Source organism: Rousettus aegyptiacus, unplaced genomic scaffold (genome assembly GCF_014176215.1).
Source record: "Rousettus aegyptiacus isolate mRouAeg1 unplaced genomic scaffold, mRouAeg1.p scaffold_m13_p_17, whole genome shotgun sequence".
In the NCBI taxonomy this organism is placed as follows: domain Eukaryota; kingdom Metazoa; phylum Chordata; class Mammalia; order Chiroptera; family Pteropodidae; genus Rousettus; species Rousettus aegyptiacus.
Genome location: NW_023416292.1, coordinates 22072377 through 22141192, shown reverse-complemented (window position 1 = coordinate 22141192; position 68816 = coordinate 22072377). Strand labels below are relative to the sequence as shown.

The 68816-nt window shown below is 54.4% G+C and overlaps 3 protein-coding genes, 1 long non-coding RNA gene and 1 pseudogene across 5 annotated transcripts; 2 read left to right on the top strand and 3 right to left on the bottom strand.

Moving 5' to 3' along the window:
- Positions 1-10230: 10230 nt before the first annotated feature.
- On the top strand, positions 10231-20934 carry MGST3 (microsomal glutathione S-transferase 3). The gene is made up of 6 exons (XM_016148577.2): positions 10231-10375; positions 16761-16884; positions 17699-17772; positions 18213-18270; positions 19967-20039; positions 20689-20934. Exons 2-6 carry the CDS (start codon positions 16768-16770, stop codon positions 20823-20825), a joined length of 459 nt encoding a protein of 152 aa, XP_016004063.1. The 5' UTR covers positions 10231-10375; positions 16761-16767; the 3' UTR covers positions 20826-20934.
- A 5092-nt stretch (positions 20935-26026) lies between these two features.
- Positions 26027-39088, bottom strand: ALDH9A1 (aldehyde dehydrogenase 9 family member A1). Its single transcript, XM_016148554.2, has 11 exons — positions 38870-39088; positions 38077-38222; positions 35875-36004; positions 35136-35270; positions 33793-33989; positions 33116-33256; positions 31511-31699; positions 31289-31376; positions 30085-30226; positions 28373-28485; positions 26027-26641 (listed from the first exon to the last, which is right to left on the bottom strand). The coding sequence occupies exons 1-11, from the start codon at positions 39048-39050 to the stop codon at positions 26547-26549; spliced, it is 1557 nt and encodes a 518-aa protein (XP_016004040.1). The 5' UTR covers positions 39051-39088; the 3' UTR covers positions 26027-26546.
- An 88-nt stretch (positions 39089-39176) lies between these two features.
- Positions 39177-42207, top strand: LOC118612861. The gene is made up of 2 exons (XR_004955186.1): positions 39177-39398; positions 39512-42207. It is a non-coding gene; the product is annotated as an uncharacterized LOC118612861 (long non-coding RNA).
- Positions 42208-43985: 1778 nt separating this feature from the next.
- TMCO1 (transmembrane and coiled-coil domains 1) lies at positions 43986-66104 on the bottom strand. Of its 2 annotated transcripts, none has more exons than XM_016148573.2 (7): positions 65872-66096; positions 65388-65465; positions 58882-58941; positions 56687-56733; positions 55365-55432; positions 53274-53418; positions 43986-45571 (listed from the first exon to the last, which is right to left on the bottom strand). In XM_016148573.2, exons 1-7 carry the CDS (start codon positions 65939-65941, stop codon positions 45473-45475), a joined length of 567 nt encoding a protein of 188 aa, XP_016004059.1. In that variant the 5' UTR covers positions 65942-66096; the 3' UTR covers positions 43986-45472. The 2 variants fall into 2 exon arrangements, with proteins under 2 accessions (XP_016004059.1, XP_036090603.1); XM_036234710.1 differs by lacking the exon at positions 43986-45571 and adding an exon at positions 45588-45912 and having other exon boundaries at positions 65872-66104.
- Positions 61908-62026, bottom strand: LOC118613004 (annotated as a pseudogene).
- Positions 66105-68816: the final 2712 nt, after the last annotated feature.

The window sequence follows — 68816 nt, the reverse complement described above, 5'->3', positions numbered from 1 at the left end:
TGTGGCTAATGCTGAGAAAGACATGTGCTGAAAAGTTCCCCATTGCCCTCAAATTCCTGCATTTCTAGTCGGAATCGCACCACACATGTGCAGAACAGAAAGGTCTGCTACGTCTTAAGTGGGTTCTGCTGCAAGTCAACCGAACATGAAAAATTCTAACTTATAAAATAGATACATCGTGACTAGATCATTTACATAAAAAACAGAAAGGATTACCTTCGAAATATTTTAAGTACAATTTTTCCTATTCAGACATTAGGTCGAATCGCATGAAATTGCCAATCTTATTGACTGTTTTCACCAAATAAAACCAACATCCTGGCAATCTCATTTGGTTCATTCTGTACCTTCCGTTAATGGCAGAGGTGCCAGAAAAACTTAGAGAGAGAATTAGGCATCCCTACTCATTCCAAAGAGGCAGAAATAAAGGTTTTTAAAAATACTTCCCGAATAACAAAGCCAACAGGAAAACATTTTGTTCAACCTTTTTAATTTCGACCTACGTGATTTCTCAGTCATACACCTAACGCCCGTTTTAACCTGACGAGCAGAGGATGCGGTCGCCGGAGACTAAGAATTTTGGCCATTAAGTTGGCAATGCCCAAAATAATAACCATAAACTCCTCGCTTACATATCCTCACATTTCAAAGCGACTTTAATGAAATGACATCTATTTATTAAGCCACACCCCTAAATCCGTTATGAAAATGAGGAAAAGATGTAAGAAAGTGGGAGCAAAAAAAGGAAAGATGCACCGATTCTGACTTTCAGAAGTTACGCGGCCAAACGGGGACGGCCTCGCAAAGGAGTCCCCGCGGGAAGCCACACAGTGATGTCCGGAATGCCGGGCTTCTCCAGGAATTCCTGCCTTCACGGCTCCTGGGTAACGTCGCCTACGGTTCTTTCTCTTAAATCCCAAACGGGGATCAACCGGCTATGAACCTGCTTATTTTGCAAACTTAGGCCCAAACGCTTTGGAGTTATTTGCTCAAATACACACATCATATGTCCAAATGCACAGCACAGCGCTGAGAGAGGACCCTAAGGTAAACTGAGGTGCGTGGGTGACGACGGCGTGTGGGCGTAGGTGCATCAGCTGTCACAAATGCGCCGCCCCGGTGGGGGCTGGTGATGGGGGAGGGTGCACCTGGGTGGGGTCAGGGGGGGGGGTAAGAGAAAGGCTGGCCGCCCGGTTTCCCGAGTCCGCCTAACGTCAAACAATCGCCCGGACCCATAGAACAAAAGTGTTCTCACGATAGGCCAAGTGGGTTTTTCATTTCGATTTGCCAAGTCAGAATAAGTACCCTGGGGGTAAGGAACAAAGGCGGGGCCTCCCCTCGGCGATGGAAATGCGGCGGTCGAGACCAGGCCCTCTCTGGGTCAATCCAGGAAGGCTTCCTGGAGGAACTGGGGTTTGCGTTCCTCGCAGCGGGCAGGGGCCACCAGACTGCGGCCCGCGCGGGGATCCCGCGGTTGCTAAGGCAACAAGCCTCCTCGAGATGCTGCCGTGGCCCCCAGTCCCTGCCGGCGGCTTCCGCGGTTGCTAAGACAACAGGTGGCCTGGGCGGCGCTGCGGCTGCCAAGGCGGTACTCGCCGGGGCGCTGGCACCTCGTGCCTTCTCCGACCTTACGAGCGCGTCCCCTCTACCGCTGTCCGCCACCCGCCCGTCAGGCGCTGCCACGTGATAACGCCCGGGGCCGAGTGGTCAGATACCCCGGGGCGCAGCTCGGGGCAGGAGCAGGTGGAAGTGGCGGCCCTTCACGCGCGCCCCGTGAAAGGGCGGGGGTGACTCCCGCCGCGGGCGCCAGAGCGGTTTCAGAGGGCCGAGGAGGCGCGTGCCCGGCCCCCCCACCATCACCCGCTGCTGGGGCCCGCGGGACCGGGTGCCTGCCAGAGCAGGCGACAGCACCAGCTTCCCGGGTTTCCTCCGTGAGGCAGGACAGCCAGCTGGTCGTGGCCATCACTGTCGCCGTCATCGCCCCGGTCACATGAACGTCTGTGCCTGCTGGGCTAGGGGAAGATTTGGGCAAGTAGGTGAAGTAAGGTGACCAGTCCAAGAGGAATATGCAGCTGTCATTCTCCAGCTCCCACCCCGCCAGGAAAAAATAGCCAGCAGACAGTGCACTCGGCGAGGCAGCAGGTATGTGCCAGCCCTGTTCTGCAGACCGGGGAGACTGCCCGGTGGGAACCGGGCTCTCAAGAAGAAGGGACGGACCAATGCAACAGAAGATAAAGGGGAGACAAGAGGGAATCTGTGAAGGCCGGGAGAAGAAAGGGCCTGGCCGAGCCGTGGGGAACGGAAGGGGGCGAACCCGGGGCTGTGTGTCTGCCGGTCCCGGGGCCGCCGGACGCGCGGCCCGGAGGCCTGAGTCGCGAGGGCAGGTGCAGGAGGCGCCTGTGGCACGGTGCCCCCCGCCAGCCGTCCGTGTGCAGGCCATGGCCGCGGGGCGCGGGGCGGTCCCTGACGGCCACCCCTGTGTGCAGGGGACCGCGGCCGCCCCTGTGCCAGCACCCTTTTAGGTTCCGTTCCGCTTTTCTCATCGAAGACGCATAAAACATGGAGTTGGGCTGCTTAGCTGCACGGCCCGTGTCTCTTCTCCGAAAGCATGCCTGTCCCCAGCGGAATAGTGGTGGCGCTTGGTGTCCACTCACATTCGTGAGGTCTCTGTGCTTCTCACGCCACCGTTAGCCCGTCTCGGCTGACGGCGCCCGGCCGAGCCTCTCGAAGGCTTTGCCTCCGTCCCAGGGACGGTGCCTCCCGCAGCTCGCACCCTCGGTCGAGTTCTCCCCTTCTTCACGCTCGTTTCTGCCTTCCGCAGAGGATGCTGCGATTCCGAGCTTCCTGCAGATGGAGTCACCGTTCCAGAGAGAGGGCAGGGACGGTCTTCTTTTCCCACGGTGGGGTGCCCCAGAAAGGGTTCCTACGACCCTCTCGGTCGCAGCAGCAGAGGAAGAAACACACCCGATGCCCCTCCGCACAGGGGCCATCCCGGGAGAGGAGGGGAGGCCACCCGCTGCCCAGGTGCGCTTGGGGCTGCCCACAGTGACAGTCGCAGGACACGGTCAAGGAACCACGTCTACCGCTGCCGTGCTGAGAGGCAGCACGCGCGTGATGTGCGAAGGTGAGGAGGTGACCCGCCAGCAAGAGCAGACACACAGAGCTTAAAAGCGGTCGCCGCGGGCCGGAAGGGCCGGGGGCCGCGGCCGCTGTGGCTGTCCCGTGCCAGCTGAGTTACTTAATGTGTTTACTTAACGTTTAAATCAACATTAAGTAATGTTTTTGCTTAATTTCCTTAATGCTTGTGCCTGAACTACATCAATGAACATTTTAGAAATAAGAGAGGGGGGGTCTGATGCATTTCAGAGACCTAGCCATTCAAAATAATAAAAACGAAATAAGTTGTGTTATCGAAAGGCCTTTTTCCTTTGCCAAAACTGAGCCGTTTCTCGAGGGTGTAAGGTCACCAAAGTTCTGCAAGGACAGCCGTCCTTTCTACCCGAAGCCACCGTCCACCTCCTCCCATGGTCGCCGGAAGTTCCTGCAGCTTGTTACACTAATTACTTAGATAAGGAGAAATGAATCACCTCGTCTCTGGGTACACTACCATTTTGAGAAAATTCGGACTTTGCCCCCGACGCGGGCCCTCGTGAGCCCTGCTTGCCTGACTTGCAGTTTCGTGTGTACACAGAGCATGTCCTCCTGATCAGGAACCCCCAGGAACATGGCACCCTCGTGCCCTGGCACATCCGGCCCACGGCCCTCTGTGCCAGGCCACACCTTACCCCTCCACCCACAGAACCTTCCTCAGACATGCGCCGAGGGCCTGCGTCCTCTGTGCTTTGTAGGCCTTTGACCTCCTGTTAGGGAAAAAGATCGTGTTTTCCTCAGTAAAACCCAAGCAGGAACAAAATTTAAAACTTTTTTATACTGGAGAGAAAACAAAGACTTCAGTGAAACGAAACAGTAAATCCAAAAACAGACCCCAATACAGATGGTCAGTCCACGGTGAGGGCGGCATTTCAACAAGGAGGGAAACGAACCTTCTGGCGAGTCGGGGCGGGGCGTGCGGGGCTCGCCTCCCGGCGCGTCCCTTCAGTGTGGCGCCCCGAAGATTCAAGTACAAATTATCAGAGAGTTAACATGTGTCAAGGAGTTTAATATACACGAAACCATAATATTTCAAAAAGGAAGCATGGCGAAGGTGGGAAAGGCCTTTCTAGAAAGAATATAAAACCTAGAGACAATAAAGTAGAAAACTGACAAATTGGAACACACAATTTTTTCTCTGAGGAATAGAAGTCAGTCTAAGGAAAAAATATTCATGATATAAATGCAGCGATGGGCCTATTCCCTTATTCTATAAAAAGCTTATAGAAGAAAAAATGATAATCTAACATGAAAATAGGCAAAAGATAAGAACTAACGTTCTTTAAAGGAAAAAAGTTTCAGCCATTAAATAGAAACGAATAGGAAAACGTACTAGTAATTAGGTAAGTGCAAATCAAAAGAGAATTGAAATAAAAACCTGTGAGACTGACAAACTATTGAAGACTGACGACAGCCATCGTTGTTGAAAATGTGGGGACGGCGCCCTCGTGGCCTGCCGTGGGAACGGAACCGTTCCCCACTAATGAGACCGCCTATGGATATATTTATAAAATCTTGCCAAGATCATCTATGAGGCTAGGTTCCTCACAGTTTTGTAAGAGCGAAAAAATTTTAAAGGAAAGAAAAAGAAACAATTAAATCCAATGTCAGCAGGAAACTGGTAACAAATAATTTAATCGTCTGGTAGCACCAAGGGTTGGCAAGGATGGGGAGCAACGGGAAGTTTCCTGTATTGCCTACGGGGTGCGGAGGGAAAGGCACCAACATTCAGAAAAGGTTTGGCGCTGCCCCGCGAAGCTGACGTGCCCATGACCTAGAAATTCCAGTCCTAGAAATGCACCTTTAAAATTGGTACATGTGAACACCAAAATACATCTATCGGTACGTTCGCAAGACCATTTTCCACTCTAGAAACAAGCCAAATATCCATCAACGTTAGAATTAATTTTTTTAAAGTGTGACTTAGTACACAGTGGAACACGGATGAATCTCGTAAATAGAACATGGAGCAAAAGAAGCAAGAAACGAAAAAATTCATAAAGTACGATTCCATTCAAACAGAGTTCACAAACAGAAAAATAAACCAACTCGTTTAGAAATGCATCCACAGGTGGTAAGAAAATCTTTTGAATGCAAGGAAATTATCATCACAAAAGTCAGGACAGAGTGACTTGTCAGTAGAGATAAGGCTGCAGTTGAGGAGGGGTCCACTGGGGGCCTCCAGGTGGGGGCGAGGTTCTGTTTCCTGGCCTGGGCAGTCTCTAGGGGGTGTGTGTGTGTGTGTGTGTGTGTGTGTGTGTGTGTGTGTGTGTTATAGAGCACAGTAAAATAAGGGCAAAACAAATTTTAAATGCATTCTTTGTACATCCTTATGATTACAATGCCACCATCAAAGAAGAGAACAAGAGAGCTCTCCAAGTAAGTACTCATGTGGAAGGTCTCTAAGATGCATCCGGTGAAAGAAACAAAGTGGCAAAGTGCAGAGCAGAAAGTCTGTTATGTGATAAAAATGATACATATATGCATAGATAGGTGATAGATACATGGGTACATACATTCACAAATAAATAGATGGACAATGGATAGATACACAATAGATACAAAGACAGAGGATAGATTGATAATTGATACATAGATATATGACATACGCAAAAGCAAACAAAGAAACCTAGGTAGATAAATGCATAGAGAGACCCATACATAGTAGATGATAGAAAAATAGATTAATGAGTACTTACATACGCAGAGCACAGACAGAAATATGCGCAGAAGCATAAGATACAAAGATATCTAGACAATAAATTAACTCATAGACATAAAGATCCAGAGCTAGATAAGTGGACAGATACAGGTGATGGACAGGATGTACGGGTGTGAAATTAGAAAGTTCACAGAGGCTGCCTCCCTACGGTATGACAACGCACATGCACAATATTCCGTGTGGCATGACTAGTGAGTATGTGCCATTTCGATAGGTTGTTTAATATGATGCCATTTTAAAATATATTTTTATATGTGTTAACCTAAAAACAGAAAGCCAAAACGAGAGGTCATAAGCTTTTCTTTGGGATCCAAAAGATTCGGGTAGAAACCCAGATTGTGTCCCAATGATGGGTGACGGCAAGGAGCTTTGATGAAGAAAGGAAGGGAATCATTACATGACTTGGAGAGAGGTCTCCGCTGTGCTAACGGGCCAGTCACTCATTCTACCTCCGGGATGAACGGCCGTGGCCGGCACTTCACAAACAGCTGTTGGGGAGGCAGGCTGGTGTGGCCCAGTTCCCAGAGTCCGAAGTGTCATGGAGTGAGAGAGCAGGGCGGCTCCTCTGCCACGGCCGCTCCAGCCCCGTCTCGAAATGGCCCCACGTACATCATTGTCACGTATGAACAGAGGAGGAAGATGGAAAGGATGCACAGGAAACATTAGAAGTAATAATGTCCGGTCACAGAATAAGACATGGTACAGGGACTAGCTAGCTGCTCGCCACGTCACCTGGAGTCCCTGGCTGGGCACGTCCTAGCCTCCCAGGCAGCTGGATGGAGCTCACAGCCCGGCAGAGTCACGAGCTAGAAAGAGCGTGGATTCCCGAGTAAGCGCACGGAGCATCGTGCACTGAGCACCGCACTGCTCTGTTCTGTGAACAAGAACGATCTATCGCGTTCAGCCATTGCTGTTTTGAGGTTTTTTTGCCCAGACTATGCCAGGTGTCCAACACTGAACTTGACTCTCTTACCAAATCCCTCCCTCCACTAATCTTCTCTGCCAAGGTAACTCCTTGCTGATTGATGCCTTTTCTCCACTCTGTTGCTCAAGACCGAGCCTTGATTTCTTTCTTTTCCGTGCCCACGCACCCAGCCCACAAGCATGGTCTCTTGGCTCCATCTCTGAATTATTCCAGTCTTGCTAAAATAACAAACAAAACCAAACTCGCAGAGAGTTACGATAAATGTTTACGCCTCACACAGAAGTCTGCAGCATGGCCGTGACTGTGCCGGGCTTGGCTGGCCTCGGTCGTTTCAGCCATGTCTGGCTGCGGATTGCCCGTCGGCTTTGGCTCTGCGAGCCGCGTCTCGTTCTGGGACTCAGTGAAGCAGGAGTGGCTTCCGGAAACATGCTCTTTTCGTGGTGGGTGGCAGAAGCACAAGAGAGACGACAGAGATTTCCCATCACTCCCAAAGCTTCGGGTGGCAATCTGTCACCAGCAGTCATTAGCTGACTTTTATTCATACGTCCCCTGCTAAAACATAAGTTCCATTACAGCCTGGCATCTACTGGGCACTCAATGTTTACTAAATTAACATTAAATGAGAGGATTCTGGAAAACTCATGTGAGGCTAGAATGTTAAAGATCTTGAAATGGCACGTCTAAGAGTCTGGACGCCACCCTAAGGGCACGGGTCAGCCGTCGCACGGCCGTCCAACGGGTCTGCTTCAGGAAGGGGTTGCAGGCGAGGAATGGTTGCTGGGCGGTGGATTTCGAAAGAGAAGCCAGTTCAAAGGTTACTTGAACTGTCCAGGTCCGAGGAGACTCGTGGTCTACACTAGGGCAGAGGGACTAGGGAGGAGCCTGTTTTGAGGGGCCATCAGTGAGAATCGGTAACAGAGGCATTTGTTAAAGGCCTACTGTGGGCCCAGACTATATGCCGTCTTCACAACAGCCAGGTAGAGCAGGGGCTGGTAGACAAATTTTGCAGATAAAAAGACAAAGCGAGTTTCAGAGAACTTATGTCATTTCCCCCAGAATCACGCAGCTAAATAAATGGCCATTCTGGAACTCCACTGCAGGGCCAAGTGCCAAGCCCGGGGAGTGAAGAGCAAGGCATGACGCCATGTTTCTGGCAGAGGTGACGGCTTAGATGACTCCTTAGCAGAACACGTAACGGTTTGATGGGAAAGGTCTCGCGTGAGGCTCCGGACACCCAGTGGACGAGAAGCCTACACTCCAGGAAGCGGTTCTACATTTAACAGAAACTGGCTGGCTGACTCGCTGAAGAGGACGTTTCTCGGAGCGCCGGGGCAGGCGCTCAGAGTCAGTGGAAGGCAGGCCGTTCGGGCTCTATGAAAAGGTCAGGAACCCCGGGAGCTCCAGACCGCTGGGCAGCAGGAACTAGTCGTCCACGCGTTCATTTAACGAACAGTTACCGAGGGTCTACTCCACACCAGGCTCTTAAGAGCAGTGGGGATGCGATATCCCCAAGCATCTTGTGACCTTCCCTGGAGCGGGGCAGCCAGGCCATGAACTAATTAATTAAATTCCAAAATAGGTCAGATGGTAGACACAAAGCGACAGAGGGGATCAGGAGCGCCTTGAGAAGGAAGTTGCAATTTTTAATGGAACGATTAGAAAAGCGTCTATTTTCCAATATTTCTAAAATCAACAAATGTGGCTTTTGTAATGAGGCTTTTAAAAGGAGGTCCGAGTGGCTAAGGCCTTTTCTGTGGCCATCTGTGGTCAAACAGGGAAAACGGGAGGGGCCAGAATTATGTTCCTGATTCTCAAATCACCCCTCCCACCGCCTCGGGCTGCCTTTTCTTACACTGACGGGCGGAAAGTGTCTCACTCCCCTCCGGCTATGGTAACAGAAACGTCGTAGGCTGGGCGACTTGCACAGTGAACGTTTATTCCTCACAGTTCTGGAGGCTGGAAAGACGCAGATCGAGGTGCCAGTAGATGGGGTGTGTCATGAGAGCCGGCTTCGCAGTCAGCCGCCTGGCGCTCCGGGGTCTCTCTTATCCAGGCTCTAATCCCATTCGTGAGGGCTCCACCCTCCTCACTGGCCGCCTCTCAAAGGCCGTGTGCTGGCTGGAAAATTACTGCTTGGCTATCGCCCATGGGAACGTAACATTCTAACAATAAGCTTTCTGCTTCTGTATCCCGGCTGGCACACCCGACCTGTGGGTTGACAGGTAGTAAATAGAAGGAAAATAGACTTTTTTGTTATTGTTCAGACAGAATGAAGAATGGGGTTTAGGGCTTAAAAATCTTGTACTTCTACATTTCGGGGCTGCTTAATTTGGGGTCTGCGTTCCGCTGGCAGATCCGGAGGGCTGAATAAAGGGTGTTTCTTGAACTCACTGATTTCTGGTGATCCGGGTGTCTATCGGGGGCTGGCGGCTACACCAGCAGCACCGGAAGTACCAACACACTGGGGGTTTGGCGTCAAGATATGAATGGGGGCGGGGGACAGTCAGTCTACAGCAGCCAGAGGGGGAAACTCTCCCTCCTGAAGGCAGAAAAGCTTCCCTACTCTCCTTCCAGCGTTCAATCAAAACAAGCACTTTACCACCAACCCGCCAGAACCCCCAAAATATGAGAATGGCTGGAAGCCGCTGAAGCAGCAACAGCAAAGGTTTTACCGGCCCTCACAGCACTTTTGCACGTTTGGATGCGACATCGAGCCTTCTGAGGCCCGGCGTCCGGCGCGTTTCCGCACCTACACCTGACAGCGCGGGGCTCCCACGCTCCCGCAGGGGGGCCGCGCCGCCGGGAGGCCGAGGAGGCCCGGAGGCCGCCACCCTTCGCAGGGCGTGGGGTGTCCAGAGGGGGAGCCGAGGTCGAGGGGCTCAGAAGCAAGGCTTGCTCCTTTGGCCACACTCAGGCTGCCACCGAAAGCGCGCCCGCAGCTGGACATGAGGCGCGGCGGGGGCTCTGCGGCCCCGGGGCTCTGCGGACCCCGGGGCGGCGCCGCGCGGCAGGGCGCGGCAGGGCGCGGCTCGGGCTCTCGGCCGCAGTGACTCAGGGCGCCACTTCCTAGCGAGGGAAACGCGCACGCCCGGCAGCCCCGAGTCCCCGCCGCGGGCGAGCACAGCCCTGGGCGGCCGCCGCGCCCGACCGCGCCTCCGGCTTCCGCGCCTGCGCAGTGCAGACCCGCGCCGCGCCCCGCCGCGGAGCGCCTGGTCGCCGGCTACGGTGGCTCCGCTGGGCACAAATTACTAACGTGCGACCGTTCTGCAAACCCAACCCGGGAAGCACGAACTAGCGGGGACAGTTTAGGATGGCGGCCACAAAGGCACTTGAGGGGCTCGATTCATGAACTTGGGACCCCGAGGGGGTAAATCGGTGGGAAACCGTGGAGAACATGAAAATTCGGTCTCGGCCTCACAACCCGGAGCCTGGCACCCGCAGCCCGACCTTGGAGGCGTGGCCTCGCCGCCCGGGGGCGGGGCCTGGCTGTGGGGCGGGGCCCGCCCGAGGCCTTGGGCGTCGCACCCACACTTCGTTACGCAGCAGCAGACTGCACCAGCCCGGCGGAGGTGACCCAGGTGAGTGCCTGCACGTGCGGGCAGCGACGCGCGCCGGCCCTCTGCCCTCGGGGGCCCTTCGGCTCCGGCCCCGGGCACCGCCCATATCTGCCGCCCGAGCCGAACCCGGACTCGCTCCCGCCACCCCTTCTTGTCCGTGGACTGCTTTCTCCCTCTCCCTCCCCTTCGCCCTCCACCTGCCCTGCATCGCGCCCAGGGCGGCGGCGTGGGTGTGCAGCGTCCAGGCCGGCCCGGCCGCGCCGCACAGCTCAGGCGGATTCCCAAGGTCAGCCGTCCCCCAGCCCCGTCCTTCACCCGCCGCCTCCCCGCGGCCGTGTCTCCGCAGCCCGCTCGGCCTCGCCGGCGGCAGCCGCGGTGCGCAGGACGGGCGGGCGGGCAGTGCGGGGCCTGCGGCGACACCGCTCTGAAGGCGGCCTGGGGCGCCGCGCGCGCTGCGGAGGTGGAAGTGTCGCCAGGGCCCCTCCGACGGCCCCTGGGGAACCGTGTTGTTTTCCTCCCGCCTCATGGAAATGTTCGCCAGTCCGCAGTGGAACCTTTAAGTGGGTCGTTTCCACCCTCTGCCTTGGAGCTGGAGACCCCGCAGGGAGCGAGGCGGACTCTTCATTTACGGCCGGTCCTGCCCCCCTTCCCTCCCCCCCCCCCGCCTCTATCTGGTGTCGCTGCCGGGAGCCCGCGGGCCACAGCGGAGCGGCGGCTGCAGGGTGTGGAAGGGGCCGGAGGCTCGTTGGCGAGTCATTCCCGAGTTCTGGCTTCTGCTAACACTTTTTCCTTGGGAGTCACGAGGTTACCAGCTAACTTAGGGGACAAGTGAGTGTGGAAAGGAGGTGAAGGCAATTCCAGCGGCGGCCAGGGCTTCGATCCCTGAGCAGCAGAAAGGGCGCCCTGGAGGGAGCACGCCCATGGCTCTGGGATGTGAGGCCCTTGCAGGTGCTGTGGCCCCGCCCCACTGCGCAGATGTGCGATGCCTCTGTGCGTGGGGGCTGGAGCCCGTCGGAGGCGTGGAGACTCCGCCTGCAGTGTGGGGAGGCGCCCAAGGTTACTTATTGGTCAGTTACAGGCTGTGCTTTAGTTCATTGAATTCAGTTCAGGGACTTTAATTCAATGAATTTGGTTCACTGGTATCTGCATAGGAGGATCAAGAATGTTTATCCTCACAGGCGATAAATGTAGCTGAGTTAAATAAAACTAACATCTGAAATCCAAACAAATACTCTTAGCGGTAGGGAGGATGTTCTGTTAAGCCTCCCTCCTGAGACAGTGCTACGGAAATAGAAAACTTTGTCAAGCACCTTTACTTTTTTTTCTTCCTGAAGCCATGTTACTATATACGGAACAGACGCACTGGAGGAGACACGGTGGCCAGCCACGGAGCCGCTCGCTGGGACCCACCGAGAAGGGCAGGCTCCCTCTCATTTAGACACCCTCCTGCTGTCCTAGATTTGTGGGGAGATGCAGTCTTGAAAGGGAACCTTCTAATTGAGGATGGCAAAGAGAATGAGCATACATAAAAGAAAGGCTTCTCCCCATTATCCAGAGAAATGCCGAAAAGCCCTTGGAACAATCTGGAATGAAATAGATGACAAATCAATCTGTCAAGAAGCCTACTGCACAGCTAGCTGCATTTAAATATATCATTCCCTGTATTTATATTTAAATATCCTGAATCTTTATTCAGAACACCATTGCCAACCACAAGTGACCGTGAACCATTTTTCCTTTTTAAAGCGATGTCCGTTTCAAAGATATACTGCCATGGTTTTGCAACTGAATTCATTAATACTCCTTGAGTATACTGCCCTCCTGAAAAAGAAAAAAAAAAATTTTTTTTTTTAAAGAATTTAGCAGTTATCAGGTAGGTCATCGCTGTGTAAAACAGAATTCCTGAGATTCCATCGCTGTCTCTTCCAGTGTCTAGCTCTCTCTCTGTCACCGTAGGGAGAAAAGCAATGGGGGACAGGACATTTGTATGACTTCCAGATACATTTGCAAGTACTCTGAAGGATTCAGCATTTGAGGCCATAGGTCCCCCTGCTTCCCTCCTGAGTTCTTTCTAGAATTTGACCTGTTCATTAACTGGAACTTGGGTTCTATCTTGGTGCCTTAGTATGTCCTCTTTGAAAGAAGTGATACCTGATTTCTCCATCCTGAGAAGTGGGAATGACTGGTGCAGACAGACGGGGCGAGTCGGAGCCCTGTCTGGGCAGGAGCTGGCAGCCTGGCGGGTCCTTCATTCACAGTGGCTGGTCCCCTGGTGGGGACGCTGCAGTCCTCCCACACTTCCTGTGACAGAAAATCCGACCCATGTCAGTGTGACTCTAACTCTTCTGGAAGTCAGACCCTAGTTTCCCTGTGACCCTCGGTTCCTGTGTCATGCCAGTAAAGGGACAGTTTACGTGGAAATCACGCTGTAAAAACCAAGTGCCAATTTCTGTGTTGCTTTGCTCCTTGCAAACCTGTTACCCGAGAGATCGGAGGACATTTCTTTCCTTCCTGCAGCTTCTCCTCTTTTGTCATATTGCAGTGCTGACACTCATTTTACAAAGTTCCTTTCTGGATCTTTCCCAGGTTTTCTTTTTCCTCCAATTAGAGAGATCTCAGGTTTTAATCAGTCACAGACTTGGAATTAATGATTAGCCTCCTATGCTTGCTAACATTATGCTCAGGAGAGGGTCTGAGGAGGCGGAAAGTTTCAAAAGAGGCAGGTGTGATCAAAGGTGGCTTGGGCCTCACTGAGAGGCGGGGACAAAGAGCAGGGGCCCTGGAGCCGGCCGCCTGGCTGCCTGTGACTCTGGGCCCTCCCGTGATAGCCGTGTGATCTTGGGCAGACGGCTTAAGCTCTGAGGCTGTTTCCCCCTCTACAGAACAGAAGCAATAACGTGCCATGGGAATGCCGTGAGGCGCTTATTAGTGCTGCGGAACCGTGACTGACGCACGGTAAATGACATTCGTGCAAATAAGCATCGTTGCCAGTACTTGGTTTCTCTCGGTGTGGATCATGCTGCGGCCCTGGACATCACAGGGAGTGCGGTATTTAGTAGGGGCACGTCAGGGAAGGACTCGTTCCGAGGCCGGTGGGGACCTTGGCCGAGCATTCCGATTAGGTAAAGTGCCCTGCCGTGACTTCATCCAATCAGAGCCATTTCATGAATCGCTGAGAATTTTATTTTCTTCCGCGAGCCGTGGCTTCTCTCAGCCTCTCCCTGCCTGTGCGGTCCCTGCCCTCCGACCACGGGGGGTTCCCTGCGGCCTGTTCCTGGGGTCACATCTGGGACACTGGGCTCCAGGTGGTCCAGCGGGGCCCCGGGCGTCGAGGTGAGCTGTGGCTCACTCACTGGGAAGCTCAACGTGAGCGGACTGCGGCGGCCGACTCCACGACGGGCAGGTCTTCCCCCGTCGCACGCAGCCAGCGTCCGCTGTGCAGGCGGCCTCCCCGCGGCGCTAGGGCGGATTCCCGGACCGCCAGGTGCTGGCAGACGCCCGCCGTCCGGCCTGCCCTGCCGTCCGCCTGGCGCGAGTAAATGCCGGAGCGAAATGAGGAACGGTCTGCGCGCTGGACTCGCTGCTCCTTTGCCGCCCTTGGAGAAGTAGCTACGGAAGATCAACACGGTCGTGGGGAGTTATTTTTCCTCCCCTGAGTCGTTATTTCTTCTCCTAAATGTCCACTCTTACATCTAGCTGCCGTTTGACGTGCTGACACTCAGATTTCGGCAGCTCTTCAATGCGGGAGTGACCGGAAGGCCAGACCCACAGAAATCCTGTAGATTTGGGTTTCTCCGCTGAGTTTTATTCGGGCTCAGGAGGGTCGGATGCCCTGCCTGGGGACAAGTTTGTGTCCCTCTGTAGACACCCGTGGAGGTGACACTAGGCCGGGCCGCCCGGGGGTGCTTTAAGCCGGTGGAGCAGACCCCGCCGCCACCTCACAGTTTTCTGAATCCCCCCCAGAGCCGGGGACGTGGGGGTCCGCTCGGGACGATCAGACCAGCCCTTCCAGCCGCCATACTCGGTTAGTCTCATGAACACGTTGACTTTTTTTTTTTTTTGCTGTGTAAAATAAGGGACTATTAGCGCAGGCGGCCAGGTCAGGTTTCCCACGAAACACTGGGGAATGGCCCCGCGTCCGCCTGGGAGCGCTTTGTCATTGTCCCCTGCATTCCTGGCGGCAGGAAAGAAGACAGCGTTGAGAGAGCGCAGCGCAGCTCAAGGTCGGCAGTGCGTCCACCCGTCCGTCTGCGGGCGGAGAGAGCCGGAGGGGGAATCCTCTCCCTCAGCAGCACCCGACCGGTTTTACTTTTGTGAATTATAAGTTGTGGTCACTCCATGGCCCAGAAGTGCCCCAAACCGTAAGGCCTGCCTTTGCGTCATTCGGTGCTGACCGTGCTCTGAGGGGCTGTCCGCTGGCAGCCAAGGGAGACCCCAGTGCAGAGCGCAGCCGAGCTTCACCCCTGAGCCTTCGCTGGAATTGGGGGCGAGGCCAGGCCACGTGCACGCCGGGAGCAGGCGCGCTCCCGGGAGGGTCGCACTGCCGTGAGCCCCGTTCTCGGCCCTGAGTGAAGAAACAGGTCCTCCGGCGACTCGCCCTGCGCGCGTGACGCCAGGGGCCGAGCTGGAGCGCGCTCTGCGGGACCAGCGGGTCGCGTCAGCCCGTCCCGGTCCGGGGGTGCGGCAGGGGCGGGCTCTCCAGGAGCCCCAGGAATGCCGAGATGAGACCCGGCTGGCAGTCTGACTGGAGCAAAGCCGACCAGCCGAACTCCTAACGGAGAGCAGATCACCGACCTGCAGGAAAGTCAACATCTCCTTGTTCAGGAAATGTCGCGCGTGTGGACGGACATGCGTGTACACTTAGTGCTATTTACAGCATCTGTCGGGTGTTCCTACCGGGCGCTCTCCAGTGTGTCCCATTTAATTCCCGCTCCGTCTCGAGAGTTCGGCTCCAGAGGGACTTTGGGACCGTGCTGTGGGCCCGCAGCTTGCAGAGGGCAAAGGCAGGGCAGGGGTGTGCAGCCCGCACGTGTGCTCGTGACCGAGGGGGGTTGGGTGAGTGCCACTTATCAGCCCCTCGAGCCCGCGCCCCGGCCGCTATCTGCTGGCGCTGCCCTGGGTGTGGCCGTGGCTGCCTGGGGTGCGGCCGCGGTGAGCCCAGTGCCCCTGTCCCCGCGCGCACCTGCACCGGACCGTGGAGGCCGGTCTGCGGCACGGAGGTGGCCCCCTCTCTGCCCTGGATTACTCAGGAAGCAAGAATTCAGCAGATGGTAAAGTTTTTTGGAACCCGGAGGGAACTGAGCTAGCAGATCCTTTCCTTAAAGGACAGACAGGCCTCACGCGGTTTTCAGCCCCCGTTGGGTCTGTGTCGTCAGCAGCTGTGGTGACAGCTCCCTCTGTGTCTGAGCCTTCTTCCTCCAGGCACCCACACCTCCCGTGGCAGGGAGGGGGCAGAGAGGGCCGGCCGGGCCTCGCTCCTGTGCAGGTGCGTCCACACCTCCTGCAGGAGGAGCCTTGGGAAGGGCGGGCGGTCTCCTGACCTGCCCCGCAGTGGCCTCTATAGGCCGCCCGCTGTCACCTCAGCGGCGTGCGAGGGGCATGGCGTTTCTGGGTCGCCCTCCCAGGCTGCATTTCTGCCGCGCCGGGGCTCGGTTCCGGCCACACTTCTGAGCACGTGCGCAAGAGGCACTTCTCTGCCCCCCGCCACCTGCTTCTCCTACCCCGAGGCCTCGCAGATCAGAGGAACAGATGTCAAGGGCTAAGCCACCGACTCCGCACGTCGTGCCCGGGCTGGCGGGGGTTTGGGAAGAAACCCGCTCTGGTCTTCGCTCTGCCCTCATCCAGCTCCCACCTCCGTAGCTAGGAAATGAAGCTCAGGCACCGGGGAGAGGAGTGAAAGTGACTGTAAAGAGCTGCGCAGACGCAGGTGTCCCCACGCGGCCGGGAGCCCGGCGTCCGGGCCGCAGGTCGGGCCTGGAAGTGGACGCTCGCCTTGCAGAGTTTGACCTAGGCCAAACATGCTTACCTCTACTGTCCTTAAACAGGCAGCTTCTGACAAAGTTGAAGCTTTACTTTAAATGGCTTGTTCGTGCGGGTCATGGAGACAGCCTGTCCCAGTGTGTCCCCCGCCCCAGGGAATGGGGGTGGGGGTGCCCCTCGCCAGCAGCTCTGGTGCAGATAAGTCTCATAAATGCGCTGTTGATCCGGAGACCCCGGCACGGGAGGACCCAGGCCATGGCCGTGCACCCTGTGCGTCGCGCCCCTGAGTAACGCGACACCCCGGGCTGCGATCCGCGGCGGCCCCACCACCTCCTGGGAACGTCGGTGTGCTCAGGGCTTCGGGCTGCGGGGCGCGCTGCCCCCGCCGCGCGGGGCCCTCCACCCCTCACCGGCCCCTTCCCCCCAGAGCCAGCATGGGCGTCTTCTCCAAGGAGTATGGCTTCGTGGTGCTGACGGGGGCCGCCAGCTTCATCATGGTCGGCCATCTGGCCATCAACGTGTCCAAGGCCCGCAAGAAGTACAAGGTGGAGGTGAGTGGGGACCTGGCGCTGCCATCGGCCTGTGGGTCGTGGGGCGGAGGCGAGGAGCCGCGGGCGGTGGAGCCGCAGGTCCGGGCCTGTGAGAAGCGCGGCCCCTTCCTGGCGGGAGGACGGCCGGGAGCACGAGGAGCGGGGGGCGGGCTCCACCTGTGGAAAGACCAAGCGGCGGGCACAGGAGCGGCCTGGCTGGGGCCCCTGGAGCTGTTCGCTGGGAGGAGCGGTTTCCAGAGGGTTGGATGGCAGCAGCGTTTCCGAGTGTCAAACACGGTGTCTCCCGTGACTTCCCCGCCTCCCGGGTAGCGGAGGCTGGTCCGGGCTGGGACAGCGGCGTGGGAGGCCTGGCCGCTGAAAAGATCACGGACGTCGTCCTGTGGGTCACCGAGGTTGTCCCCTGGGCCATTCCGGCTGCTTCTGCTTGGCAGCTTACACCCGGACGAGCGCGAGCTTCCTTTAAAAGTGTTCGCGTGTAGGTTTTTTGAAGGCCAGTGTCTGTGTCCCGTTTGAGGAAGTGTTACGAGGATGTGGCATTTGATGGCTGCTGGGGCGGCTCGTTCAGGCAGTGTCCCTGCATCCGAAACCCGCCTGCGAGGCGCGGCCTCAGAGAGAAGCGCGGAGTCCGGCCCGAGCCGCGTCCGCCCCTTGGGCCATGACGGCAGGCGGGCATCCTCGTTACTGGGCATGACTGAATCTGCCTCTGAGCACCCAGGCCCTTGTCACTGCCGTGGGTACGATGGAAGACGCTTTGGGATAGGTTGTTCCTCAGCTTGATTTTCACGGTGACGCTGCAGGTGCTCTGTTTCCACAGTACCCCACCATGTACAGCGCAGACCCCGAGAACGGACACCTGTTCAACTGCATTCAGCGAGCCCACCAGAACACGTGAGTGGGGCCTGCGCCCCCCCTGCGGGGGTGGCCTGCGTCCCCGGACCCCTGTGGGGCTGGCCTGCGCCCCCCCGACCCTTGTGGGGGTGGCCTGCGTCCCCGGATTCCTGCGGGGCTGGCCTGGGACCCCTGGGCCCCTGCGGGTGGGGAGGGTACGGAGGGGCGCCCAGCTCCGTAAGGACGTCTGCTCCGAGTCACGCGCTCCTCCTGGTCTGCTTGTCAGGCTGGCGGTCCTTGAGTCACCTGAGTCACCTGAGTCACCATGTTCTCGGTCACCCCCACCCCAGAGGGCGGGGCTTAGTGGCTTCGTCCCAGCTCAGTGCGTTTTTACTCTCAAGTGTCTACCTGGGCGAGGAGAAGGGTAAAGGGCACAAAGTCTCACCTGGACATACTTAGATGGGGCGCTTTTTAGAAAAGTTTCTTTCTCTCTATTCCAGGTTGGAAATGTATCCTGCCTTCCTGTTTTTTCTAGCTGTTGGGGGTGTTTACCACCCGGTGAGTTTTTCCAGAGTTTTCATCTTGGATACTATTTATTTCATCCAGCCACAATGTATTTAAAATAATTTCATTCAGTTACTTCTAACAGAGTTCTTTAGGTAGAGTTTGCCCCATTTTTTTACAGATAAGGGGAAACATCTTGGAGATGATGTGACTTTCTCAAGGTCGGATAGCTGTAGAGTAGAAGAATCAGAATTTGAACCCAGCTGTGATTCTAGAAGGTTCATGTCCATAAGCGTTTCCCTTTGCATATTCATTCATTCATGCAGCAAACACTTACCGACCACCTGAGGTCACCGCAGTGAAGCAGCCGGGCAGAGACCCGGATTCCAGGAGGTGACTTCCAGTCCCCGGAGTGCGTTCCCAAGCCCGTTTGCAGGAGACGTGAGCCACAGAGAGAAACAAGGCCGGGGAGGCGGAAGGCAGTGCGGGACGGGGAGACAGTTTGAGTGGGGTGGCTAGGGAGGAGCGCCTCACCGCCTCACCGAGGTGACAATTAGGCGAGACTTAAAGGAGGTGAGGGAGCAGAGCCCTCCAGGCCCCGAGGCAGGAGCCAGGAGCCGGTTGGGGCAGTGGGAGGAATGCAGCCGTCCTCAGTGCTGAGCAGGACGTGCGGGCGGGACAGACGGGGCCACCAACCTAGAGACAGGTTTACTGAGCCAGGTTACTTGCCAGCTGGGTCCCGCCGGGGGCTGGTGTCCCCTCGCCGGGCTGAGCAGAGCGTGGGCACCCGCTTCCGGTCCCGAGCCTGCCCACCCCTGGGCCGCGCCTGCACGTCTCGCGCTCTGCTGTGCGCTGCCTGAACGGCACAGCCGCCGTCCGTGACCTTGAAGTCTGGTATTTTCTCAAGGGAAACAAACCTGATCTCTTAGAGAAGATATTCTCTTTCTCTCTCTCTCTCTCTCCTCTCTCTCTCTCTCTCTCTCTCGCTCTCGCTCTCGCTCTCGCTCTCGCTCTCGCTCTCTCTCGCTCTCTCTCTCTCTCTCTCGCCTCCAAGAGCCCCGTCCTGGCAGGCGACAAGACGGGCCGCCTCTCTAGATCAGGCGGCACCCGGCGTCCACCCCACTCCACGTCCCGGGTCCCAGGCCTTGCACTTAGCCCTTGACGGTCCTCTCAGGATGACTGAGGACGAGCAGCCGCGTTGCTCCTGGGTGCCAGTGACGAGGCGTCCTTCTAGTAAACAGTGACCGGCAGACGTAGTGACGGGGGGGGCTGCAGTTTTTACTTCTCTTGTTTTGTGCCCTGACTGCAACTTAACGTTACCCAGAGCCACCTCAACAAACGAGAGTCCTGAGGTAGGACCCTCAGCCCCACCGAGGCCACGCGCTACTCAGCTAAAGGCGCTTGGGGACAGTGGCGCTCACACGCTCACAGCCCCCTCTCTCTTCCTTACCCTCCTGACCCCTTTGCACCAAAGGAGGACAGCGGCCAAATGGAAGGCATTTTCATCTTGCATAAATTTTTATGTCTCTAATCAAGGGTGTTGGGGATGTCCCCTCCAGGGCTGTGGGCTCTGGGGTTCTCAGCATGGCTCACTGTCCCCGCTTTTCCTAGTGGAGCCCCACACCTCTGCGCTGCCCCCCACCCCCGGAGGGGACCTCCCTCGTGGGGACCTTCCCCGTGAGGGGAAGCCGGTGTCTCTGGATGTTAATGAAGGTCTGTCGCAGACACTAACGACGCCCTTTTATTTCAGAGAGTAGCTTCCGGTTTGGGCCTGGCCTGGATTGTCGGACGGGTTCTCTACGCCTACGGCTATTACACGGGAGGTAAGTGCTCGCAACAGGCGTTTGCCCAGGGGACGAAGTTAAAATCCTACCGGCTCGTCTTCTGTGCGGGGGCTTTAAGAAAAAGGGCCGTAACCCGATGTCTAGGTGACAGGTGTGTCCCCTTCTTTTTACTGACCTCTGTCTAAGTAACAAACCTTATTTTCGTCGGACATCCTCCGCGTTTCCAGTGCTGTTCTGAGAGCTTTGCGGATGCTGTTTCGCCTCAGGTGCTCCAGCCACATCCCAGTGAGGTGGATAGTAGTGCCCCCTTTTACAGATGGGGAGGCAGGCTCTGTACAGGTCAAGGAGCCACTCCGTGGGAACAGGATTCCAAGGCCGGAAGCCTGCGTCTGCAGCCCCCGCCCCCGACAGTGTGCCCGAGGGAGAGGGGGGACAGGACCGTTTTCGCGGTCGGTCCTTACTTTTTCGAGGAGGAGGGAAACCCTGCGAGGGTCCGGGGATGAAGCAGCTCCTGTTGTCGTCCCATGCCTGTAAAGTCCACGCAGTCCTCACGTGGCGCTGTGCTCTGCGTCAAGTCGGCTGACCCCCCGGGTCGGTGCACAGCCCGAACGCCGTGGCAGAGCGGCGTGTGGACGCGGAGCCTCGGGTTTGGAGCTGCCTGGTGACCGTTGCCCCCCTTCTTTTTCAGACCCGAGCAAGCGGAGCCGGGGCGCGCTGGGCTCCGTCGCCATGGTCGGCCTACTGGGCACCACCGTGGTCTCGGCCTTCCAGCACCTCGGCTGGCTTAGACCGGGCCTGGGCGGTGGGCACAAATCCTGCCATTAAAGAATGATGCGGTGTCTGAAAGCTCTGATTCGTCCCGGGCGACTTTTATTTCCAGTTACAGTTTTTCTAAATATAATAAAAATTTATCTGGCATCAGCCTCATACGTAACCCCGACTCTGTCGCTCATTTCCGGTTGAGTCTTCATCCAGAGTAAGGGGCCTGTGGCTACACGACGGGGGAGCGGCCACGGGGGAGCACCCCTCGCCACCCTGCCAGCAGGTGCCTGCCGAGCATGTGCAGGTAGGAGAACACCTATGTGTTCACAATCACGGCTTCTGTCGCAGCTGCAAAAAACGGGGTTCACAGAAGGAAGGTCTTCTGGCTAGGATGGAGGATGGCTGACACATGGGACGACAACGAGCATTTAAAGTCTCCCCTGACGATGCTTCTGTTGCTTAAAAACGGGACACGAGGAGATGAACGAACAGAGGGTGCAGAGATCCCCCCGGAACGAGGGGAAGACGGAGGACCAGCAGCAGAACGCGGGAGGCGCACGGTTTTAGCCACACGTGGCTATTTACATTTAAGCTGATAAAATGTAATGAAACAAACAAAAAGCCAGGTCCTCAGGTGCTCCGGCCACATCCCAGTGCTCAGCGGCCTGCGAGGAAGACCAGAGGCAGGATGAGACCCCAGGCCCGAGGCTCAAAGCCATGCCTGCTCTCTGCGCCCTCGGTCGCTTGCGGATGAGGCATTTGGACGCTCTGGCCCTGGCCACAGGACCACGTGGAGCCCTCGGGGAGTTCGATGAGGTCGGGGGCTAGATCGGCACACTGCAGGGTTAGACTGTGAGAAACTCACGCGCGCAGAGCACAGTGAGGACGATGAGGGCGGTTTCCGTACAGCCGTCGCTTGCACGGTGGTGAGTGGCAGTGAGGTGTGGTCCTGACTCTAACGAGTCATATAATGAAGAATTTGCAGTAAGCCGGGGTGTTCGTTTTTTGTTTTTGTTTTAGCTAGGAAATGCACCGGCAGACAGGGGAGCACCTGAGGAGGGCGGCTCCTGCCTGGGGCTCAGAGTGTGGGAGGTGGCGAGGCAGGCAGGGGACGCGGGCCGGACGCACTGGGCTCTCACCTCTGCAGTCTTCGCGGGGCGCCGCGACCCATCGCTGTCATTTCGTCAGAGCGGGCTCGCGCGCAGTTTCGTCAGGGCGCGTGAAGGAAGTGGGGAACCGGCAGCTCCGCCGTGCAGTTCCCCGGGGCACCCCACCCCGTCCGCGGCTCGCGCTGCGTGTGGCCCCGCCTGGCCGCTGGTCTGTTCCACTCCCGGGTACCTGCGCCGTGCATGCGCCGCCCTGGGCATGTGGTCCCCGCGGGTCCCCCTCTGCAGAGGCACAGGCTGGCTGTGTCACGGGGACACCAGCGCCACATAGGCCTACGAGCTCCGCGCCGAACCCCAGGCACCCCCTGCAGGTGGCTGGGCGCCCGGGGACGGTTCCGGCCTCCTTGAGCCCCGGCTTGGCGCGCGGTAAGTGGGGGTGCTGACGACTCCCCGTGCAAAGTCAGGGGGTGCCCGGCCCAGCCAGCGCAGGCCCGGCCTCCTGCTGGAGAGCCGCACCCACATCGCCACCGGCCTCCCCGGGGCGCCACCCGGCTCTCCTCACCCAGGGTCCTCGCCGTCCACGGCGCCGCGGCCCGGCCCGTCCTCCCCGGCAGGTGGGACCTGGGATCATAGGGGGCTGCGCCCGCGGCCTCCGCGGGGAACCGGGGTTCGCATCCCCGCCCCGTCCCCCCCCACATTCCCCAGGATTCCCCGCGCGGGTGGAGGGCGCTGTTCCCCATCCCTCCCAAGGGCACGCGCGGTGCAGGCCCGAAGTTCCACGCGGATTTTCGAGGGCGCGGGGTCGCCCTGGCGCTGCTCCAGGGCCGCCCGTGTCCACGTCGCCCTTGGACAGCACAGTGGCCGCCGCAGGGCCTGGCTCCCAGCGAGCCTGCGACAACCCGTGAGCTGAGTTGTTCAACTGTCGTTGACGTCCAGGTGAGTGGGACTCGGCTGCCCGGGCCGCGCCCACGCCGGTCAGCTCGGAATCTGGACACCGCCCCTGTGCGCAGCGGGACCGCGTTGGCGTGCGGTCCGACCCGCGGGTGGTCCCTTCGGGTCCCTTCGCTCACGCGCACGCTGGGTCCCCTTCAGCCCCGTGACGCGACGGTTCTGGCCCTTGGAGCCGACACTCTCTCGGGGAAGCCACGGTAAGCACGTGATTCCAAACAGCGGTGACCGCTTTGGAGTAAAGGAACCAGGGCAGAGGGGGAGCGGGGGTGTCGCTGGGTTAAGGAGGTGAATTTGTAGCTTTTGGCTTTCGGGAGCCTCCAAGGTGAAGATGTGGGGGGCTCGCCTCAGAGGGGGCAGGAGCAGCGAGAGGCTCCCCAGGCGAGAACGGGCCCGCGGAGCCCAGCGGGCAGCAGGGAGAGCACAGAAGGAGGGGGCAGGGGAGGCGTCCACCGCCGGTGCCCTGGACGCGACTCTGACCGCACGACAGCCGATGCCCTGGACGCGACTCTGACCGAGCGTCGGCTGGTGCCCTGGATGCAACTCTGACCGAGCGACTCTGACCGAGCAACTCTGATGGAGCGACGGCCGGTGCCCTGGACGCGACTCTGACCGCGCGACGGCCGGTGCCCTGGACGCGACTCTGACTGCAGTTCGAAGCCGCAGCAGGGACCGGCAGCGGCACGAATTCTGATTAACCTGAGAAGACCGCTCCCGCCGACCTGATTTCTGATGGCTTTTGCAGCGTGTGTAACCACGAAGGCTTGGTCTGCCTTGGGCCCTTTGCTGGCTTTTGCCCCTCGGACCAAAACGAGAGGGCTTTGGGTATGAGAAAAACCAAGGAGCCATTTCACTCCGGGGGAAAGCCACCCTCAGCGCCAGGCCTGTCAGAGAGGCTGAGTGGACCCTGCATCGTAAGAAGCAGGCAGGCCTTGGGCGCTCTTGCCCCTCTGCAAGATGCAGACGGTCAGCCAACTTCAGCGAACCAGAGCCTGGCCTTATGCGGCAAGAGGACCTGCAGAGCACGAACCGAAAGGCAGCAGGCGGAAGGAAGGGGCCGGTGGCACCTTCCGTATGCAGAAGACCCGCCCAGGTGAGACCTGCCCAGGTGAGACCTGCCTCTGAACAGGAGGTCACTAACGAGCCAGGCCGATTGGGTCTCAGCTGTTGCAACCGAGGGAGCCAGCAGGGGGCGGTTTGCCTTTTCTTTCTCGCATTAATACAATTCCAAAAGACTGCTATCAATACCTGTAGCATAGACATCTGCCAACCAAGGAGATCTTAAAATACATAAAAAATGGTAAGAGTTGGACCCATTTACATGATAAAAGGTTCGTTAACAGTTACCCCTTTAAGAAAATTCTAGAAAAACCAGTACCCAAGTGTTCACAGTAGTTACCTCTGGGAGACAAGATTAGACGGGGAGGCAGAGAAGAGCACCTTCTGCTGCTCAACTCTCAAAAGGAAACCAAAACAGTAAAAGAGAAGAAAGGATTCCCGAATTCGGAGACAGGACATGACGTCTCTGAAGTCGGGGGGCGGCCTGGCCCCGGCTCCGCTGGCGTTGCCTTGCGTGTTCTGTGGATGCCGCCGCTCTCATGAGATGCTTGGTCAGCGAACAAGGTCGTCTGCTCCGGCAGCTCCGTGAACAGCAGCCGATGAGCCCCCGGAAGTGTGGGCGTGCTGGGCGTGGTGGGCTGCACGACGCCCCCAAGCCGGGCCACGCTCTGACTCCTGGGGCCTGTGATGTGACAGTCTGTGGCAGAGATGACGGAGGCTGTGAAGCTGAGAGATCAGTATGGACTCTCAGGATGGGCCCTAAACAGTCGGGAGCGTCCTCCTGAGAGGGAGGCAGAGGGAGACTGGGCCACAGTGGGGAGGAGGCGGTGGGAGCAGAGGGAGTGGGAGATGCTAAGCTTCCGGCTTCCAGGAGAGGCCGGGCCAGCGCCCTGGCCAGGAATGGCGCTCTAGAAGCTGGAAAAGGGGAGGGCGGGCACGGATCATCTCCAGAGCCGGGGAAGCCTGGCCCCGCCAACACCTGGGTTTCCGCCCAGGGAAGCCATGCGGGACTTCGGCCCTCCGGAACCCCGAGATAATAAACATGTTGTTCTGAAGTCCCTAAGCTTGTGGTAATTTGTTACAGCAGCCGTGGGGAACTAACACCCCAAGTTTCGGGAGTCGGGGGGGAGGGAAAGCGGCCGAGTCCCACGTGCCGGGGCGTGAATCCCGCTCTGCTCACCAGGTCGACTGCAACCAAGACCTGTCCAGTCGTTTTCCATCAGTGGCGGGGACACTGGGTGGTCAGACGCTGGGCCTCTCCCCGCTGCTTCCCCTCGGGGAACCGCCAGATGCTGGTCTTCTGGGGCAGCTCCCCGTGTGGACGTCACACAGGGTCCCCACTCCGCCGGCCGTGCCCGGCGTCACACGCGCCCTCTGTGCAGTTAAACGCGGAGAGGTGGGGCCCGTCTGTCTCCTGTGAACCACGGTGTTTGCCCCGCATCACGCGCCTGGGCACAGGCCCAGCACAAGGTCCACCATCGCCGTGGCGACGGTTGGTTCTGTCCGCCTGCCCGGGCCGTGGGACGCCAGATCGCTGGCCGGACTTTGTTTCTGGGCGGGTCTGGCCAGCATCTCTACATCAGCACTCACACCAGTGAGCCGAGGAAAGCGGCCAGCTGCCCCCACGGTGGAGGGACTGTCCCCACCGTCCGGGCGGGCAGACGCCCGTCGCTGCCCGTCCCCCCGCCCCCGGCACCGGCAGCCTGCGCTCCCCGTTCTCGCCCCAGGCCCCAGACTTACACCGTCCGCTCCCGGGCTCTCCGGCCTTTCACCACGAGCCCTCCTGGGCCTCCAGCTTGCACACGGCAAAGGGCGGGCCTCTCGGCCTGTGTAATCACGTGGGCCCATTCCTCTAACAAGTCTCCCCTTACACACACTGATAGATGTGACATTCCACCGGTTATTTCTCTGGAAAACCCTGGCTAATACGGCTCTTAGACATAAACCACTCCCCTGAACGGAGAAGGGGCGGGGTGCGGACCCGACGGTCTGAGAAGTCACCGAGATGTGACGCTCTTCAGGGACAGGCACCGCTGACCAGGGTGGGGAAGCACATGGAGCCTGTACGGTCACAGGGCCATGAAAAGTTCCTTACAGCACCGAGCCCCTGTGCGACCTCGAGAGGACTTTAGTTTCAGATCAAGAAGCGAGGCGTTGCCGGTGTGCTTTATTTGACTGCAGTGCACTAAGCAGCATACAAACAACAGGTGCATCTAACAGGCAACTTGTGTCGCAGACGGCGCGCTCCGGCTCAAGGACGGGAGCCCCGCGCCCTCTCCCGCAGCCCCGAGGGACACGACATGCTGCCTCTGGCGAGGGGCCTCCGCTCAGACGGAGCTGGCCAGTGTCTGATGCCCTCCGCTCCATCAGCTTTCTCAACGGGGTGACGGGGCTGGAGCTTAAAGATGCCAGTGAGCAGGGCCGTCCTTGCCGTGTCCGCCGGGGACCAGGACGGACCGCGCTGCTAGGAAAGCGCGAGGGACGTCACGCAGAAATTTGCTTACAGAAAATCAACTCGCTTGCTTAGTACCTAAGGCGCTTCTGCAGTTTCAATTAGGAAGATGTCTGGGCGACGAATCCTGTCCCCAGCGACCGAAGCCGGGTGCAGGGGGGGAGGCCGGTCACCTCTGTTCCTCGGCCTGGCCCCGTCGACGGGTTTCACAGTGCGATGTCAAAACACAGACTCCACCTCGCCCATCTCCACATACACAGTCTTCAGCTGTGAATAATACTCGATGGTCACGCGGCCATTCTCTCTGCCAAACCCTGTAAGGAAAGACCAGGGGTGACGCTGAGCCATTGCTGCGATAGTCTGAAAGGTCACGGTGACCCTCAGAGGCAGGCGCTGCTTGTCGGGCTGGGGGAAGAGCACAGAACGGAAACGTTCGCGATGAAGCCCGCGACAGCACGTCTTAGGCATGGCGCGGGTTGTGGGAGGGCGACCCTGGCCGGCGGAGGGAGGGGCCAGAAACAGCCAGGCCTCGTTTCGTACCAACGTGAATCTGTGCTTCCGGAACCCCCTGCTCTGGGCTGGAGTCTGACAACAGTTCAGCTTTTCTTCCTCATCAAACACCAAACCAAAAGCCACCACTATCGACCCGCTGCCTTTGAACCTCGGCGCCAACCTAAAACTGAACGCTGCATCGGGGGCTCGAGCCTGTCCTCACGCTGAGCCTGTCGGCCCCGGCCCGGCCGCGCGCGGACGTGTCGGGCCCCTCAGCTTCCTCAGCGGCCAGGACGCTGCCCAACTGCCAGGGGACGAGGTGCCATGCTAAGCGACAGCATCCCCCGCTCGGCCTTTCTTGTCACCCTACCCCGGACTTGGGTAGGCTCTGTCTCCCTAGGGTGAGGCCCGGTCCCCAAAGTGCACGTCTCCAGGGGCACCACGCAAAGGTGACGTGCACAACGGCCTGTGCCCGGGCCTTGCTCTGTCTTCTGTCCTGAACCTTCAGAGCGCAGAGCTGGCTGGGCGTGTGAGGCCAGGGCTGCCCTGTGGACCGGGCCGTCCCCGGGCCGTCCCCCCCGTCTCTCACAGCCGTGCCGGCGTGCCCGCGGGCCCTGGCCCCCAATGGGGGATCTGGGGACAGGAAAGCTGGCCTGGGAGGCCCCACCGAGGCCACACTGTAGACCCCAAGCAAACATCCCGGCCCCGATGATTAGGAATGACTAAACAGCACCCGGTCCCTACCTGCACCTGGGCCTGTGTGCTCAGCTCCTCTGGGCGCCCCAGAGGGGCAGGGTGACCAGGGAACACCTAGAAAAGCTGAATACCAACCAGAACTGTCACATGCACACCCCACCTCAGCAGCAGCCATCAGGCCTGGCGTGTTTGCCGGCACTTGTGATGGTCATAAATGTTTGTCAACAGACCAGGGGTCAGACTCTTAGAATGGCGCCTCTGAAAAGTCCAAACCCACTTTCACAAGAGTATGGGAAATCGGTGAACACTCACAGGCAACAAACTCCAAAGAGAGAACCTCAAAGTCACAGCTGTGCCCCCGATGCCTCTACCCTCGAGCACTGAGGAGAGCACTCCGATGGCCACCCGGTCACCCGGCGTAACAGACTGTTACGTGTCACCTTAAGGGACGCGTACTAATCCAGCATAACAAAGAAGACGAACCTCTACGTGGTCTGAGATGCTCAGACACACTTTACCCAGACCAGAGCTAAGACTCCCCCGCGCTGCAGACGCACGTCGCGGGGATGGGGGCGGGGGGGGAGCTTCACCCTCCTGGCCGTCAGGCTGAAAAACGGGACCCTCCCTGCCAGGTGAACCGTAGCCAGGCCCCGCACACTTCAGAAGCCCCGGGGAGCCGTGAAAGCAGACGGAGGAGGCTGGGCGTCCGCCCCCCGAGACGGAGGCGCTGGGTCCGGGGAGGGGCAGGGGCGTGCACGCTCCTGCAGGGCGTTCTGAGGATCGCGACACACAGGCCGAGGGTCTTGGTCTGTGGGGACCGGGGCCCGGGGTCCGCCCTTGCGCCCCTGGCTCCTCACCTGACTTCTTGTACCCTCCGAAGGGCAGCTCCACGGGGCTGGTGTTGTAGTTGTTGATGAAGCACATCCCGGCCTGGAGCCCGGCTACCACCCTGTGGGCGCGCTGCACGTCCCTTCAAAGAAAAAGCATGCGCCCGTTACTCGGCTTCTCCCACGGGAACGTCAGACGCCAGTTCCCACGAGCACACGGCCACGCAAAGACCCACATCCTGCGCTCAAGGGCGCGCCACTCACAGCGGCCAGAGGTGGGAACAGCCAGGTGTCCGTCGGCGGCATTTACAAACGCCAGAGCATTGCTCAGTTAACGGGAGGAATAAAGCACTGGACACACGCTACAACGTGAGTGAACCTTGAAATCACACCAAGTGCAAGAAGCCGGCCACGAAGGGCACACGCGGAATGACTCCACATAAAGTACTCGGAATAAGCAACCCCACAGGGCCAGAAGAGGGTCAGCGGCCAGCGGCTGGAGGGACAGGCGAAAGGGGAGTGACCGATGTTCCTGCAGTGACGAAACTGCTCTGAAACAATGACGGCGGCGCCGGCCCAACTCGGAGCATCTGCTAAAAGCCCCCAAGTGGCGCGCGTCGGCGGGCGGCCTGCGCGGTGCGTGAGCTGCCCCGCCGGAGCTGCTGAGCAACGGGCGGGGCGCGCGGGAGCTGCCCGCGGGGACTGGCCCTTGTCTGCACCGTGGTGGCAGCGCGGGGACAGAGACTTCGCACGCCGGGTCCTCGGAGATGGCTCCTGGGGGCCACGCCACCCCGTACGATGCTACGAGTGCCACCACGCGTCTGTCCAACCCGCAGCAGGCCCCGCACCGAAGGGGGGGCCCAACGCAAACTCGGGGCGCCGGGTGAGGCCGGCGTGCCAGGGGGGCTCCTCCGTTAGGACGGCGTGCCCCCCGGTGGCGGGCCTGGCGATGCGGAGGCTGTGGCAGGCGAGGGGCGGCACGTGGCACTCTCCGTACCTTCTCGACTTTGCTGTGAACCTAAAACTACTCTGAAAAATAAAGTCTACAAAAAAAAAAAAGCAGCAGCCCCTCAATCTTCCCTCCAGGGCTCAGAGAGGCCACCCCACCGGGTCCCCCAGTCTTCCTTCTCTGGTTCCTGCCCGTGGCCTACGAGAAAGCTGTTTCTCACCAAAGAAACAGCAAAATCCCAGGGCGAAGCGGTCTTAGAGAGCTGCCCGCAACCGCCGGGGACTAGTCATGCGATCCGCGACCACTTTCAAGGAAATTCTGCCCCCGAGGCGCTTTGCACTTTGATTACAGTGGTTAAAGTTTGTCTAGAAAGTTACTAATCACGACTCACAACAGAGAAAGCTGGAAGCACCTCATACGGGTGCCCACGTGGGTCACGACACGCGCCAATGAGGAATGACTCCGAAGCCACCCACTTCGCGCTTCCGAAGGTGGCCGCCCAGGATTTTTGGCTTCCGTGCGTCTAAATTCCCGGACGCGGATGTTGTCAACAGGCACCTGACCTCACGCTTTATACCGATCGGCACCTTAAATGTCTATACTCAATAAACCAACAAAAAAGGACGGGCTCCGCGCCAACTCAGATCACAGCTCGATCTAAACTCAGCAGCCGGGCTCTACGGCCGCTCGAGGCGAACGCCTTCTGACTGCGCCCGAGGCGGACAGGAAGCGCAGTGAGGGGGGGTGGCCGGCTACGCGTGCGAGCGGGGGCCGCGAGTCCCTCCCGCCGTACCTGGTGAAGACGCCGGCGGCCAGTCCAAACGCGGTGTCGTTGGCTCTTTCCAGAACCTCAGCCTCGGTGTCAAATGGTAAAATGGACATAACTGGCCCGAAGATCTCTTCTTTCACACAGGTCATGTCGTCTCTGCAATTAGCTGCAGACGGCGTAACAAACCGCCACATCAGGGGGGGAACCGCTGTCCCCGACGCGCGGAGAACGTTCGCAGCAGACAGCGAAAAGCGCGCTTCAAGGGGGTTTCCATGCGACGCGGCCGCGCCCAGACGCGCCGAGCGCCGTCCGCGTGGCAGCTCGACAGCGCGGCAGAGCCGCGGCCCGCGCGTGACCCTCCACCCACTCTGCCTCGTCGTGAGGAAGTGGCTAACAGGGCGGACAGGCCCGCCACGGGGACTTGCATCACAGTGCTCACAGCGGGGAGAACTCAACTGTGACCAATGGGGCACCTCCCGGGACGAACCTCTGTGACGCTTCTAAAAGTAGCGCTGTCGACAAAAGTTTGGTAAGTAAACGCTCGTAATCAAGCGCTGTCTGGAGGAGATGCAGACTGTGTGAGCCACTGTCCCGATGTCTGTTAAAATGTCACATGCGTGATGACTGTTTTTTATACCTTTGCACGTTTTCTTAATAAAATGTGCAAAATGATAAAATTCAAAATGATGTCGTCGAAAAAAGAAAACCCGACACCAAAGCCAACGCAGCGATAACGGAGCGGGCGTCCACTTGTGTGAAGAGGACCGAAGCCCCTTTGAGTGGCTCGCCCCGCCAGAAGGCACGTGACGTTTTAAAACATGCATATCTAAAGAAGGTGCTAAGTTATTTAGTTACATGATTTTTAAAAATACTAACACTGTCTGAAAAATCGGCTTTAGGACATTGATGGCCGATAGTTCGAGGAAACGTGCACCCGTAGCCACCGTTCTGGAGAAATGTGATGCGTTACTCGGATTTTCACTGGGCATGAACTTTCGTGCCGTTGAACCACTGCTTCCAGAACGGCAGGTGGAGGCCCAGTGAGTCCTGATGCACTAACAGGTGTGGTCACCCCAGGGGAGGGGACGCAGGAAGCTTCGAAGGCAACGGAGAAGGTCTTACGCCTGGGCAGTGGGGACGCACGGTGAGCCAGCCCCCGCTTTACGCCACAGACAGAATGTTTTCAAGCTGACGATTAAACCATGGAAAAGCGAACATGAGAACATACTTAGCACGCAAGGGGTCATGTAGAACCCGTCCTTTAACTTGGGGTCCTGGGGCGTGTAGGGCTCTCCGCCACATAAGACCGTAGCGCCCTGCAACGGAGAGGGGGGCCGTTTGTGACGCTGAACAGACGACCTCCACGCGCGTCCTGAACAAGCATGCAGGCGCGGGACGGGCGCAGAGCCATGGGGAGGGGTGACGGCCTGGGCCCTCCACGGGTTCTCACCTGCTCCTTGGCCAGTCTGACAAACCCGAGGACGCGCTCCAGGTGTGGCCGGTTGATGAGGGGGCCCATCCTGGTATCCTCCAGAAGGGGGTCCCCGAGTTTTATCCTTTGGGTCTGTTTCACCACTTCCGCGGTAAACCTGTCGAGAATTTCCTTCTGCACGAACACCCTCGTGCCGTTGCAGCAAACCTGGGGGACAAGCACACGCCCGTCGGTGTGGCGAGGAGGAGGAGGAAAAGGGGAATGCAAGAGCTTCGGCCTCACCCCGCGCAGAGGAGGACCGCACCGCACCGCTGGCCCTGAGACGAAGGCTCGCTCTGCCTCGTTGTGTTTGTTGAATGAGCTTACTGTCACAGATCCGTGTGACCTGCGGGGCTCTGTTTCCTCACGCCAGCTGCTCCGCTGCGCTGCATGTTTTAGAGGACGAGGAAACAGTGGGAACGGGCTGGGTGAGAACAGTGAAGAACTCGGGGCTCGCGCTTAGAGACCCAGGGCATTTCAGTCAACGTCTGTCTCTAAAAATCACAAATAATGACTCGGACTCCCCCACAGACGCGAACATAAACGCTGTCCAAAAGCTATCAGAGCAGAACAGGAAAAGAAGGTCGCAAAAGAGGTCCAAGTGCTCACAGAAATTTAGTAACTATTACTCAAAATCTGGATGCAACGAGAGGAAAAAAAAAAGATAAATCTGAGTACACAAAATTAAAAATCTTTTGCATAGCTAAAACACCCTAAACGAAGCCAAGCCAACTGACAAAATAGAAGAAAATATCTGTGATGTACATCGCAGATAAAGGCCATCATCACTTAAAACTGACATAAAAACTGAAGAAAAATGCTAAGACCAGTGGGTCAGGGTCTGACGGGGACAGGACACTGTCTCCTGCGTGGTGCGCTCATAAACAGAACAGTCCCTTTCCAGTGAAGAGCCACGGGGAACAAGAGATCGAAGCTACACACGTACCACCACCACGAGGGGGGCCAGGCATCTGGCTTTTTTTTTGCCAAAAATGCATAACCTAAATCTGTGCGTAAGGAAACACCGGGCAGACCCGGAGCGAAGGGCTGCGAAGGCGGAGGTTGTGCTCTCCAAGGCCACCAGGGCTGGGGGGCGGGGGGCTGCGCCCCAGCAAGGGGGCGAACGACGCGACGGCCGCACACGCGCATCTTCCCGGGCTCCGTCCGGGGCCAGAAAAGGGTGTTTTTGCCAGAAGGACACTGGTCAAGTGGCGGAATCTGAGTAAGGGCCGTGGGTTGAGCAACGGCACTGAACGAACATCCAGGTACGGATGTCACGAGTGTTCTGGGCTCACGCGGGACGCACTCGCCCCCGGGGAGCACAGAGGTCAGGGGTCTCACGCCGTGACCTTCAGCAGTTCAGAGAAAGACAGGAGGACCCGTGTGCACGCAGACCGACTGACAACCAGAACAGCGGGGCAGGCGTGGCGAGCCGAGGGCGTCTGCGGGGCCTGGCCCAGGGCTGCACGCGGGCTCTCGCACTCCGTGGCGCTTTTCCGTCCCCCCGAAAGTCTTTCCAAATGGGCTTTCGGAGCTCGCTGTTGGGCGCACGGGCCCGCCCCAGCCCCCAGGGCGGGCCCGCACCTCGCCCTGCGTGATGAAGTTGGCCATCAGCGCCCCCTTGACGGCGTTGTCCAGGTCGCAGTCTGAGAAGATGATCAGCGGGGACTTGCCGCCCAGCTCCAAGGTGACGGGTTTGATGCCCTTCGCCGACATCTCCATGATCTTGCAAAACAAGAACGGAGCTCTCAGAAGGTTAGCGTGCCGGTGTCCCTGGCCCCCAAAGGCGCCGGGCCCTCCGCGGCCAGGGCCCTGGCACGCTCTGCCCTCCGCCCGCCGCCCCCAGACGCTGACGAGACCCCGCAGAGCCGCCGAAGACACTCGGAAGCGGGATCCGGGTTAAAGCCACGTTTGGTCCTGCGGCCGCCCTGGGCAGGGCCCCTCGAATCACTGCTACTGTGTTCAGGGCTGACGGAGCTCAGAGCACGAATTCAGGGCAAAACAGTGAATCCGAAGCAAACTGAGCAAACGCCCTTCCTTCCGCGGCCGCCATGGCTGGACCCCACGAGCGCCGGCCCAGGTCCGCCCCGCAGACTCAGCGGGTGGTGACTCGGGCCTGTGCCCACGCGCCGGACGCCCGCTGCCGTTCCGCTGACCCGCGCACGGCCCCCTCCCCTCCGTGCCAGGCAGGTCAGGGCCCCCGGCACCTGCCGCCCACAGCCGGGGGCCACGCGCGTTCACCCGGACGGGGGCCGTCTCACCTTCATGCCCGTGGGCACGCTGCCGGTGAAGGAGACCTTGGCCACGTCGCCGTGCTGGCACAGGAGCTGGCCCGTGGCGGCGCCCCCCTGCACCACATTGAAGAGGCCGGGAGGCGCCCCGGCCTGGGTGTAGACCTCGGCCAGCAGCAGCACGGATGCGGGCGTGAAGGGAGACGGCTTGAAGACCATGGCGTTACCTGCAGGGCCCGGCACACAGACGCTTACGCCGCTGCGCCTCTGGGGACAGGGCCAGAGGACAGGTCGAGAGCAGGTGTGACCGTTTCCTGTCCCCCAGCAAACCGTAGCCCAGAAACGCTGTGAATAACCAGTACGCCTTGTTCCTCCCGCCGTGGTTTCTCTCGTTAAACGCACCCCAAGCCCACAGGTGCCTGGTCCCGTGCGCCGCCCGCGAACCACCTCCCGCCACCCGTGGGGGCGGAAGGAAGCGGGCGGCCCCGCCGCATCTTGCCAAGGTTGGCGCGGAGGCCAGAAGGTTAATGAGTGTGACGGGAGCCCCGACACTGGCGGCCTGGCTCCGTTTCTCCCCTATCGACGGGAACGTGCAAAGAGCGTGGAGTGACAGGTGAACGCTGCCCTCCGACCCGACGTCCCTCTCTCGGCTTCGAGTGTTCCCGAGATGCGCGGGGTCCTCCCCAAGCCTCCTCCCCACTCCACGCTGCTCGGCACGCGAGGAGGACACGTCTCCCGCTGTTCAGCGGGGTCAGTCCTAAGCACCGTGACCCAGACTTCGCCCGGAAAGGGGGGCGCACTAACGAGGGGCCCGAGCGGACTGGCTGATTGTAAAACCTAGGACGGAAACCGACTTTCTTCCTGTCCGAAAGCAGAAGGAAGTGAGGCAAACGCAGGGCGCGGCAGACACGGAGAGCGCGCGAGCGTGTGCGTGCGAGGTGTGCGCACACGTGTGACATGTGTGATGTGTGTGCACGTGTGTGATGTGTGTGCACGTGTGGTGTGTGTGCACGTGTGTGGCGTGTGCACGTGTGTGATGTATGTGCGCACACGTGCGATGTGTACACGTGCGATGTGTGCACATGTGATGTGTGCACGTGTGTGATATGTGCACGTGTGATGTGTGATGTGTGCGTGTGTGTGTGAAGTGTGTGATGTGTGTGCAGGTGTGTGCGAGTAGGGGGCTGTCTGTGTGTGTACGTATGCGTTTGGGGGTATCTCTGAGTGTGTGTACGTATGCGTTTGGGGGTGTCTCTGCATGTGTGTATGTATACATTTGGGGGTGTCTCTGCATGTGCGCACGTGTCTGGGGGGACAGGGCAGGGGGCGCAGGAGGCGCGGGGTGGCGCACAGGCAGGACGGGCGTCTCTCACCGCAGGCCAGAGCCGGCGCCGACTTCCAGCAGGCGATCTGGAAGGGGTAGTTCCAGGCGCCGATCCCCACGCACACGCCGAGCGGCTCCCTCCTGGTGTAGCCGAAGGACCCGCCCGGGAGCTGGACGTGTTCGCCTGCAGGGAGACGGCAGGAGTGGGGAGCTGCTCCCCGGGCCCCGCGCCTGCGCCCCGGCCCGCCTCGTCGTCTTCACGGGGACCTCACGCACCTGCTCCCACACCACGAACCCTGTCTGTCCCGCAAACCGAGTTCTCTCAACATAACGTGATTCTCTAAACTCTCCTGGGCATCCGGTGGATAATGTGCATGACATGAGGGGAGAGCCAGCATGGGGGAGCCTGAGCGCCCCGAAACCTCAGACTCCACACCCCACAGCCCTCCTGGGCCCTGCTCATCCCACATGAACGGTCAAAGGACATTTTTTTTGCTAAACAGGGAAAACCAGGAATGGACCCCTCTACGGACTGGCTTTGCGACAGCGCGGCCTGAGCTCAGGTACCAGGCCGGGTGCTTGGCCCGCATTATCGCATTTAATCCTCGTGACGACCAAGAAGAGAGGGTTAGCTCCGCAGCGTGAGGAAGGAAGAAGCCATTCCCGGGGCCACCCAAGCAGAGAGTGACAAGCCCAGGGCCGTAACCCCGAAATCTTTACCCTTCGCCACTAGGCCCTGCCCTCCGCCTCCCTGCCAGCGGGTCGCGGAAGGCCAGGCGAGGCCTTACCGGCCATGGATGCAGCCAAGCCCGCGTAGTACTCCAGGCACTGCCAGGAAGTGTCGACGTCCCAGCGGGCCTCGAAGATGGACTTGCCGTTGTTGACGGTCTCCACGGAGGCGATTTCATCCTTCCGCTCCTGCGGGTCACACAGCAGATGAGACTGAAGACGTGTGATCACGCACACGACCCGGTCACACTGAAGCGGACGAGGCGCATCGCCCCATTTTAAAAAACGGAAACAGTGTTCGTTTAAACAAAGGAAGAGGACTGGCGGCGTTACTGCGGGAGGAGAGACAGCAAAGCGGAGCGGCCGCGGAGATGGCCACCGGCTTCGAGCCGCGGCGCGGGCCTCGGCGGGGACGGAGGTGAGAGTCTGCAAGCTGACGTGGGACACAGGGAAGCAGGGTCTGCGAGACCTGGGCCTGTCCTGGTTCTGCCGAGACTAGAGGTATAAAGCGCTTCGATCCACCCACTGCCCACTCACGGCTAAGAAGAAACGTACAGAGCTGATCTCTGTGTCCAAGGAGCTGGCCTCCAACCGCTCCTTCTAAACAACTTCTAAACAAATTTTGGGATTACTGACTAGACACGCTCCTTCGTAAAGGATAACTAATTCACATTCAAACATGGCCTAAATTAGACCGTCTTCTAAACCGACAATTCACCTTCCTTCCTTGAATCTGTTCTCGCCAAAACAACCTCTGAATGACTGGTTTCCCCATTATAGGGATACGGGGGAGAGGGTACCCAGGAAGCCAAGAGCATCAGTTCTTAGTAAACATCCCTCGTTCTTGGATCGTTAAGTATGCTGACCATGACACAGTGTTCTAAAGGCTCGACCGGTCACAGTGGCTGAAGCTCTTTCTAGAATGCAGAGGACAGCCAGGCCCTGAGCAGGATGGACGAACCCGCTCAGTAACCAGCGTGTTCGCTCTCAGTGGACACCTAGCTGGACTCTCTGCTAGTTTTTGCGGGGAACAAGGTAAAGGCAGGTCCAGGACATGATTATTGGACAAAAACTTTAGTACCAATGTATTTTTGCCTAATAATATAATACACAGATAGTAAAGGCAAGGAGGGGAGGAATTAAACAGAAAAGAAAATATCGAACAGTCCATTTCAGAGCAAAAACATATTAGATATTATTCAGCATAAAAAAAGCCATTTTATAATAATAAAGAAGCCAATTCTTAAAAAGACATAACAACCCAAATGTTTATGCACCAGGAAAAAGTGAAAAATAAAATAACAAATTATTGGCTTCGAGCTATCACCTTTGGTCTATCAAATAAAAAACAAAATGTTACAGTAGGGAGAAAATGCTCTGTGAGCTGCCACTTCTGTGAGGAGCAGCCTTCCCAGGCCAAAGACGCGGGCGCGCGGGTGGGAGAGCGACGCCCGTGGAAGGCGGAGACGGCGTCCCCCTAAGACGGAGAGCTCTGCGGAGAGGCGGGGCTCTCCACTTCGGGGTCCTGGAGACAAGTGCCGGGGACCTGCGGAGTGAGCGGTCTCTCTGCAGCAGCTCCCGCACTCGCCGGCTCTCCTAACTCTGAGGTTCCCTTCCTGCGGGCAACCCCTGGCTGGCTCCGTATCACCAGTGGGGATGGGGCTCAGGCACTGCTCTGGCCCACGTGCCTGCTGTGAGTGACACACCGTCTCTTTCTCCGACCTGGAAAGCCCCCACGCACGCCCTTGCGAGCCGGGGAACCCGCAGCCCCTGCGGTTCCCGACTTAACTTATGAGAAAAAACTTCCCACAAATCTAGCATGCAGAGACAGTCATGATTCCTGTTTTGGTGCATATACTTCTGAATTTTCTAATTTTCTGTAATGAGCATCTAGTACGTTTGCTTTGTAAGACTGTCAAAAAGTTTACCTTTGTTTTTTAAGAGGGGGACATCTACGAAGTCTTCCCAGGCAATTAAGGTAGAAAATGAATCTGAAAAAGGCAGGCTTTAGAGTCATCAGAGGAAAAAGGACAAAGTACATAGATAAAAAGAAAAGGAGATAACCTGCCAAGGACACCCTGTACCTCAAACAAAGACAGAGCCTAGATCCAGGAGGGAGTGGCTGGAGCAGGATGGATGGACATGTTTTTCAGCTTCATGAAGAAGGCATAAACTACCAGTGTCGCAGAATCTAACTGCAACTTGTCACCAAGATCCCCCCGAGCAAGGCTTTTCTGGAAGGGAATAAATCACAACCATACCCTGATTATCCTGGCAGCCTCCAAAAGGATTCGACCACGCTCCATGCCAGATTTTTTACTCCATTCTTTAAAGGCAGCCTTGGCATCCTGCACAGCCAAATTCACCTCCTTTTCTCCAGAACAAGCGAAAGTGGCTATCACGCGACCTGTGAAGACAGGCGGTCAGCGTTCGCTCACACCGTGGCCACGCATTTCAGTGGCGTATCATGTATTCACACTTCTCTGTTTTTAAGTGCGGTTCGATTTGGTGACCACCCCACACCAGCAGTTCTTAACTCTATGTGGGGGTCGCTGACCCCCTTAAGGGAATGTTTCCTCTGGCAGGACAGTGCTGACCTCTGCAGCCTCTTCCTGCTGACTTGACCCTCTGTGGCAGGCTCAGTGTGACTGGTCAATGTTCCCTCCCCGACAGTTTTGCAATCCAAGTCTTACCGCCCTGGGTGCCCATTCTGGTTTGTGCAAAACATTCGCATTTTCCTCCCCACGGGTATTTCACAAAACCCAGCAAAGCGAAGCAAACCGAAACACAAAAGCCCTCTTCCTCGCTGGTTCTGCTCGCCGGGCGACAGCAGGGGGTTCTCCCGCCCCTGCTGCGCGTCCCCTGCGGATATGCCCACCCCGGGGGCGGCGGCCCCGTCCTCGCCCCTGCTCGCTGCCCCAAGCGTCCAGTCCGCACCGGGGCTTCGCGGACGCCGTCCAGGCCGCTGGACCGCCGCCCCGACCCCAGCACGCCACGCGCCGGCTCGTCCCTTCGCCGGGACCCGCGCGGACCCGCCCGTCCCCGTCCCGTTACCGGTGGCCGGCTCGAACGCCTTCTCGGTGCCCGAGGCGTCCACCGGCTCCACGCGGGCCCCGCCTCGGTAGTTGAGCGGTTGCGACACGACGAAGGTGCCAGTTCTCATGGCGGCGACAGGAGCAGGGCCGAGAGCGCGGAGAAGCGAGGGGAGCGCGGCCAGGCGGGTCCGGGGGAACATGGGAGCTGGCGGCGCGGGACGCCTGGCTAGGAGCCTATGGTGGGCGGGGCCTTCCGGGGGCGGGGCCTTCCGGGGCGGGACCTCCCCTGGGCGGGGCCTTCCGGGGCGGGGCCTCCCCTGGGCCAATGAGAGAAGCGGGGCCTCCCATGGGCCCATGGGAGGGGCGGGGCCTCCCCGGTGGCACGCTGCGGGACCGGAGTTAGGGATGCAGGAAAGTCCGCCAAGAACGGCGCTGCCGCGGACGGGCGCAGAGCCCGCAACAAGCTCAGGCTGGAGCGAGGAAGGAGGGGCCAGGCTGATGCAGATGTGCGGTGTGGAGGGAAGACCGTGGGGAGGCGACCCGCAGGGGTAAGGGGGACACTCCTGGGTCCACCCGCTCTCTTTCGCTCCTGCTTTTAAGGTTGGTTGCTTTGTCAAGGGGGAAACAAGCTTTTTAAATTGTTTTTATTTTTTCCTGAAAGGACATCGAGGGGCTTGGAGAGTGGCAGAAGGAGGGTCTAAGGGATGGAGAAGTGTAGTAATTGCCGCGCATTTACGAGGTCGGTGTCTTCAAGCCCAACCACAAGGAGAGCGCCCATTTTAGGACCCTCTCAGTGCGTGGCCCACTGTCCCTTCCTCCCGGTTCCGAGGACTGGTGGCTCGGATAACGAAGTCCTTCATTTCCTGAGGAGCCGGCAGGACCACTTACCATCACTAGGGGGCACTCGCACCCAAGCAGTAGGTGAGGGGCCTGAAGGATAAAGTAGAATAAGCGAACCTACAAGGGAGGGGTTCAAGAATGAGGGCCGCAGCTTCGAGCGTCCATTGCATTTCCAAAATCTTCACCACTGAGCTGCTTCTTCTGGTCCCCAGTACTTGAGTCTGGATACTTGGTCACGACGGGAAGAACCACCGGACACCACGTGGCAGCAAACAGCAAGATGCGGAATAAGAGCGACTGCCGACCCCGCCCCCCCCCCAAGGGCCTGATGGCCTCGCAGGCCGCGCGTTCCTACTTTGAATGGCCGCTCCAAATTACTGTCATGCCCCTGACATTTGTCTTCCCCCCAAAAGCCATTTCTCCCCCTTTCCAGGCTGGCAGCGCCCCGATTTTGACGTGTCGAACTCCCGCCTCCCATAACCAGGGCAGATCATGACCAGACAAGCCAGTCAGGCTCATCATCGTCTTTTCGGCATTGGTGGGTTTGGGGACGGACGGACATGCGCCCAGATCCAGCCACGAGCACTGTGCAGGATGACCATCTTCTGGGAAAAGGTTTCCTAGCTCTTTAAGCCCCAACAAAACAAGAGCCCTTATTCTTTATCCTGCCAGTATGGAAGAGGCTCCTCCGAATGAGGGAAGGGCCGGTGGACTGACTGTCTTCCCTTGACGGACGTGGAAGGGTTTGAAGCCATGAACAACAGGACCCGCTCCCAGGTGTAATTAAGCTGCCCTCGATGCGCAGTGCAGCTACATTTTGGAAAATGAGAGAGAATAAAATACCAGAGTGCGTGTAGGAGGTAAACATTGTTAAGAAAATTCTGTGTCTGGGTTGCAATAAGGAAAACTGCTGCTCTACATAACGCCCATCCTGCTTAAAAATGCAAAATTTCCTATAGAAAGGAACAGTCTATCACCAGAGCAAGCAGATTCAGGCTTTTTGAACCTTTTTTTTTTCTTTTTCAACCTTCTCGATATTATCTCTGTTTATGATCGAATTGACTGTTCAGCAAATGGTTGGAGTAACTAATTATAAACCTAAAAATCACTGTGCAAAAAAAAAAAAGAGCCTTTGATTATATTCGTGAGCAGCCAGATGGGCTTCGGATCCAAATATAATTTTGTGGATTAAAAAAATGTGTATTGGCTCCATCCTCAGTCGACTTACGCTGACCCTCCTCCATCCTCATCTGGTGACAGCTGGAGAACTTCCTAATCTATTTAATGATTTAAAATTCGTTATGATTCAAAAAGTCTTAGAATATATACCATTCAGATGGTAAAATAGGAATGTGGCGAAGTTTTTTAAAAACAGAGGGAATAGAGACACTGAGAGTCAAGTAAACGATACTTCTGGGGACCGCACCGTGTCCTGCGTGTGGGGTAACAAGCCCAGAGAGGGTTACAGTTCAGCCACCTGACATTTTAGCTCCAAGGTGGTCAGTCCCACCGGGAGCGACTGCGAAAGAGCATGGACCCTGAAACGATGCTCTGCTTCTGGTCCTGCTACCCCCCTGTGTGGGGTCGGGTACATCACTTAGAGTCTCAGAACCTCATCTATCACGTGTGAAATCAGGTAATAAGAAAACACCCTATCTACCTGCAGGATTGCCATGTGTGAAGATCACATGCTTCCGATATGCCAGACATATCAATGGCTTTATAAAATCCACGGAAACGACTGAGAGGGCAAAAACCCATTTAACTGATGTGCCCGGAACCAGGAATTCATAGCTTAAAGTCGATTAGACTTGAATTACAAAAAAAGGGTTCCTGTGTACATCTGACAATTTTCTCTCTCTCTCTCTCACACACACACAAACACACACACACTCGCTTTCCTTGAGTACGAGTCTCCTGGTTTGGGGTCCCATGGATTTTTTGCTATTGTTTTTGGTTTTTTACATAAAGCAAACCCGAAATGTATCACCTTTTTGGGTTGTGAGTTTGGTTTTGGTTGTGTGTTTGTTTTGCCATCATGACCGGCTCATTTATTCCAAAGAATCCTTAGTTTTCCGTGAACACTTTTTAGCAGTAATACAATAGACTCAAACATCTGCGACTCAAATAAAGGTTTCAAAAACTGAAAGAAGTTAACCAGAATTCGTCATGGTGAAAACCCCATGTTTCATGGTAGATGCTTTCCCCAAATTGTTTTTTAAAAACCAGATGTTATCGCCTTGACTTCCTTTTGATTTCTTCAGTGGGGAGCATGAACTAAGACGTTAAGGATGCGCATTCTGGATCTTTCTAAACTTGTTTACATTTTTCAGTCTGTTATTTTATCCACATGTAAGTCAAAGCATTATTTTAGCAACTTGGTTTTATCGAGCCATTCAAATTAGTTTCCATTGAAGGAATTCTTTTTGCATTCATATTTCACTAATTTACATAATATTTAGTCCCTGCATATAATTAAAATTAGCAAGTAACGTTCCATAGCCTCCCCCTTCACGTGAATGGAAGTGCACGGCCTGGCCCAGGGGCCCCTGCGGGGGCATCGGTCAGCATGCTCTGAGGGCGCAACAGAGATGCTCCATCTGAAGACTCAGGCGGTGGACGGTGCTGGGGAGACGGTGACTGGAGCGTGAACCCCATTTTCCAGGTGAGGCAATCGAGGCTTAGAAAGTTGAGACTTGCCCATTTTTTATGTGACTCGTATCTCAGAATCTCAAACACAGATACAGGGAGGAGAAACTTAGCCCAGCCGTGTAAAGACCAGAGAAAACACCTATGAGGTGATGCTGGAGCCGAGACCAGAAGGAAACAGGAGAAAACCAGGCAAGTAAGAGCAAGAACCCTCTAGGCAGAGCAACCGAAGTTTAAAGTCCTAAAAGGACACGAAAATGCAGATTTTAAAACAGCCTGCTGGTCTGGAGCCTCGGAAGGCTGGGGGCCGGGGGTGGGAGAGGCTGGCCATCCAGACCGGGGCTGGCTTTCTGTGTTAATTGTTTAAATTTACTTAAAGGCCCCTGGGAGCCATCAGGTGACTTTCCTTGGCTCCAGGAGTGACGCAGCTCGGTTTATTATATTAGGAAGAGACCGCCACGACCAGAGGGACGGGGGACCAGCGTAGAGACGACCGGAGCCACCACAGGGCAACGAAGGGGGCCGGGGGCCGCCGCGAGGGCCTGAGGGGGGTCCACGGTACTCTCGTCCCGCCGCGTCTCTCCCCTTACCCCGGGAGTGCGGGGAGGAGCGAGGGAGCCATGTCGCTGCAGGGCACGTCCCCGCCCGGCCGTCCCCACTGCTGACCTGGAGCGGCTTCCGGTCCCATTCGCTGCCTGCCCATCTCGCCACACCTTTTCCAGGCTTCTAAGTGGGACACCCACGGAAGCGTGACCGAGGGTAGTGAGGCGCCCGTCTCCACGTAGGTTAATTATGCTTTTGTGGGCTGGCCCAGACACCATTAAAACATCACCTGTCATTTTTATAATTAAAAGATGAAAGAGCATGGCCTGAAAGTTGAAAATAAAATCACACTAACGAGTGCACATAGAAATTGATCCAGTTGGTGGCGTCAACTCAGAACGGAAACTATAGCAGGTGACCCGAAACCTCAGTATCGGGGCGCCCCCTGCAGAACACCCACCACCAGCTACCCCAACAGCAAACCGCCCTCGGTCATCGCACTGTGGGTAGTAACGTTGGCGTGGACGGCCTGAGACTGTGGAATGGGCACTCCGGGGTCATGCTCAGAAGTGTAAGCATGTGATATTCCATCATTCATGCTACTCCAAACTAGAATTCTTAGCAGGGGCTAAAAGAGACACAGGTCAAAGAAATTAAGGAAAAGCTCTGTAGCCCTGATTTAGGTGGGGAGCGGAGCGCCAGTATTAATTCATGTGTTTCATCTTAAAACAAAAACCAAACTTGTTACCTTAGTGCACGGTCCAGGGAGCACCCCCGCTGCTCGGTCTGCCAACAGCGGCAGAGAGGACCAGGCCTCCTTGGAGAAAGTGTTGCTTTCGCGTCTGGCAGGAAATGTGAGACTGCCCTGCACATCCTATCGTATAGCAAAGATGCCACCAATGACAACCACGGTCATGTCAAACAGACCCAGGAACAACGTAAGAAGCACCTCACTGGCTGAAAATGGGACAATTTGAGCATCCACGAGAAAAATAACTTCAGCAAAGTGAATCAAGAATGTTTGCAACCGTGAATTGCTAATCTCACACACACACACGTTCACCACTGGGGGACACTAGTGAACAACTCATTGTTTTGAAAACTAGACAGTTGAGCGCTTTATTCTGTTTTCTAAAAAAAAATGTACCACTGGGTAACAGTAGATGAGAGGAAGCTTCTATTTACAGTGGTATCTTGCCTAATAAATGAAGGGATACTTGCATTAGAATATCATCATTTCTCAATCCCCAATTAATCAATGGATCAAAAAGAGACAGCCCACAGTATGTACAACAGGCATGCAATCCGAAGGGAGGAAAACCCAGCGGGGCGAACAGCGCGGTTTCCTGAATAAACGGCAAGGGAGGCAGGGAGAGGGGTGAACGCAGCGTGAGCAGACTCCAGACCAGCAGCCTCGGCGTCGCCTTGGAAGTCGCCTTGGAAGTCGCCTTGGAAGTCGGCAGACGTGCGAACTCGCCAGCCCTGCCAGACTCGGAAGCAGCAGCTCTGGGTGGAGCTGGCAGTCGTTTAACGAGCCTTCTAGGCGATTCTGAAGGCTCCAGACTGAAAACCATGACCACAGAGCAGAAGAGATTTGCAATGCTTACCTAACAATTGCAAGATAGTTATCTTATTTGGTTCCCCATTAAAAAAAAAAAAAGTAAAAAGTTTTGACATCTACGGACAATTTCTGCTATCAAAAATCATCAGTTTTTTAGATGTGTCGATGGTACTGAGATCCCATGTGTTTTTAACGCCCTGAAGCATTTAGGGTTAAAAGGTGCGAAGCCTAGGATTGGAGCAGAACCCAGTGAGGGCGGCCGCGGCCCTGAGCCTGGCCATGAGGACCACAAGCGCCGAGCTGAACGGCGGGCCGAGAACCCCGTTTTTATACTCCCGTGAGTCACTTCGTTTCCGCTTCTGTTTCACCATTCCTATAACCGGACAACTCCATCTCTTGAGCAGATGAGACAAACGTGATAGAATACGACATTAAAAACTTTTATTTTAGCCCTTCCTGGCCAATGTTTACCTTTACGTTCAGATTACTAAAAGCGTATATCTAGAAATACGGTAAAACAAAATAGATCTCTCCTTGTAGATGAAAGAGCTAAAATTTTGGCCTCTTTATTGATCATGGGTCATGTATTTGACTTAAAAAACACACACACCACAGATAGTTCCAATTAAGAGTCACAAACTAAACAACTAAAATTTTCTTTTGGACTGCTAACTGCTCAGACTGGACAGCCAGCTTCCACGGCGCATAGCAGCTTTGAGTCGGTCCCACAGGAAACGTTGGCATGAGTAGAACCAGGACGCTGCTTCTCGTGACGTAAACGTACCTGAACTTCTCTAACCAACACGCTTACCTAAGAAACACTTATGTGTGGCTGCAAGCACTGCGTGGTGACTTGTCTGACGCCGTCTCATTCAAATCGCATCCAGAAAGTTTAGAAACAACTCAAAACTAGAAAGTGGCCCACGCGCTAACACTCTCTGTGGCTCTTGCTACAAAGTAGTTGGCAGTCTGATTTGAACATCTTAAAAAAAAAAAAAAAAGGCAGGAAGTACAGGGTTCTTCTTGATTTCAAGAGAACTTCCCCGACGGAGGTGGAGGGCCGAGAAATCCACCTGCCTGCTTGGTGGCGGCTCGCGAAGGGGCAAGGCCGAGAATCTTCTGGATGTTCTGTGAGGAAAATAAAAACTGGGTTTTAATGCGAGACGTAGAAGAGTGCTTGACATAGATCCCAGATGAAGAAAAGCCACACAAGTTACAAGTGCCACTGCGACCTAAAACAGGATGATCACTGCTGTTCTTTTTCCTGCCGCGTTGCAGAGACCACAGAAGGGTAGGGCCCTCCGGCCGGATGGCACGGCGGTCTGGAGTGCGGAAGCGTGAGAATGGGCACCTTTCATGTCAACGCGAAGCGTTTACAGTGCGCTCATCGGCTGTGTCGATGCCAGGCCCTCTCCCCGAGCGTGGTTTTCTGTGCGGGTTTGGTCACCACTGCTCCATTCCCTCTGAAACTGAAATATTCGGGTTCGATTTCCTCGAAGAAATGAGAGAACTTAGAAGTGATCTGGGTCCAGAATTCGAGATTTTGAGCACCTTCCCTCATCTTTCTCAGTTGTCTCACTTAAATCTAATTCAACAGCTATTTTTAGAAACTCATTTTTATTAAACTGGTCCTCAAAGAAAACATTTTTATATTCAGATTTCATTAGTCAGTATAATGTTAAATTAAATTACATACGTACAGCAAGGAAACCCCACGTAAAGTTTGGGGACAAACACAGCCGACCCCTGGAAGGCTACGGCCCCCCTGGTGTGGGCGGAGGCACTGGAAGGTGATCATGAGTGGACAGAGTGACGTGGGATTAGTCGCCCCACCGGATAAAAGCCTCGGGAATAAAAATCTTCGAAATAGGCCTGGCCCATTTTTTTTTTCTTAAATCACAATTACGAAGACTATGTATGAACCTGAAACCGATCTAAAAAATAAAGTCTATAAAAAACATATACGAACACTGCAAGGACGCATGAAAAAATAAGTTGTATTAACAATAGTTAGTTATTAATTAATATAATAGTAATGGTTAATAGTCTTAATTAAAAACTTTCTCACTTATGGCTTCCGACTTTCCTAAACAGGGTAATTTAAAATAAAGACAAATGTTTCTCTGGCGCTCTCTCCAGATGCCAGGCATTGTTCTAAGCACTTTATGTATATCATCTTATTTAAATCTTCACAACTCGGTGAACGTGCCGATCGGCACCCCTGTGTGCAGACAAGGAAAGGCCCCCCACCCCCCCCCGTCAGGCCGCGGGCCAGCGCCCGCGGCAGGCCCTTCCACGCCGTCGCCGCCTCTAAACGCTCCCGTGGCCCCCGCCCCCGCCCCGAGTGCCGCCCCGCGTCTCTTAGTCCTCCTCGGCCAGAAGCGCACATTTTGCTAAAAGACAGGGGTTTTAGCATATCATAAAGATGACACAGAAAAACGTAACGTGGGCTTTGGAAAAATATAAAACGATTCTTTTGAATTTCTGTCCAGTCCTGTGCACTAGGGTAACAACCGGAGTATTAGTAAGTCGGAAGGGAAAACAAAGGAAGAACATTTTCCTGTAACCACGCCTTCTACTGGCAGGAAAAACCTCAAAAAAATACCACTGCAGGATTTGCGTTCCTTCCTCTTTGCAAAGGATAAAGACCTGTGATCAGAAAAGGAAGTTGTTGGTTGCTAACTGGATATCTTGGGAAGACCCAGGCCATTGGTAATAAACACATTCTGCTAAAGTTTATTCCTTAGTCATTTGGCTAAAATAACAGCCATGACAGTCACCAGTTCCCTCTTCGATTCTCTGGCATATGGCAACCAGACTTCACTTATAGTCGATTACAATTTCTCATCGAGTTCCCACATCTCTACTGTACTCACAAAGCTGCGTATGAATCCAAACACCTCAAATGTCCCCATGCAACAATGCCAGGGTTTTCGCACTCTATCGGAATGGGTTGTTTGGGAGAATGACATAAATATTAAATATTTACTGAAGAAAAATGGCGATAAAACGTTGGTGCAGCTGAAATATTACTGGGTAGTAAAATCAGAAGATTTACGCTCCAGTACTGGCAAACTGGATGACGAAATAATAAGCAATGTCTTTTTACTTTACCAAATCTCCGTTTCCTTGCCCTTAAAACAAGGTGTGGAGAAGGCTCACTAGATCAATAGTTTCAGACCCTTTCAAACCACAGAATCCTTTCAACAAAATCTCATGCGAGAACCCAATACAGAAAACGAATAAAATAGGGTTGGGTACCCCCGCTGGGCCCTGCAAGCCTCCCCAAGAAACATCTCCAAAGAGCTATGCAGTCCCCTGTGGCGGTGGCGCGAATATTCTAGAACATGTCCACATTGTAAAAAATTACACCGCAGACGTCAACATGGCCTGGCAAAGTGGAAACCAAAACTGCGAGGGGGGTGGGCACGTCAGACCTGCCCAGGGGACGCTGCTTCCTTTGTAATTCTGAATGGCTAGTTTCTGTCCTCCACTGTCCAAAGGCCTCTTCTGTAAGGAAGGCCATTTTTTTTTGGGGGGGGGGGGGAGTGTCAGAGGATCAAGTAACAACCCATCTCTATCTCTCTCATCCATCTTTCCAATGAAAAACTCCCTAAATCTCTTGTTTAGCCCCTTATTTGAGGACTGGTCAAGGGGAATGTTCTGAATTCTGGGTTAATGAAGGAAGACAAGGTGTTTTATTATTATTTTTTAAATTTCATAATGGATGGTAGGACCCAGCTGGCACTATGTGATGTCTAAAACAGAGAATGAAACTGTACAGTTACTGGTTTGAAGAACCAAAGGACAAGGATTAGGGTAATCAGAGCATCTTAAAATTGAGAAAGAGAATCTTGGAAAATAGAGAGCTAACAGGGGAGAGTTCAAAATTCTACATCTAACCACTGCCCACATCTTTGGCCGAGTCTCGAACTCTGCACGCATGAGACGGCCTCCAAGCAGCCTGGCTGAGACCAACGCGACAGATTTCGGGTGCTGTCTGAAAGGGGACAGATGGACTCTGGAGTTCGAACATCAAGCTAAGTGCCTCCTCGAACAAACTCAGTGCCTTCTCTTCCGAAGAATCATAGAACCCAGAGTCTCTAAAACGTATCAGCCACAATGTCCAAGATACAACCTAAAATTATCAGACATATCAAGAAAAAGGAAACATGACATATACTTAAGAGAACAGGCAACAGGTAAGAGTCTGGCCTTGAGATGATCTAAATGTTGGAATTAGTAGACAAAGCTTTTAAAGCAGTTAAATAACTATGCCTAAGGACATTAAAAAATGTTCATAATAAATAGGAAATCTCAGCAGGGAAAAGGGACAGCCAAAAAAAAAAAAAAAATTCTAGACCTAAAAGATACGACATCAAAACTTAAAAATCACTACATGGGTTTATGGTGAACTCAGATAAGAGATGACAAAGGAGTCAGGGAACTTGATGACAGATCAAGAGAAACCATCCTATCTACAGAAAAGAGAGAAAAAGATCCTTAAAAACTCCATGGGACCTCAGGGTCACGTTAGACAACGCCAAAAAGACCAACAGGTAACTGGAATCACAAAAGAACAGGAGAGAAAAAATGGGGCAGAAAAAAACATTTCAAAATATTGCGGCTGAAATTTTCCTGTATTTAATGAAAACCTAGCAGAATAAAAAAAAAATTGTCTAAATCCTTGACACGTCATAGTCAAATTGCTGACAAGCAAACTTAAAAGCGGAAAGCAGCCAGAGCCAAGTGACACTTACCTGCAGGGGCACGAGGATAGGCGAGACTCCTCGCCGGGGACAGGGGAGGCCAGAGCGGGGACAGGCGTTTAAAATGCTGCAAACAGAAACTCGCACACACAGCCCGCCCGGAAGACGGCGGCCAGAGAAAATGTCCTTCGAGAATGCAGCCAAAATAGACATTTTCAGATAAACGAAGATAAGAGAATTTGTCACCAGCAGACTTGCGGGATAAGAAAAAGAAGTCACGGAAGGCTGTCCTGGGAGGCAGACGTGGAGCGGTGACATGCTTCATCTCCCGAGACACCTCGAGCAACTCGGGGCGCAGAGGTCCCCGCATTCGTGACACGCTTCCAAGCGCCCACGCTCTTGCTCACACTGCTTCTCGTGCCACGACCACTCTGATGGGCCTTGAAACCCCTGCTCGTGCTCCAGGACACACCTCGGTGTCCCTCTGTACAAAACCTTATGTCCACGGCACTAACCTATATAGCCGTTATGTGCCCACAGGGTAGTGACACCATGCTTTTGGCCCCTGTATTCTCGGCATCCGAGAATTACCGGCATGTTTGTTATGAAGATGAACCAATCTTCAGCCGTGACGGAGAACATCCTAAATGAAGCTTTGAACACGGGCGCTGAAACAATCCACAAAGGATCAGATTAAGAAGCCTGAAGAACCGCTCTTCTCGATCAGTAGTGAGCTATCACTTTCTGAACCATGAACATTTTCAAACCGATCTGGAGTTAAATCCTACAAATGAACATATCCTGCTTGGAGATGAGCTGTCCCGACGTTAATGAATTACGTTCCGAACCTTAAATAAAGTGACATAAACTAATGAGGCGGCAGAGGCACAGGAAATGGCAGGCATCTGGTCCTTCCATCATTCTGACGACTTCAAAAAACCCTGACATGACACAGAGCCAGGTTTTAAACATATACAGGGCATATCAAAATGCTCAGGCTTCCCTAGGAAAGCCGAAAGTGTGAGAAAAAGTGAACCTTACTTATTTCTATCACCATCCTGAGCACATACACCTGTTGAAGGAGATGATGTCAAATTCTCACTGACCCTTCTTTATAGTCACACGTACATGAAGTTATGTATTAAGATGTGAGTGACAAGAGAAAAAAATGAGAACCTCCTTCTCCACATTTCCTCAGAACCGCTAACCCCTTTTGCTTTCAAAGAAAAGACAATTCTGTTCATAGCTTTCACTATGATGTGAAATCTTATAAATTTACTATGACGTGAAATCGTAAATTTATAAAGCAGACAGACCAGTTTTCCCTTAGCTGTTTATCGGGTAAGTTTGCCGGGATTTTTACTGAGATTTAGAGCACTTCACATAGAGGAGGCAACCACGTACTCAAGCCACCGCTGACTCATGATCAGGAAAAAGAAGCAAGTCCCCTTGTTTCGGGGGTTAAGGAAACCTCGTCACTACCTGGACTCACTCGTCACCTCTGATGGAAGCTGGCCAACCTGCCATTTCCGCTGCTACAAATTCACACAAAGGAAGTAGCTGCGAGTTGAAGGTCAAGACAGCTAATCATTAATCACTAAACATTGAGGAAGTAAACAAGAGGGGGATAAAACGAGAAAAGATAATCAGATTTATTTTCAGTTAATATGACATATCGCCATGTTCTGATCTGTAAAAATAAATTTTGTCCTGTCTGAGGCTGGGAACAAAGTGATTTTAAAAATACCCCAGGGGTGCAGGGGTGGGGACAGACTGGCTGGTTAAAAAAAGAAGTGTAGCCTGCAGAACTGCTGCTCCCGTCCCGGCTCGCTGTCACCCCAACACCGCGAGGCAGGACACCAAGCCCCTCTGGCCACTGAGCAAAGCGTTCCGTGACTTCCCCAAGGGCACTCAGCCCGAGCGGCAGCGAGATTCGAACCTCCTCAACCTTGCTGCGCATTCCTCCTCTTTCTCACCATTTTAAAGGAGAAACGTGTCTAAAATTCCTATATGATCAACATAAAATTATTTCTTTTCCTTGAAAGCTCTTCACTCAACGGTGAATCATATAATCAGTAACATCCTAGAATGGGGAGAAATATGTACCAGATGAAAACCAGACTCAGGAATATTTTGTTTCATCCGCTTCCACTTGGAATGATTAGTATAACAGAAGTGATTTTAAAGGTCCTTCCGCACCCTCCTATTTGATAGCGATTTTTTAAAGTGAAGCTATAGGTGGGAAATCAACCTCTTCCTTTCAAAAGAAACGTTAAGTTCCGCGAGGGGGAGGACCCTAGTCTGACGTCAGCTTGGTTTCCACCTGTCCGCTGGGCGCCCAGCACGGAGCCGGACGCGTGTTCGCGCTCGGTTTTGTTGAAGGGATGAAGGGCAAACAGGGGACTCCATCGGGGATCACTGCTGATGTGGTCACCAGCTCTCTGAGGGCGGGGGCGGGGGCAGAGGGCAGAGGGCCTGGAGCAGACGGACACCCTCCGTTCAGCCTGACGATCCACCTCCTACGCAGCGGGGCGGTAGGCAGGCAAGGCGTGTAGGCTGAATCACCACCGCTCGCACTGAGCGAGGGAGGGGGGTCACGGTTAGGACCCTGGGGTGTGATCAATGGACGTACGTGAGAGTGGGCGCAACCTCTCACAAGGAAAAGACTGAAAACGTGAATCCGGGAAGCCTGGTGATGAACTGTGGGCCCTCTGCAGACCCTGGTCACGGCCGCGACCGTCACTCTCCGAGGTGCTGAATTCTCAGCGTGTAAGAAGACTCCTCATCAAAACCAGCAAGGCCACCCCCACCGCTGGACGTAGCCTGCGTAAAACATACGGTTTTGACACGTTTTGCATAAACGTTAATTCTGCATGCGTGAAATCACGGCTTCCCTCGCTGAAGCGCGGCCCTCAGAAAGCACTTGTGCTCTTTAAAGAGCGTCTCGGGCTGCGGGGGCCGAGTCAGATGGCGCGGCGGCTGCGCCAAGCGGGAGGGCGAGGCCTCCGCCGACTAAGGCAGGGCTGCGGTGGCCCAGCCGCCCCACCCCTGGGCACGGCCCCGAAGGGAGTGCAAACGGGGACCCGGACGTCTATACGCCGCGTTCGAAGGTGGGCGGATAAACGAGCGTGGTGCGGGCACGGGGAAATGCTGTCTGGCCTTAGAAAGGAAGGACATCCCGACACGCGCAACGGAACCACGACGCCACGCCGGTCACGAAGGGACGGACCCCGCGCGTGCACTCGCAGGAGTCCCCGGATCCACGGGGCGGAACGTGGCGCGGCGGCCCTGGGGGCGCGGGTGGGGCGTGCGGTCTGGGAAGACGCTAAAGCTTGAGGGATGGACGGGGCGATGGCCGCACGGCTGCCCACGGCTGGACGGTCACTCCTGTGCTGCGTCCACCCCGCCACGGCAAACAGGAGAGACCGACAGTGCTGGGAACGAACGCGGCCAGCGCGAGGGCAGCTTCCGCACGTGTGGGGCAGCGCTGGCCACAGAACCGGGCCGGGCCTTGAGACTGGGCGTGACGGGCACCGTCTTACCCACTCCCGCCCCACCCTTCGCTCCAGGGGTTCCGACCGCACTGCCATCGCCCAGACTCGTCCCAACCGCGAATGACTTAAAATCGCCAGACGGTTCCTGAAGTGACAAAAGGCGCCGGCGTGTAATGCAGAATAAATGGCAGCAGGCGGCCCGACTCGGTCTTTACTTGTGAACCTTCGGGCAGTTGCATCGAGGAAGGATGGGGAAGGGGCTGTGGCGCCGAGGACCGAGGACCGAGGGCCGAGGGCGGGAAGGGGCTGTGGCCCGTGTGTGGCCTCACGGCTCCGCCCCGTCCCAGGACCACACCTTGCAGCGTCAGGTGAGAGGCGGGGCTCCTAAGAGCACCGGAGAGACCTCTGAGCAGCAGGCAGGCACCTCCGGTACCACAGCAGGAAAAGCTGGCTGGGGGCACGAGGCCGGGGAAGGCGGCAGAGTGCACCCCACACGCCCAGAGGGCACGGCCTCCCGCACACCCAGGCCGGACGGCACGGCGCCACCATGCGCGCGGTCCGCCACCGGCCCAGCCGGCATCGTGAGGCCCACGACCGTCCACGTTAACAGTGCGCGTGGCCACCCACCTGGCGAATGGACATGGTGCAGAGGATGTACAGGAAGATGAAGGAACAGTCCGTGGTGTCGTCCCCCAGCAGGTTGCGATGCGACAGTCCCTGGATGTAGGTGAGGGGCGTGAACGGGAGCTTCGCCACCACTCTGCCGTCAAATCTGAAAAGGGGAAAACAGAGAACTGCTGTTTTTGGAAGACTGACAAGCTTCTTAGTTCCGGAAAAGGATCTGGAACAGAAATAGAACTTTAAGTTCCTTGATCTCTAAGAAACAAAGAAAGAGTGACAGTCAAAAAAGAGACCTGCAGTACGAGGACGTAAGGAAGGACGTAGATTTTTCCCATCGATCTTTTCTAAACTAGTGATCCTTAGCTTTCTCAGGGACCTGGGAGAATGAGATGTTTGAAGCAGACGCCCTCTCCACGGAGCAGCCCTTCAGACTCGGTGTGCGTGTGTGCATGTGTGTGCGTGTGTGTGCGTGTGTGTGCGTGTGCGTGTGTGTGCGCGTGTGCGCCGGCCGAGACCGGAAGGCTGCTGCACTGCGACGTGCTCCCCAGCGGCGTCAGGAAAGGCGCGACGTGCAGGCCGGCGACGGCCGCAGCCGGTGCGCAGTCTGTCCCATCGGCATCTGCACAGACGACCAGGGAGCAGAGCCAAACGCCGCCCTGCAAGCGGAGCGGGACTCAAAGCCACTGCGGTGGCCACGCGACACAGCCAAGGCCGATGAGCGCAGCTGCCCGCGCGCACACACGCTCTGCGAACCTATGAAAATGTTATTTTAAAAATCAGAAGTATGAGAAAAATAAGAAGTTGAGCATCAAATAAAAACAATACAGATGAGTGCTTAGCCAGCTCGACAGCACCAGAACGTGCCGCACGTCAGCAGGTGCGAGTGGAGGGGTGCTAACGAGGCTTACTAGGTAACCCCGAAACCTTTCCGTGTCTGGTTTGCCTGCGACTTCATGGCGCTACGTGCTGAAGATACGAGAGACAGCATGGCAGTGAAAGAGAGTAGAGTTTAAAATCATAAGTTAGAAATTATGAGACTTCTGGATACCTCGGGTCAGTTATTTAACCTTCAAAGGCCCCTCGTTAGTTAGTGAAAACTCTGTACTAAACCACTAGACACTTCTCTGGTCTTCGTGAGGTACACATAACCACTGCCTTCTTGCCCTAATTGTACTTGACTCACACATTGCTATAGTAACATCCATCGACATATTTATGTCTTTTCTTCCCATAAAACCTTGATTATTACCGAAAGCAGGGGCCGCATCTCATTGTTTTATATTCCAAGGCCTAGCACAGTGCCCGGCACAAATTCAGAACCTGAGGGATGGCGACAGAAGAAGAGACTGGGGGTGCGGGGTCTGTGTGTGGGGGGGGGGGTGACAGGCAGACAGCGATGAAGCGGGGGAGGAAAGGCAGGGGAAAGGGGAGGGAAAGAGTGCCTGAGGGGAACTCTACCCACGCGGGAGGGCTCGGGGGGCCCCGAAAGGGGGTCAGTGGCTGCCTGTCACCTTCGGCCGTTCCGCAGCCACTCAGGCCGGCTGGTTCAGACGGCAGTGACTTAGCTCATCCTCAGACAAGACGGCCGGCGTAAGGACTCTGTGTTGAGTCGAGCACCTGCATGTGACTACCTTCCTTCCGAAGGCTCTGAATGCCTTAGCGTTTGCCTTGTACAGAAAAGAGCTACACTATCAGAGAGTGAAAAAGTTCTCATGTAATTGTATTCTAGCGAAATTAGATTTCCTGGATTTGGATAACTGGACTGAGGTCATATAAGAGAATATCCGTGTTCTCGGGAAATACACGCTTAAGCAGCTACGGGTAAAGGAGCACGGAGCCCACGGCACTCTCGAATGACTCAGGCAACTCCAGAAACGTACATGTGAGTACGCGACACAGTATGGCGATGGAAACGAGGAAGCAGGTGGGTAAAACGTTTACAGCTGTTGAGTCTGGACAATGGCTACATACTCTTGTAACTTTTCTATAAATTTGAAATATCAAAATAAAACATCACCAAAAAAAGTTCATCGCTCACACGCGCACACACACACGCGCGCACACCGTGCGCCGGGCGCGGCCACGCGGGGTACTCACATGGAGTTGAACATCCCCATCAGGGCGGTGAAGCAGAAGCCGATCGCGAACATGGACTTCATGCGCACCTGTGTGGAGACCAGCAGACCCGGCCCCGCTGAAGGGAGCCCACGCGCGCGCCGCGCTGCCCACACCTCCCCGCCCTCTGCCTCTGCGGGCTCCGCCCCGGCCGCCTCCTGAGGAGTAGGACTGGGGTGGTCGAGAGGCTCGATTCTGGCCTATCGGTAAAGGTCCACGTGCGGACAGGACTTTCAAAAGGGACAGACGACCAGCGTCCATCCCTTCAGGCTTTCTGCCCGTGCTTCTTGCCCAGAGCAAAGGACATAACGCCTAAGGCGCCAACCAATATCCAACCTTCAGCTAGGATGGCTGCCCCGAGACCCTGACGACACACGGACCTGCCAATCAGCCTGGACCACCACCCTCCGGACTTCTGGAGCAAGGAAAAAAAATCCCTTCCTCCGTTTAAGCCATCGTTATTTAGGTATTCTGCGATTTAAAGCTAACGTCTTTCTTAATTACGTGCCCTAAAAGTATGAATAAAGTATAAAGTTGTTATATCTAGATGATAGGTTTACGAGCAATTTTTATCCCTTCTTTCTGTAGTTTCCAAATGTGCTATGGTGAACATGTGACAATTATGTCAACAGAAAAGCTACTTAAAAAATGTACCTCTAAACTATAAACTTAAGAATTGAGAGAAATATAGTAAAGGTCTCTCAGTAAGTGAAAGACAATTGTCACGAAGCTCAGCTTTCTTATGTTACATGTGCAGAAATGAAGTAGTAAATGAGTCCGCCCACCACCAGGCCGCCTGCGCCCTAGAAAGACAGGCGGAAGCGTGACGGGCTCCACGCCTCACAAGTAACGCGGGAACGGACGACGACCTCGCTGTCCCTTGCTCCTTACGGCATGCCGGACGCTCAGAGCGGAGGGCCCCTCGAAAGACCCAGAGGCCCCAGTAAAGGCCATCGGACTGCTCCAGCTCCGGCCCTGGGACCGGATCCCCGGTCACCACGAGACCAGCGTCAGCGCCAACGGAAGGAAGGGGCAGAGAGCGAACGCAAGGGGGGAGCTGATCGAGAACTGTGCGGACGGCCTCCAGGACGGCCTCCGGGACGGCCTCCGGGCGCGTCACGTGACTGAGGGCGGCTGAGCCCGGAACGCGGTTTTACTCGCGTTTGCTCCGCCAACACCCACGTCACCGCCGCCTTCACAGACGAGACATTTCTGAGAAGGCGGCTGCGGCAGGCTCGATGCAAATCAGGGTGTTTCGCTGAAAAGCACCGCGTGGTTCCCCGGCAGCGGTGGAGGACTCTCACCATGGACAGATCTCTGTTGTTGTTCTTCAGCTTCTCTTCCTGCCTCTCTGGAAGGAGAAATGGGCCGGTTAACACCCACGGCGCCGAGTGCGGAGCCGCAGTAAACCCCGCTGACCGGCGGCGGGAAGACTGTTCCTGTGTCACTCTGCGAGATGACATTTAAAGTTCAACTTAAACAATTACCTCTGGCATCGTCCTAACTCTGTACCGTAAGTGTGGCCTTACACTAACTCCATCGATGAGCACAGATGTCACTCTACAGACAAAAAGTCAGGCAACCCATGACAGTTCTACATTCTGAGTTGTCTTGGATGGGAGACGAGTTAATAATAGACCTTTGAAATCTCATGTAGATTGGGAAGTGAAGAAAGAGCGAAATTTAAATTAAATGCCAGAGGCAGCCCTCTCTCAGGGAAAATCCAGACAGCGTAAAGGCCTAGAAAGGATACATGAACTCGAGGCCCCAATAAATTAAATTTCACAACTGCCCTCCCATGTTCCAAGTCTCTAAGAAGATGCCGACCCCACTCAGTCGAGCTTCAGAATGCTGTCCCCGCGCCAGTGCTGACCCCGGGACATGTGTCTCTCGCCGCCCTCTCTGTACAAAGTGTGGCCTCACGAGTGTTCTGAGCACCCCTGCCCTCCCTGCCACCGCTGACCCACAGGCAGCCGATCCTCGCCTTCCCACAACCTATGGCGTAAAAAGATGAGCTGAGCCAATCGGATTCCTTCTTTCAAGAATTTAAACCAGAAAATCTCTGGAAATTAAATCAAGTATGGAAATAGAAAGAGAAAAATTACAATACAGTGCAGTATTTCTCAAACGGTAGTTCACCCAAGACGCATCCGGACGCATGCCGGGGAAGCTGATTCCAGTTACGTCTGGGCCTGGGCCGTGGGCGCGGAACCCCTCATTTTTAACAAGCGTCTCAGGCGATACAGACGCAGGTGGCCTAGAGGGCACACTGTGAGCGATGCTGACGGGGAGCCCAGGTCACGAAACAAAGTGGAGGACAAAATGACACCCCGAGGACCAGGCGGTGGCTGCGGCCGGGGGCAGTGGGCGTCTCACACCCGTGCCTCGTAGGGCCCAGCCAGCTCAGCGTTTCCTGGGGGTGGAGTCACAGCCACCCCCACACAAATCCCTTGCTGCCTGACGTAACCCGACCACAGTCAAAAGGGCTAAATGCAATTCACACGTCAAAAGTAAACAGCCTCTCTCCTCGACAGGGGATGTGAAACAGCCAAGACGCCCCACGGAAACCAGGAACGGGAAACGGGACCAACCCTCTGAACACGGACAGCTCAGTCTCAAATTAACGGCTGGACCCAGGACCCCTCCAGAGCCTCACCTAGGAAGGTGATGACGCGCTTCTGGGGACGCAGACCTGCGCCCCCCTTACTGAAAATTGTCTGCAGGGCCCCTCACTGTCACGGGAAGTTCCGTAAATAAGCTCAGTGGGGCACCGGGCGCTCGTGATAACGAAGCTGCGGGGGTCACCGCACAGAACCGCGCCTAACCGGTCCCGGGACGCGGCTGGGCACGATCCGGCTCCGCGCTGACCAGTAGCCGCTCCGGAGGGGCAGAAAAACACGGCAGTTCAGCACAGTGTCCCCGAAATAAAACACATCAATTATTTACAAGAGTCACTGCTTTTCTTAACCTTGAAAACTAACGGAAAGCGTCCATGTCGCGTAAGGAGAGCATGGTGGGGGGCTGCGGATAAACCCCCTGCGGTGGCCCTGTGCCACGCTGCATCAGGCCGAGGGCTTCGGGCCACGCCCGGCAGTGCAGACGGCATGGGGAGACAGAGCAGCAGCAAGTCTGCAAAGCCCCCCGAAATGCAGTTTAGGTTTCCCAGTTTCTGACGGTCTGGCTTAATCTAGGACTGAAATTTATAAATTTACATAAGAAAACAGTGCTTTTACAAACCACGCCAAGTTCGAAAGCCACAACGGTCAACATCATTCTACTAAAACTGAACTTTCGCAGCTGAGACAAAAAGGAGCAACTGCTTAAACTTGACCTACAAAATGGTTGAATCGAGTGAGACACCGTCTGGAAGCTCTTTGAAAGCCATGAAGTTACACGAACATGGGTTACCACCGTTAACGTCTTCGTGGTATCACCATCTGCTGAGCACGTATTTTTTCCAAGAAACCTAAACGTTGCGTATACCGATAACTCGTCTTACCTATTTTCTTTTTCTGCTGTCGACCAGCTGACTCTGTTATTGTTTCCTTCTTCTTTTCCACTGCAAGCAAGATGGTGACACAGTGAAAATTAATTGTGCATTATGCTAAAGAAACAAAGGCTGCTTTATCACAGCTGAACCAACAAAGGAAGTTTACGGGAACATTACACAGACTTTGATTATGATCACGAGTAAGTCAGCTGGTCTGCTCCCACACCTGCTGACAGCGAAAGGTAGACGACATTCTGCAACTGAAACGGCAATACTGTAAGCATCCCTCATCAAACTAAGTGTTGTACAAGAACACAGTCATAACCAAAACAGACGGTTTTCAGACCATCGGCTGAGGGAGGTTGCCTTGGGTGGAGTCTAAGCACAACTTTCAAATTCCGCTCTCTTATGTCAGTATGGTTAATTGCGGTTGCATTCTCATATTCACAGTAGAAGACGGGAATTTATTCATTTGGCTATTGGCTGTCCAAGTAACAGGGACTGTTCTAGGGAGATAAAAGATTAACGTGACCCACGCCCTGTAGGGATCAACAAGTAACCATGACAGTATAGAAAACACAGACACATGCTCAGGATAGGGAGAACAGAGCAAGAGCCAAAAAAAGATAAGACAACTCTTCTTGATGTATTTCAATATGATGACGGTAAACTTTTGAAGGAGTGGTATATTTATATTCACTATCTTTAATCCCCTGTGAATGAACTAAGAATAGACATGCCAAAATTACCTTTACTTAGTTTATTTATATTATCTGTGTACTATCTCAGTACACTTCCTGTACTAGCAAACGATACAGGATGTGTACTATTTCTAAACACTGCATTAAAGAGAATTGGTAGGTAGGATACTGTCCCTTATTACATTAAGTACGCTGCCGAATTCTAAAAGCAGAATTGGAGTCTACAGCCGTGCTACCCTGAACAAGCCCGATCCGGGCTGACCTCGGAAGCTAAGCAGGGTCGGTCCTGGTCAGTACTTGGATGGGAGACCACCTAGGGAGACCACCTAGGAAGACCAGGTACTGAAGGCGTAAAAAATAAAAAAATAAGGGATTGTCAGCTGACAAGGTCCTTGCAATCTGTGAGGTCAACCAAGGATTATGTCGCCTAAAATATTTTTTTAAAAAATTAAAAGTAAAAGCAGAATTGGTACGACTGCTTTATGAAAGCAGTAATATGAAAGTCTCTGGTCGTCCACACGGCCACCTTTGCCTGCCAGCGCCGGTCTCTACCCGCTGTCAGATCCTCGGTCTCACCAGGGTCCCTTCAGCTCAAGGTATCGAACCTGCTCGGGTTGCTGCCTGTCACTGGGGCACCGTTCGCCCTCTTCCTTGCTCCTCGGGGAGCCCGGGGCGGCCCCCTCTGCTCGGCAGGGCAGCCCTCACGTCCTTTATTTCAGCCCCTGCGTTTCCATCCCAGAACTTTGTGAAACTTAAAATAACTCTTTATGATTTTGTCCTTTTTCTCGTCTCCCAAAGGACAAAAATTCAGTCCAATTTCTTCACTATTATATCCGCAGCACTTAGCATAGTGCCTGATACATAGGGGCCCTCGAATAATATTAGCCGAATAAAAAATAATGAGCAACGACAAAAATTTGACCATGATGTTGCAAATGAAATGGTGAAGTGCTAAAATGTGTGTGTGTGTACGTGAATATACATTGGGTGTCGAAGAAACAGGTACTGTCCTAGGTAGATAAAAAAATTAAAATATACATCAGGGAAAAGAGAGAAATTTAGAATGAATCTGCTAGTAAGAAATCATCAAAGGAATTTAAGTCAAATTCTGTAAGATGCTACAAAAATAACATTTTAAAAACCAAAATGGACAGAAAACACTATTTTACTCTTTATCTTTATTATTAACCAAAGAAACAAAAATATTTCTTTCCCACCTCAGGACTGTACTACAGCTCCTTGGCGTTGAACCCTGACTGCATAAAAAACAAGGGGAAAAACACCAACAGCTACACAACAGCAACACCAGACGACACTATGAGCATCCGCCCGTCGTCTCACAGACCGGGCTGAGGCTGGAACGGTCTTTTCTAGGGAGAGAATAAATCAATCCGATGGTTTTCTAACCATCAGAAACTTCTGTTGCAAAGAAACTTGTGTTGATACTGATTCACCAGAAGCTCGCCCCACAAGTGGGTATGGCAGAGTTGACCTAAAGAGGTCTACTCAGAAACACACTTTTGCCCAGGACCTGGTATTGCTACATTCTGAATCCCAGAGTTGTCAGAAAGTATTCAAAAAGTTTCCATCCCGTTTGACTGGAAACAAAAGAAACACTTCACACTAACTTGTGCTTAATACTCTCAATAATTTTGTTACAGAGGTTAATTAGATGCACTTTAATCTTTCCCCTGTCCTTTCATTAGTTTGTATGAAAAAAGTAACAATGAAAAGAGACCTTCTGGTATTTTGAGCTCACCTAATTTACTGATATACAGAGACCATCTGAATCAAGCAACTTAACACCTTTGAGAAAGAGTCTGTCAAAGGCCCCAGCACAGTGGGACAGCAGTGTTCGCCAAATAGTGCCAAAGGTCAGAATGGGACCGGAAATCCACATCTAATCCTGATTCAAATCTACTCATATCTCTCGAGAGCTCTACAAACTCTCCTCGCCTAGACCCAACCACTTTCCGAATGCAGAATGTCAGAGGGGATTATATATTCGCAGCCAGGACATGTGTTCCGGGAGGGAATTTACCTCATTTCTTCCTGTTAAATGTCTCCCATGCTACGTAAAATAGTTGTCCCTTTGATTATTAATATCTAGAAGCCGGGATCTATGCCCATTTATTTTGCAGTGCACTTACCATGGTAAGTATTACATAGAAGCAATCAAATAAAAGTAGCGCATGCACACTGGGTTATTTTTTTTTTTCATTTTATTTACTTTTTTAGGTGAGGCAACCCTTGGTTGACCTCACAGATTGCAAGGACCTTGTCAGCTTACGATCTCTTATTTTTAAAATTAAAAAAAAAAAAAAAATTACTTTACGCCTCCAGCACCTGGCCTTCCTAGGTGGTCTCCCATCCAAGTACTAACCAGGCTCGACCCTGCTTAGCTTCCAAGATCAGAAGGGATCGGGCTTGTTCAGGATGGCATGGCCGTAGACCATGCTGGGTTTTGATAGATTATCTAGAGGACCCAAGACCAGGAGAAGCACCATGAGTCACACCAATTATCATCCACCTACCTCGTAATTATTTATCTGCAGAACAAACATACTAAGGAATTATATTAAAAATTACAACTACGGAAGCTTTGCCTGGCAACTATATCACTTTGAATTCTGGTGTAAAGAGACAAGCCCAAAATCTATTTATGTAAATATTTAAGATAAGCAAATGTACACCTAAACAAATATTCATTTGAAGCTAAACGTGTTTTGTATTTCATAAGACTACTCATGGACAAACGTGACATGAAGAAATTTATATACGGATGCCACTGCCTACTGGCCAACTAGTTTATAATCACGGCAGAGCAATTTCTCACAAAGACTATACAAGGTCTCATACCACAGAGAGGATTGATTCCTTAATCGATGGAACACTTTTATCAAGTACCTAATCTAGGCTACTATGGTAAGTGCTACAGGTACAATGGCCTTGGCCCCGTACGTTTAGCTGGAGAGAGGACTTGATCTTAATGATCATAATCACACATAGGTAAATTGTAATTATGACCCGGTTCTCTAAGGAAGGGCATGTGGATAAAGCAGAGTCCTGTTTGTGGGACTAAAGAGAGTTTTGAGACCTGAAGACTGAGACTGAGTAGGAGCTGCCTAGACCAGACAGGTCAGGCAAACGATCCCAGGTGGAGGGGACAACAGATAGGAAGGCCCGGCCCCAGCGTACGGGAAAGCAAGGCTGGTCCAGAGGGTGGGAAAGGCCTGGGCGGCTAGAGGACAGAGAGCGAGGAAAAAACGTGACAGAGGATATGGCCGGAGGGGAGGGAGGCAGGGAGGCACCAGGCCATGCCGACCTTGGGGCCATACCTTTACCCTAAAAGCAATGGAAAGAAACTGGATGTTTTAAGACGGGCGAGTAACAATCAGATTTAAGTTCTGAACAATCACCCCCTGGATGTACTGCGGAGAATGAACGTGAGCGGCTGCAGGCAGATAGGAGGCTCCTGCGGGGGACCGAATGAAACACAGCAGCAGTGTAGACTGGGTGCTGATGGCGGAAACGGGGAGACAAGGAAAGAGCGAAAAGTATCCAGGAGACGAGAGTAACAGGGCTCAACAGTGGACTGCACGCTGCGGGCGAGAGAAGAAACAGTGCAAATCAACAGGTATTCACCAAACACTCACTCGGCACGTGCGGTCACTGCTCCAGGGGCACGGGCTATGTGAGGGAACAAGGAGCACAGCCTTGTCCTCCCAGCCAGTGGCGATTCACAGCGAGCAGTAACGCATAAGTCAGTAGATCACACAGCGTATCAGGAGGCGGGCCCGGCCATGGAGGAGGTGGGCGGGGCGCAGTGTGAAGTAGGGTGCTCGAGTGAAGGCTCGCTGAGGCGAGCTTGGAACAGATCTGAAGTGGATATGAGGGTCAGCTAAGCAGGTATCATAGAGAAGACCACGTTCGGCCGAGGAAACAGCTGTTAGAAAGGTCCCAGGCACAGGGGCGTGACTGATGCGGAGCGGCCACCGACGAACGGGCCGGCAGGTGAGGTGGGCGCAGCAGGGAGTAACAGGAAGCGGCTCTGCGGGCCACTGGAAGGACTTGCTTTTCCTGACTGAAAACAGGACACCATCAGCGTTAAGATGGAGGCGCAGGCCCTGATAGGCTTTTAAGAAGATTATTCTGCCTGTTATCTCAGGAACAGACCACAGGGAGACAGAAACACCTGTTGGAGGCTCTTGCGATCATCATGCAGAAAACGACGGTGGCTTGGACCATGGCAGTTGTCGGTGGAAGCAGTGGGAAGTGGTCAGATGCTGGGTATCCGCGAAGGCAGCCCCGCAGCACTGGGCGTAGGCTGGAGAGAAGGGTCAGAGAGAACTACACAAGACTGAGGGCCTGAGCCACTGGAAGGACAGAACTGTCACTGCCCACAACCATGAAAGCTGCCAATGACGCAGGCTTCGAAGTGAGGAATAAGTGTTCAGTGTGGACATGTTGGGTCTGAGACGTGTATTACACTTTCAATGGAACTGATGAGTCGATAGTTGGATGTATGAATCTTCCACTAAGAAGAGAGGCCTAGGGATATAAATTTAGAGGTCAAGATAAACAGAGCCTATCAGTGAGTTCACCAAGACAATAGGTGTAGAGAAAGAAAAGTTGGTGTGTCACCTCCAACGAGAGGTCAAGAAGAACCAATAACGAACTGCAAAAGAATGACCAGCTAGATGAGCACCGAATCAGAGCGGGGTATCCCAGAAGCCAAAGGAAGAAAATGGATCAAGCCTCTGACTTGCACCATGGGAAGCATGAGGGCATCATTCCCCTAACAGAAAAATCCTGAAAGAGGATCACATTTGTGAAGGCAAAAATAACCAGCCTGGTTATAAATATGTTGGAGTGTTTCACCATCGACAATAAATAAGCAAAGGAACAGTAAACTGTAATTTTAAAAGCCCCAGTCTGGCTTCTAAGTCTTTGTTTGCTGTGACATTAGCATGTCATTTAACTTTTCTAAGCCTCAATCTCCTTTTCTATAAAGGGAGGATAATATTTATACAACTGACCACAATAGTTACTATGTGGATCCAATGAGATAGTCTAAGAAAGAAAACTTCAAACTCTTATGAAGACATAATGAAAAGTCACAGAATACAGAAAATCATAGGAATTTCAGATGTAAATGTTCGGTTTAATCTTTATAAGACAGAAAAGAACACTGAAAGCCAAATCAAGCCTATAAGAATCTATTCACGTCATACCTCTAGTAGCCTCCTCAGCTGTGTCCTGTAGAATTCCTGTTTTATTTCAAAGACAACAAACTCTGCTAGAGTTCTTAACCTTTTCATCAAACAGTCCTTCAACCTCCTCACCCAGCGAAACCTCACTTATCCCTGAAGATACCACTTACCTTGAAGCCAGTCATAACGACCTGTTCTCCAAGCACGCCTGACTCGGTTTGGGAGGTTTGTTTTGTTTTGTTTGCATATATACTGTTTCCTGGAAACCCTTTTCCCTGCTCATTCTCCAGCCAGATCCTACCCACCAAGGGCTGCAAGGCTGTCTGCACCCCGAAGACTCCCATTGCCCCTCACAACTGGATAGTACCTGTTCTTTAGAACCACCAGGGCGCATAACATGCACCTCTCACCGCCCTTACTCTACTCTAGTTTGCATTATACGTCTCACATTAAATTCTTGTTTCTTAATAGGCTTCAAGCTGGATTCATCTTTGTAGTCCTATAAAGTGTTCAGTTCGCGCTCCTAAAATATTCACTGCGAAGGTGTACTCAATGAGCTTGACCTGTTGAAACTATTTCTAAAGGATGTTGCCATACTCACGTTTTTTACTCTGTTTTTCTACTTCCGCCTTCAGTCTCTTGTACTTGTCTGTCCTGTAAACCAGGACCCAGGTTATACCTGAAAGACGAAAAGCGACATGCGCACAGAGAAATGTTTGCAACAGTTACAAGAAAGGCGCTACTGTTGGTTAAGCAGGGATCTCAACTTTGTGCTTTATATGTACCAGCAGTTAATTTTTTCCAGATTAAGACAACAGACTCTCCGACCAAAGCAACTGTGCCGTGCTGTGAAGGTGTCTCCGCAAATACGCGAATGAAATAAATCTACTCCACACCAAAGGAACCTGGGTAACCGAGTCCACACGGTCCCTCCCGCTCCTGCCCACGAGTCGCCCTAAGACCCCCCACCCCGGAGTAAAGTAGATGAGCCCTCAAGCAAGCGAGGCTGGTGGCGCGGGGAACCCCAGGCCTTGAATCCTTCTCCCAGGGGACTGCTCTAACGTCGGGGAAGCAGCCGCACTCACCCTCGGCGAGCAGGGCTGTGCACACGGAGATAAAAACGATGAGCAGCGTGTCCGCGAACATGGTGCTCATCTCGCACGTCCGTCTCTGCGCTCCCACCCGCTAGGGGGGAAGCGCTCGAGAGCCAGGAAAAACGCAGCGAAAAAGACTTGCCGAGACTGCAAGACCACCGAGCAACACCGCGACTCTCACAGCCTGGAGGCCGCACTTCCGTTTCCGGCGCCGTGCCCCGGAAGGGCTCCTTCCGCGGAGGGGCGTGGCCGCGCGAGTCCGGCTGTCTGGGCTGGAGGGCTGGCGCTCAGCCGGGTCTCGCGAGAGGTGGAGCCTGAGCGGCTGAGACGGGGCGCGGCGTGCGACCTGGCCCGGTGCGTTGGCTCGCGGGGTGGCCAGGAGCCCCGCGTCGGGGCTCGTCTGCGTCGGCCCCACCTCGGCGGCCGGTTACGTGGGCGAGCCTCGGTGTGCCACGAAGTCGGAAGGCTGACTTCCGCCGACACGTACGACACGCGCCGAGCGCCCGTGCGGAGGCGCCAGGCCGCGGAGGCCGTGCGCCGCCGGCTTCCGGGAGCGCGCCTCCTGGCGGAGGCGGGGCACTCGTGGGGGTGGGCGAGGAGGTGCGCGCAGGACGCAGCGGGGAGCCCTGCGCGGGGTGATCGGGGGACGCCAGCGAGAGGAGCCGAGCGGTGCCTGGAGGAGGCGAGCGTGCGGAGACCGTCGAGGCCTCTGGGCAGAGCGAGGGCCGGATACGGACCCCGGAAGATACGTGCAGCAGCGGGTGGCGTGTCTAGGGAAGGGGACGTGAAGGTGTCTGCAGGGGTCAGACGGACGTTATCTTCTGCAGTCTGGCCGTGAGCAAGTGCTGGGAGGCGCTGCAATGAGTTAGGGAGCATCCGGCCGGTTTCCCTGGAGAATGGGCACCCAGTCTCCAGAACCTTCCCGTTTTCCAGGAAAATCCAGAAATCCTGATCGTATCTGAAAGTTCAATTATAAGTGCCGGAAACTCCTTAAAATTAAAAAAAATGCTGTACAGGTTAAAGAATATATCTCAGCAGCTGGGTTTCAGCCTGTGTCGCGGTTTTCAGCTTTGTCAGGCTGTGTGTGCGTGCGTGCGTGCGTGGGTGCGTGGAACTGGCTCCCTCTGGCATGTTGCTGTCATTGCCTCTTTTTCTCTTTAACTCCTATGCACTTTACTTTTGGTTCTCGGGTAGTACTAATTTAGGCCTCGTTTAGTTATGTGTGCATTCCTTGTTTCCCTGGAGGCTTGGCCGCAAAGACCCTGTCTCCTCCTCGCAGACATTGAACTACTAGGTGGCAGGGACAGTGGTAGGCGCCGTCGGATCAGAGAGGGTGATTAAGATACTGTTAAGTTATGCTTTGTAATAAGATGTTAAAGAGGTACTGATAAAATGTGACGGGAGCGCAGATGAAGTCAAGACTGCTTCTACCCGGAGGAGTTAGGAAGGCCTCCCATTTGAGCCACACCTCGATTTGAGTAGTTCAGATAGGGTAGGTTTTTATTCAGCTGTGTGTCGCCCGTGGTAAACGTCGAAGCGCAGGGAGACCGGGATGGTGAAGTCAGACCTGGTTTTCAGTTCTGGCCATGCCACTTAATTGACGATAGCCCTTGAGCATATCGTTTAGTCCTTGAGCCTCAGTTTCCTTATCTGTAAAACGTTGCTCACACCAGCTGCATAAAACTTATGAAGATGAAATGAGAAAGTATATTATCAAGCATTTAAAGCAGTTCCCGGCACACCTAGTTCATCAAATCCAACATGCCATTGATTGTAAGATACACCATATCCCACTAAAAAAGATAATAAACAACTAAGCCATGACACGCCATTTGTTGTAAGATGCAAAGCATTCACAGGTGTTAACATGAGAGAAAAATTCTTGCAGTCAATAAAATGCAGAGGTGGGAATCATTTCATTTGTTCCCGTGTGACTGATGCCACAGAACCAGGGACGGCTGGCATAACGTTTCCTTCTCCAGGGCAACAAACAGTATCCTAACCCTTTGCCCCACACTGAAAACCAGGGCTAGTGGCAAGTTCACATAACATCTTTCTATGTCTGCCAGATCCCTTTATCCTATTTCCAGGTTTTGTAAGCTCTCACTTGTACTGATCTTTAGATTTCAAAGTTTTCCCCATGAAAACCACCCTCCCAAAGTTTACCATCACGTGAGTGTGCTCCTTTATACCAAAATCTGAAAACAATCCACATGTCCATCTACAGATAGAGGAATACATAAATAAATTAGGATATATTTATATAGCACTCCAAATGAATGTACTACAGTTAAAGGCCACAATATGGATTAATCCTCACAACATGATAGTGAGTGGGAAGACTAAGCCCTTAAGAATTACGTGCAGCATGTGGTAGACTTTATAAGGTTAATAACTAAAAATCCCCATGCCTGAGCTTTGTTAGGACTATATTTACCTGCAATATTACAGAGAAAAACAAGAATGTTGATTTGGCCGGTGTTACTTTGGGAAGGCTGGGCGATGCAATGGATGATCAAAGAGGTGAAAGTAAATATAAACATGCATCCAGATTTTCTCGGTGGCGATTTCATGGGGATTTGCTGTATTCTGAATGATGCGAATGTGTCATGAGCCGAGAATAATGATGAATCACGTTCTCTGCATCTGAGCTCCAAAAGTTTTTTTTCTTTTTACATTCAACTTGATATCTGTTTGGTGTAAGCAAGGAGAAGAAAGGGAAAGTAATCGTTTAAATCACTTGCCATCAAGGAAAAATGATGCTCTAGAAAAATGGGTCACATTTCTCTTCTGGCTTCATGTCCTCTGATTGATTGTCACTTCTACCTGGGCATTTAAGCATCCCAGTTTTAGAAGATCAGTAATGGTGGGAAGTCACCAAAATATCTCAAGCTTGGATGGCAGTTTTGCAAAATAAGCAGTGTTTTTTTGTATTT

Excerpts from the sequence above, each read along its gene's own strand:
- MGST3 (XM_016148577.2), top strand. The coding sequence starts at position 16,768 with ATGGGCGTCTTCTCCAAGGAGTATGGCTTCGTGGTGCTGACGGGGGCC. Across the intron at positions 16,885-17,698 it reads GCAAGAAGTACAAGGTGGAG|TACCCCACCATGTACAGCGC; the intron begins GTGAGTGGGGAC and ends CTGTTTCCACAG. Across the intron at positions 17,773-18,212 it reads CAGCGAGCCCACCAGAACAC|GTTGGAAATGTATCCTGCCT; the intron begins GTGAGTGGGGCC and ends TCTCTATTCCAG.
- ALDH9A1 (XM_016148554.2), bottom strand. The coding sequence starts at position 39,050 with ATGTTCCCCCGGACCCGCCTGGCCGCGCTCCCCTCGCTTCTCCGCGCT. Across the intron at positions 31,700-33,115 it reads ACTTCATCACGCAGGGCGAG|GTTTGCTGCAACGGCACGAG; the intron begins GTGCGGGCCCGC and ends CTTGTCCCCCAG. Across the intron at positions 26,642-28,372 it reads CGGAGGGTACAAGAAGTCAG|GGTTTGGCAGAGAGAATGGC; the intron begins GTGAGGAGCCAG and ends CTTTCCTTACAG.
- TMCO1 (XM_016148573.2), bottom strand. The coding sequence starts at position 65,941 with ATGAGCACCATGTTCGCGGACACGCTGCTCATCGTTTTTATCTCCGTG. Across the intron at positions 55,433-56,686 it reads ACAACAGAGATCTGTCCATG|GTGCGCATGAAGTCCATGTT; the intron begins GTGAGAGTCCTC and ends GTCTCCACACAG. Across the intron at positions 45,572-53,273 it reads GCACCATGTCCATTCGCCAG|AACATCCAGAAGATTCTCGG; the intron begins GTGGGTGGCCAC and ends TTTTCCTCACAG.